Source organism: Sarcophilus harrisii, chromosome 1, assembly GCF_902635505.1.
Source record: "Sarcophilus harrisii chromosome 1, mSarHar1.11, whole genome shotgun sequence".
Classification (NCBI taxonomy): Eukaryota; Metazoa; Chordata; class Mammalia; order Dasyuromorphia; family Dasyuridae; genus Sarcophilus; species Sarcophilus harrisii.
Genome location: NC_045426.1, coordinates 377,655,778 through 377,727,866, shown reverse-complemented (window position 1 = coordinate 377,727,866; position 72,089 = coordinate 377,655,778).

Below are 72,089 nucleotides of genomic sequence, written 5' to 3'. Positions count from 1 at the left end.
GTGGAAAATGTTCTTGAAAGGTTTAAACACCGTGAAAGATCCCAAACTCATCATTATGTTGTGGGAACAGGAACAATTCAGAAATCAGCTAAAAGAGTGGGGGAAAGGGCAAGAGTTTGATAATTTGATTCAAAGAAGCTAGGGTTTATTTCAATTAAAGTTAAGTAACTTGGGTTGATTCAAAGAAGCATCTTCTATTCTAGGTCAATAGAAACTTAAAGTAGAAGTATTTTTAAATGTTCATTTAAAAGATTATAAGTATGTCATGGAGAAGTTAGGGGAGAAGGAGGAGTAAGAAGGGAAGGAAAAGGAAGTGTATAGGTGTGGAAATTCAAGTTCCAAAAAAAGTGTCAATAGTTATTTACAGACACATATGTATATTTATAGTGTGTATACATACACCCTTAAAAGTAATTTGAGATACAGCTACACTAGGAGTTACTGCCTTTCGTCTACATATATTTCCCCAAATTACTTCTTTGTGTTCAATACTCACCTTTGGAGGCAATGTGGCATAAATGAAAATACAGACTTGGGACTTCCAGGGGTAGAGCCAAGGTGGCAGCGTGAAGCCATGAAAATACTGGAGCTCACCCAGTTTTCTTTGAAAATCACATGAAACCAAGCTTCTGAAGAGAGTTTGACAGAATGAAACCATAGCAAATCAGCAACTAAGATTCTCAATCCTGACTCAGTAGCAAAGCAGACCATGACACAGCCTTTAGTACAAACTAAGAAGGCAAATTTTAGAAAACATGCTGTTTCCTGGAAAGAACAGATAAAAGCTGCTATCCCCTGCTTTTAGCAAAACACCTAACACAAGGGGCCTCTCTGCTCAAAAACTAAAGCTCAGAGCTGCACAGGAAGCTTGAGACAGAACTCCCTTTACCCCAAGGAGCAGAGCTGGACTCTAAAGTCATAAAAGAAGAAATACAAAAAGAAAATGAAAGAAAATGAGCAATAAACAGAAAAGGACCTTAACCATAGAAAGCTACTATGAAGACCAAAGACCAACTCAGACAAGGACAGAATGTTCACAGAAGATATCTCATGAATGATTTGAATTGGTCTCAAACCCAAAGAGGCTTCTTGGAAATACTCATAAAATACTTTGAAAGGCAAATACAAAAGGTAGAAGAAAAAAAAAAGAAAATAAAAGAGATATGCAAAAGAGAGTCATCAGCTTGGAAAATGAAGGCAATTCATTAAAAATATTGGTGCCCAAATTTAAAAAAATAGTTTACTAAAGAAAACACCACCTTCAAAAGTAAAATTAATCAAACGAAAAAGGAAATACAAAAGCTAACTGAAGAAAATCACACATTTAAAACTAGAATGGGGCAAATGGAAATTAATGACTCTATTAGACATCGAGCCATACAAACTAAAAATAATTAAAAAGGGCAAGAAAATGTGAAATTTCTCATTGAAAAAACCGCTGACCTGGAGATCCAGGAGAGACAATTTAAAAATCATTGGATCTACCTAAAGGTCATAATCAAAAAAGAAAAAGGAGCCTAGATAGCATTCCTCAAGAGATTATCAAAGAAAACTGGCCTGATATACTAGAAATAGAGGAGGAAATAGTCATTGAAAGAATCCATTGATTGCTTCCAGAAAGAGATCCCACAAGGAACATTGTTTCAAAACTCTAGAACTATAATCTCAAGGAAAAAGTACTGTAAACTTCTAGACAAAAACAATTCAAGTATCAAGGAGCAACAATCAGGATTACTTAAGATCTTGATAGTGATTACAATGAAGTATCAGATTGTGGAATACCATATTCCAGAAAATAAACGACCTAGGGATTCAATCAAGAATTAATTACTTAGAAAGACTGATCATCATCAGTCAGGGAGGGCATGTATCTTCAATGAAACTAAGATACTTTCAATCATTTCTATTGAAAAAAAAAAAAACAGAACTAAGAAAGTTTGATCTTCAAACACAGGACTCAAGAAAAACATAGAAAGATAAACAGGGAGAAAATATATATTATTGAAAGGTCACAGTGTTTACATTCCTAGATGGGAAAATGATATATGAAACTCTTGAGAACTGTATCTGTTATTGGAGCAGTAAGAGAGGACAGGGCAGAAACACAAGGAGTAAGAGAAAGGAGAAGGGTGATAGAAGAAAGGGCAGGTAGATGGTAGGGTGGGTTAAAAATAAAGCACTACTAAGGAGAGACTGGATAGAAAGAGAGAACAAAAGTATATACAGGGGGGGTAAATAAAATGGAGAGAAATACACAGGTAGTAATCATAGCTATACATGTGAATGAGATAAACCCTCCCATAAAACAAAAGTGAAAAACAGATTGGATTAAAAAACAGAATCCTACAATATGTTGCTTATAACAAATAAATATATACAAAATAGAGTGATATATACAGAATAAAGGTAAAAGGTTGAAGCAAAATTTATTATGCATCAGGTGAAGCAAAAAAAAAAAAAGCAAGTGTAGCAATTCTGATCTCAGATAAAACAAAAGTAAAAATAGATCTAATTTAAAAATTTAAGAAGGGAAAGTACATTTTGTTAAATATGTACAGAAATATTGTTCATAAACAAATAAACATAGTTCATAAACTAACAATACTAACTGTATATATACCAAATGGTAGAGCAACCCAATTTTTAGAGAAGATATTAAGCTAATTACAGGAAGAAATATGCAGAAAACTATATTAGTGGGGGACCTCAACCTTCCCCTCTCAGAATCAGACAATAACCACAAAATAAATAAGAAAGAAACTAGGGAGGTTAATAGAATTTAAACCTAGATATAATAGATCTCTGGAGAAAACTGAATAGGGAAAGAAATAAATACAGTATTTTTTTTCTCAGCAGTACATAGCAAATACACAAAAAATCAACCATGTATTAGGCATAAAAACTTCACAATCAAATGCAAAGTGTCAGAAATAGTAAATCCTTCTTTTTCAGACCACAATGCAATTAAAAATTATTTTCAATAAAGGGCCAGGGAAAGAGAGACTAAAAACCAATTGGAGATTAAATAATCTAATTATAAAGAATTAGTAGATCAAACAACAAATAATTTTATCCAAAAGAATGACAATATACCAACATACCAAAACCTATGGCATGCCACCAAAGTAGTTCTGAGGGGAAATAATAACATGAATAAAATGAAGAAATAGGAGATCAATAAATGGGGCATGCAGCAAAAAATGCTAGGGAAAAAAAACAAATTAAAAATCCCCAATTAAATACCAAATTAGTGATTATGATACTCAAAGGAAAGATTTATAAAATTGAAACTAAAATTGAAACTATTAAACTAATCAATAAAACTAAAAGTTTTTTTTATAAAAAAAAGAAAACTAACAAAATAGATAATCTTTTGGTTAATTTGATTAGGAAAAGGAAAGGGGAAAAAATCACCAGCATTAAAAATGAAAAGGGTGCACTTAGCACCAATGAAAAAGAAATTAAAACAATAATAAGGAACTGCTTTGTCCAACTATATGGCAGGAACTCTGACTACCTAACTGAAAGGATGAATATTTACAAAAAATATAAATTGCCTCAATTAACAGAAAAGGACATAAATTACTTAAATAGTCCCGTTTTAGAAAAAGAAATTGAACAAGTTATAAGTGACTTCCTTAAGAAGAACATCTCCAGGACCAGATGAATTTACAAGTGAATTCTACCAAACATTTAAAGAATAGCTAATTCCAACACTAGGTAAATTACTTGGAAAATTAGGGAAAGAAATTGTCCTACGAAATTCCTCCTAAGATGCAAATATGGTACTGATACCTAAACCAGGAAAAGCAACAACAGAGAAAGAAAATCACAGACCAATATCTCTAATGAATATTGATGCAAAAATTTTAAATAAAATATTAGCAAAAAGATTACAGTAACTTATCAGAAGGATAATATACTATGACCAAGTAGTGTTTACACTAGAAATGGAGGGCTGGTTTAATATCAAGAAAACTATTGCCATAATAGACCTTATCAATAAAAAAATAACAGAAATCAAATGATGATCTCAATAAATGTAAAACAAGTTTTTGACAAAATACAGCACCCATTCCTATTAAAAACACTAAAAAGTATTGACATAAAGAAGTTTCCTTAAAACAATAAGTAGTATTTATCTAAAACAAACAGCAAGCATTATTTTAATAGAGAGGAACTGGATACATTTCCAACAAGATTAGAGGTGAAACAAGGATGGCATTGTCATCACTATTATTCAATATTGTACTAGAAATGTTGGCTTTAATAATAAGAAAAGAAAAACAACAAAAGGAGTTATAATAGTCAACAAGGAGGCAAAACTATCATTCTTTGCAGATGATATGATGATATACTTAGAGAATTGTAGAATATCCTCCAAAAATTTATTGGAAATAATTAACACACTTGATCAAAGTTGCTAGATATAAATAAACCTACAGAAACCATCAGTATTTCTATAAATTAATATCAAAGCCCAGAAGCAAGAGATAGAAAGAGAAATTCCATTTAAAATAACAGTGGGTAAAATAAAATATTTGGGTGTCTACCTTCCAAGACAAACTCAGGAACTATGTAAACACAATTACACAAAAAAAGTCATATCTAAACAATTGGAAAATTATCAATTGCTTATGGGTGCACTAAGTCAATATAATAAAAATAACAATTCTACCTAAATTGGTCTACTTGTTCAGTGTCATATCAATCAAACTGCCTGAAAATTATTTTATAGAGCTAGAAAAAAATAGTAACAAAATTCATCAGGAAAAACAAAAGGTCAAGAACATCAAGAGAATTAATGAAAAATATAAAAGAGCTAGAAAAATAATAAAATTCATGCCGAAGAATGAAAGGTCAAGAATATTAAGGGAATTAATGGAAAAATGCAAAGGATAGTGGGTCACTATTTTACAAAAATTGCCATGAAAACTGGAAAATAATATGCAGAAACTCATCATAGACCTACATTTCATATCCCATACCAAAATGAGTTCAAAATGGGGATATGATTTGGGCATACCAAAAAGTTATAAACTGTGCGTACCCCCCTTTGATGCAGCAGTGTTTCTACTGGGCTTATACCCCAAGGAGATACTAAAGAAGGGAAAGGGACCAGTATGTGCCAAAATGTTTGTGGCAGCCCTGTTTGTAGTGGCTAGAAGCTGGAAACTGAGAGGATGCCCATCAATTGGAGAATGGTTGGGTAAATTGTGGTATATGAATGTTATGGAATATTATTGTTCTGTAAGAAATGACCAGCAAGATGAATACAGAGAAGCTTGGAGAGAATTACATGAACTGATGCTAAGTGAAATGAGCAGAACCAAGAGATCATTATATATGTCAACAACGATACTGTATGAAGATGTAATCTGATGGAAGTGGATTTCTTTGACAAAGAGACCTAATTCAGTTTCAATTGATCAATGATGGACAGAAGCAGCTACACCCAAAGAAAAAACACTGGGAAATGAATGTAAACTGTTTGCATTTTTGTTTTTCTTCCCGGGTTATTTCTACCTTCTGAATCCAATTCTCCCTGTGCAACAAGAAAACTGTTTGGATCTGCACACATATATTGTATCTAGGATATACTAGGACATATTCAACATATATAGGACTGCTTGCCATCTAGGGGAGGGGGTGGAGGGTGGGAGGGAAAATTCGAAATAGAAGTGAGTGCAAGGGATAATGTTGTAAAAAATTACCCTGGCATGGATTCTGTCAATAAAAAGTTACTATAATAAAAAAAAATGATTTGGGTATAAAAGGTGATACCACAAGCAAATTAGGAGAACAAGGTAATATACCTATCAGATCTTTGAAGAAGGGAGGAATTTATAATAATAAAAAACCTAGAGAACATTATGAAATGCAAAATGGACAACTTTGATTAAATTCAAAAGGTTTTGCACAAATAAAAACCAACACAAACAAGATTAAAAGGAAGTACAAAGCTGGGGGAAAATTGTAAGCCAGTGTTTTTGATAAAGGTCTCATTTCTTTTTTTTTTTTTTCTTTTTTTCTTTTTTTTGTTGAGGCAATTGGGGTTAAGTGACTTGCCCAGGGTCACACAGCTAGGAGGTGTTAAGTGTATGAGGTCAGATTTGAACTCAGGTCCTCCTAAATTCAGGGCTGGTGCTCTGTCCACTAAATCAACTAGCTGCTCCTTATTTCTAAAATATATAAAGAAATGTATCAAATTTATAAGAATACAAGTCATTCCCCAATTGATAAATGGTCAAAAGATATGCACAGACAGTTTTCAGATGATGAAATTAAAATCATATTGAAAATGCTTTAAATCACTATTGATTAGAGAAATGCAAATTAAAACAGCTCTGAGGTACCACCTCACACTTTTCAGATTAGTTAAAATGACAGGAAGAGATAATGATAAATATTGGAGGGGTTGTTGGAAAACTGGGACACTAATCTACTGGTTATGGAGTTGTGAAATGATCCAACTATTCTGGAGAGCAATATACTCAAAAGACTGTCAAACTGTCCTTACCCTTTGATCCAGTAATGCCACTACTGGATCTATATCCCAAGCAAGTCATGAAGGAGAGAAAAGGACCCACATGTGTAAAAATGTTTGGAGCAGGTCTTTTTGTGGTAGCAAAGAATTGCAAAAGGAGTAGATGTCCATCAATTGGAGAATGACTGAACAATTTGTGGTATATGAAGGAAATGAACGTATTGTTCCATAAAAAATTATGAACAAGTTGATTTTGGAAAGGCCTGGAAAGATTTACATGAACTAATGCTGAGTGAAACCAGCAGAATCAAGAATACATTGTACACACCTGTCAGCTTGGCTAAGATGACAGGAAAAAATAATGATGATTGTTGGAGGGGATGTGGGAAAACTGGGACATTGATGCATTGTTGGTGGAGTTGTGAACGAATCCAACCATTTTGGAGAGTAGTTTGGAACTATGCTCAAAAAGTTATCAAACTGTGCATACCCTTTGATCCAGCAGTGTTACTATTGGGCTTATATCCCAAAGAGATTATAAAGAAGGGAAAGGGACCTGTATGTGCACGAATGTTTGTGGCAGCCCTTTTTGTAGTGGCTAGAAACTGGAAACTGAATGGATGTCCATCAGTTGGAGAATGGCTGAATAAATTGTGGTATATGAATACGATGGAATATTACTGTTCTGTAAGAAATGACCAACAGGATGATTTCAGAAAGGCCTGGAGAGACTTACATGAACTGATGCTGAGTGAAATGAGCAGGACCAGGGGATCATTATATACTTCAACAACAATATTATATGATGACCAGTTCTGATGGACCCGGCCATCTTCAGCAACGAGATCAACCAAATCATTTCCAATGGAGCAGTAATGAACTGAACCAGCTATGCCCAGAGAAAGAACTCTGGGAGATGACTAAAAACCATTACATTGAATTCCCAATCCCTATATCTATGCCCACTTGCAATTTTTGATTTCCTTCACAAGCTAATTGTACAATATTTCAAAGTCTGATTCTTTTTGTACAGCAAAATAACGTTTTGGTCATGTATACTTATTGTGTATCTAATTTTATATTTTAATGTATTTAACATCTACTGGTCATCCTGCCATCTAGGGGAGGGGGTGGGGGGGTAAGAGGTGAAAAATTGGAACAGGAGGTTTGGCAATTGTTAATGCTATAAAGTTACCCATGCATATAACCTGTAAATAAAAGGCTATTAAATTAAAAAAAAGAATACATTGTACAAAATCACAGAAAGATTGTGTGACAATCACCTATCAAACACTTGATTCTTCTTGATTCAGTGATCCAAGGACATTTCAATAAATTCTAGATAGAAAACACCATCTGCATCCAAAAAAATATCAGTGGAGATTGGATGTAACTCAACATGTGCTCTGTTCACTTCTTTTTTCCTGTTTTTTTTTCTCCCTTGTTTTTTTCTTTTTTCTGATTTTTCTCTCTCAACATGATTTATAAATAAATGTTCTATTTAAAAAGTTAATATTCATGTAAAACTAGAACAAAATAAGTCAATTTGGAGTCAAGCAAATTGGTTCAAGCATCAGTTCTTAGCCCTACTAACCATGAGTGTCCTAACATTTCACCTTATTGCTCTGAACCTCAGTCTTTTCATCTGTGAAAATAAATTTCACGATCTGCTTCATACATGAACGTTATGAAGAAAGCATTTTATAAACTTTAAAATATTATATAATATATTAGATTACTTGACATTTAGAGGAAAGGGGTGGGAGAAAGGGGGGGGAATTGGAACACAAGGTTTTGTAAGGGTCAATGTTGAAAAATTATGCATATGATGTTTTGAAAATAAAAAGCTTTAATAAAAACATTATGTAAGAATAAGTTATTTTTATTATGATTCTCTACTTTCAGCTTTTAAGAAAGATGAATTAAACAAATGGAAAAATTTATAGAGTTGTTATTTTTTTCCAAACTCCAATAGATGACATTTATATAGAACTTCAATATTTGCCAAAATCTTTCTATTCATAAATGCATACCTTCTTTATAACAACTGCATGATATAGGAGCTAAAGATATCATTATTCTATTTCATAGAAGTTAAGTGATTTGAACTCATCAGCTAATGGTAGAGATGAGATTGAACCATCAGTCCCTCTTAACTCCAAGTGGAGATATTTTTCAACTATACTGCACTTCAACTGATCCAGTGATTTCCAGTGGTCACATGGATAGTTAAAATTGCATAGTACATTTAAGAGGCAGGATTTGAATTCAACTTCTCTGATTTCAAAAGCATCACACTTTCTGTACAATGTTGTTGTGAGAGAAAGAGAAGTGGGGGAGGGGATAGACAGACAGAAAGACACACAGATGGACTGACACAGACATAGAGACACAGAGACAGAGACAGAAAGAAAGAGGCAGATAAAATAAAGAGGAGGGGGGATTAAAGAAAGATTAATTATAGTTCTATAATCAAATCAATGACTATAAATTGGTGAGGCTTTGCGACTTTTAATTCCATCTTTCTATATGGGATAGAATACCCTTTTAGACTTATTGACAAGAAAAAAAATCTGAATCCTTATTACTTTTTAATGATTAGAGTTGTTCTATAAGACATATTAGCTGATTGTGAATAGCTTCCTCCTGTTGGATTTTTTGATGGGAGTGCTATATCAAAATGAACTAGAATGCTTGACATGGTGGGAGAAAATTTTTGTCCAAGAATAACTGTCTCATTCCACTAACATGTAAAAGCAATGCTTATTTGAGGACTTTTGATTTTTACACATTTCCCTCTTCTACCTGCTCCCCTCCCTTCAAAGAGAACATAATAGTATAATCATCAATGTCTTTTCAATGGAAACAGTGTAAATTTCATGTGCTTGCCCATATGTCTTCACAGGGGAGTTACTGGTCAATATTAGTCTTGAATATTACCTCATAGTTAACTCCAAGAATCAGAATCCTATAATTCAGCCTTCTGACTCAAGAAATAGGATATATATACCTAGAATCCATCTTTCTATTTAGGGAAAGCAGAATTGCTGCTCAGTGCTTGTCTTTAGGGTTCATTAACATGTATCCACAAATTTGTCCAGATTTCCGATAGTGTCTTAGCCAACACTGAATATTTCAAAAGAGAGAGAAAAGGAGATATCTTAAGCCCCATGGAGGTTCTCTTATGAGTAATAGCAGGTTCAGGTTTGAGCATTTTGACTTCTTTTCAGAGAAGATGAATTTCCTAAACAGTATGCCTTTTGGTGAGAGATGATAACACAGATATTCTCCCAATCCCTTAACATCTAGAGAAGAGAAAATGGAATCCAGCCACAACATAGAGAAACAATATCCATGTTTAGCAGGGAGACTAGCAAATAATAATTACTTAATAAATACTAGTTTACTAACTCTTCTACCTAATTATGACAAAAATTCAGTGATATTAAAAAATATTAGTCACTTAGTCCTATCACCTCTTTTTATAGGTTAGGAAACTGAAACCCAGAAACTTGAATGAATGACTGCCCATAGTCTTGTAAGCTTATGGTAAGTAGAAGAGTTGACTACCAACCCAGATCCTTTGACTCCTAAATCCACATGTCTCACTCTACAATAGTTCAGGGGACTTCTCTAATGTAATAGATAGTCAGAATGTTTTACTGACCCTGTGGAATTCTATAGGGAGTCAGATCTCGGAATCAAGAGACCTATGTTCCATTTCTAAAGTGAGGGTTGAAGAAAGTCATGTATCACCCTGAGCCTCTAGTTTCTCAACTGTAATAATTTAAAAAAAAATTAAATTGAATATCTCTTAAGTTTTCTTCCAGTTCTTAACTCTAAACTCAGAACAATGATTTGTTTTGATTTGCTCAGTAAACTGAAGGTATAAGTTTGAGATAGCATAAAGGGAAAGAAAACATGCTATGAGATTATTCTACTGAGGTAGAGGCAGGAAGTGGGTGAGGCAGAGTCTAATTATTATTATTAGATTATGATTAACTTTTGATTCCAGGGCCTTTACTGTTCTCCCTCTTCAACCTGAATTTTTAAGTTTGACTTGATTTAATTTAATTCATCTTTATTGAAACACTAATGCTGTGTCCAGATTTGTGTGTCTTCCATAAGGCATACATAAGAGGGAGAAACTATAACTCTGACTTCAAGGATTACAATAGTAATGCAGAGCTAAGACTTGTACATATGAAACACCCAGAGGATACCATGTTTTGGTATATTATCACCTGCCAGAACTTGGTCTATAATTAAGGAAATAAAGGGGAAAGGAGTAGTTTAGAAAGGCACCATGCCTCTCAAAATGACTTTGAGTCTGTGAACTGGATGGCTCTGCTGATGCACGTTCTAAGGGAAACGTTATTTATTGGATCTGGATCCTAAAGACCAAGCATCTAGTTCTAAGTTTTGTCATTCAGAGGACTGTGTGTTAGTAACCCTTCTGGAGATTGTGAGGTCGTACATATACAAGAAAAAAAGTTGTAATTTTTTTTTCTTATAATAGAATTGTAATTGTTTCTCATAATGTTATCTTTAACTATTTGTGATGGAACCATAAATTCCAATTTTGAGAGAAACTTAGATGTTGCCAAGTCCAAAATTGTTATCATTTAGAAACTTAAGCCCAGAAGGATTTGGTGTCTTACCGAATATTTCATGTGCAAGATGATAAAAAGCATAAATCTAGAGCTTGAACAAACATGAGAGACCATCTGGTTCAACTATTTCCTTTTATAGAGGAAGATACAGAAAATTATGATGAATAAATGATTGGTCCAAAATCACAGGTAATAAATATGAGAAATAGATGAATCCAGATTACTCCACAGAAAGTATTTTATTTCATGTCTTAAACAGTATTCCTTATTATTGTTCTGTAAGAAATGACCAACAGGATGATTTCAGAAAGGCCTGGAGAGACTTACATGAACTGATGCTGAGTGAAATGAGCAGGACCAGGAGATCATTATATACTTCAACAACAATACTATATGATGACCAGTTCTGATGGATCTGGCCATCCTCAGCAATGAGATCAACCAAATCATTTCCAATGGAGTAGTAATGAACTGAACCAGCTACGCCCAGAGAAAGGACTCTGGGAGATGACTAAAAACCATTACATTGAATTCCCAATCCTTATATTTATGCCCACCTGCATTTTTGATTTCCTTCACAAGCTAATTGTACAATATTTCAGAGTCTGATTCTTTTTGTACAGCAAAATAACGGTTTGGTCATGTATACTTATTGTGTATCTAATTTATATTTTAATATATTTAACATCTATTGGTCATCCTGCCATCTGGGGGAGGGAGTGGGAGGTAAAAGGTGAAAAATTGGAACAAGAGGTTTGGCAATTGTTAATGCTGTAAAGTTACTCATACATATAACCTGTAAATAAAAGACTATTAAACAAATAAATAAATAAACAGTCTTCCCTAGAACCCTCTTGGATTTGGTATTCTGGTGTTACCCTAATAAGGCAAAGTCTCAGAGGTTTAAATTTTGCAATTCTCAAAAAATGACTAAATAAGTTACCATGAATAATTATCTCTGGGGATAATTTTACAAATAGGTCTAGCCCTAAAAGCATGATTAGGTATTTGTAAGAAGGAAAAATCCAAATAGCCCTCCAACAAAACCCCTCATCATCTCTTTCAGCAAATATATTTTTCCTCTAATGTTAATGACATCACCATTCTCCCAGCCACTTGGCATATAAATCTTGTCATTTTCTTTATCTCCCCCTTGTCTCTCTCAACCCACTCCTTCCCCTCTTCATTTTAATCTGTCAGATCATGTTCAATCTACCTGTTTAATTCTATCTGTTCATATCTTTTCCATTTGCACTTGCTGTTACCCTATTTCAGGGTTTCATAGGCTCTCATTTGTTCTACTGAAATAAGATGATTAAATGATTGAAATTTCTTGCTTTTATATTTTAATAGTATTTTATTTTCCCCGTTACAGGTCAAAAATAATAAGCATTGCTAAAATGAAAGGAAAAGATAATAATAAAGGTTGGATGGGGTGTGGGAAAACTGGGATTCGAATGCATTGTTGGTGGAGTTGTGAAGTGATCTAACCATTCTGGAGAGCAATCTGGAACTATGCCCAAAGGACTATAAAACTGTGCAATGACCCAATGTTATTAGTAGGTCTATATCTCAAGAAAATCATAAAGAAAGGAAATGTTTGTAGCAGTTCTTTTTGCAATAGCAAAAAATTGGAAAATAGTAGATATCCACCAATTGGAGAATAGCTGAACAAATTGTGGTATAGGAAGGTAATGGAATATAATGACAAACAAGCTGATTTTAGAAAGGCCTGGAAAGATTTACATGAACATGATTTACATGAAACCAGCAGAACCAGAAATACATTGTACACAATAACAACAAGAATGTGTGGTGATCAACTATGAAAGACTTTGTTCTTCTTAGTGGTTCAATGATACAAAGTAATCCCAATAGACATAGAACATAAAATGCTATTAACATCCAGAAAATGAATTAAGGAGACTTGATGTTAATCAACTCATGCTATGCTTGTTTCATTTTTTCTATTTTTTTAAATCTCTTCCATGATTTTTCCCTTTTGCTCTGATTTTTTGCTCCTAACATGATTTAATGTATGTTCAAAAAATAATTATATTCATTTTTACAAAATTTTGAATTCCAAATTTTTCTCACCCTCCCTCCCTTTTCTTCTTCTGAAGATGTTAGGAAGTTTGATATAGTTTATACATGTGCTATCATGGAAAACATAATTTTCAATTAATCACAGAAGAAACAGATTGAAAGGAAAAAAGTGAACAAACACACAAGATAAAATAGGGTAAGTGAAAAAAATTGTTTGGTTTGCATTCAGAGTCCATCATTTTTTTTTTTTTCGGATTATGGATAACATTTTCTTTAGCGAGTCCTTTTTTTTTTTTTTTTTGTTATGGATCATTGGGTTGCTGAGAAGAAATGAGTCATTTATAGTTGATCATCACACAATGCTGCAGATAAAACTGTATAATGTTTTCCTGCTCCCATGAATTTCACTTTGCATTAGTTTGTACAAGTAATTCTAGGTATGTATGAATCTACCTGGTCATCATTTCTTATTGCATACTAGTATTTCATTGTCTTTAAATACCACAGTTTCTTTAGCTGTTACCCAAATAAGGAACATCACGTCAATTTCTAATATTCTGTCACAACAAAAAAAATTACTATAAATATTTTTGCATATATAGGTCCTTTATCTTTTATTTCCCACTTAATATTTTATTTTTTCCAACTTAATATAAAGATAGTTTTCAACATTCACTTTTATAAGATTTTGATTTCCAATTTTTTCCCACCCTTCTTCCTCCAAATGAGAGCAAGCACCCTGATATATAGGTTATATGTGTATAATCATATTAAATATATTCATACATTAATCATGTTGTGAAAGAATTGAAATAAAATGGAAAAACCATGAGAAAAAACACACAAACATATATTTCTATCTGCATTTAGATTCTACAGTTCTTACTTTAGGTATATATAGCATTTTAATTCATCAGTCTTTTGGAATTGTCTTAAACCATTGTATCACCAAGAAGAACTAAGACTATTGGAATTTATCATTATACAATGTTGTTTTTAATCTGTACTAAGAATTTCTGGTTCTGCTCAATCAGTTCATATAAATCTTTTCAAGTTTTTCTAAAACCTCTCTTCTCATCACATCTTAAAGCACAGAAATATGCCATTGCATTCATATACCACATTTTGTTTAGCCATTTCCCAATCAATGGGTAATCTCTCAATATTCAATACTTTGCCACCACAAAAGAAATGACATAAATATTTTTACACATGTGAGCTTTTTCGATTTTTAAATAATGTCCTTGGGAAAGTGGTTTTGCTGTATATCCTCTTTAAAATTTATCATTTTCCTTTGTTATCTAATCTGATAAGTGTTAGGCAGTTATCACAGAATTGTTTTAAGTTAGTTTTCTCTAATCAAAAGTAATTTAGAAAACCTTTTCATTTGCCTATATATAGTTTTACTTCTTTATATGAAAATTGTCCGTTCATATCCTTTGACGATTTTTCAATTGGAGAATGGCTTGCATTGTTACAAATTTGATTCAGTTCTATATATATTTGAAAAATGAGTCATTAATCAGCGAGAAATCAGAGTTTTGGAATTGTTTTTCAGCTTTCAACTTTCCTTTTTTTTTTTTAAAGAGCTAGTTATTTAGTAATTTTGACATGCAAAAGAAATTTTAACATTGATTTTGAGAATATTGAGTTCTAAATTCTTTACCTTTTTCCCTTCCTAGTACCCTTCATTGAGAACTTCATTTGTTGGTCAGATAAAGAAAAGCTAATAATTTACATGGCTTTATCTAATATCCTGAAATTTTGCTGAAGTTATCATCTCAAGTAGTAATTTTTTAGTTGACAGGCTAGGGTTCTTTAAACATACCATCATATCATCTGTAAAGAGTGATAGTTTTCTTTCTTTCTATTCTATTCTAAGCCCTCCAATTTCTTTTCCTACTCTTATTGCTATCACTAACATTTCTAGTACTATACTGAATAAAAATGGTGGAAATGGATATTCCTGCATCATTTGTGCATCACTCTTGATCTCACTGGTAAGACTTCTAACTTATTCCCATTACTAGCAATGCTTGCTGATGGTTTGGGATAAATATTACTTATCATCTTCAGATAAGCTTCCATTTGTCCTATGGTTTCTAGTGTTTTTAGTAGGAATAGGTGCTTTTATTTTGAAATATTCATGTGGGTTCTGTTTTTTTTTTTTTTTTTCTATTGGATGGTCAATCATGTTGATAATTTTCCTAATTTGGACCAATTCTGCATTCCTGATATAAATCACACTTGCTCATAGTGTATAGTCGTTGTGATATAATACTTTAATTCCCTTTGTTTGGTATTTTGTTCAACATTTTTGCATCAATAGTTCTTAGAGAAATTGGCCTGTAATTTTATTTCTCTATTTTATCTCTTCTTGTTTTAGAAATCAGCAGCATATTTGTGTCATAAAAGGAGTTTGGTAAAACTCCTTCTTTGCCTATTTTTTCCAAAATAGTTTATTTAGTAGAGAAATTAATTGTTATTTAATTGTTTGGAAGAATTCACTCATGAACCAATCTGGCTCTGGGGAATTTTTCTTAGAAATTTCATTAATAATTTATTCAATTTTTTTCTAGGATGGGTTTTGTTGAGGCATTTTTGTCCTGAGCTATTAATCTAACCAATTTATATTTTCATAAATATCCATTAATTTAAATCATATTGTCAAATTTATTAACATATGATTAAGCAAAATATTTTCTAATGATTGCTTTGATTTCTTCATTGGTGATGATTTCATCCTTTTTACTTTTGATATTAGATATTTGGTATTCTTTCTTTTTTAAATCAAATTAACTTATGGGTTATCTATATCATTGTTTTTTTTTTTTTTTCATGACAAACTTCTATAATATAGAATGGGCATTCTAATGTCAATATTTTTTTATTTGTTTAGTGTCTTTCACTTTGATTTTCAGGATTTCCAATTCAGTGATCAACTGAAAGATTTTAATTTGTTCTTTTACAAGTTATTGTCGTCGTTGTTGTTTGTTTCATTTTTTAGTTTCCTGTCCAATTCACTGATCAGTTCCTTTTCCTTAAGCAAGAATTTATAGAAATGAATTTTACCCTAAGTACTTCCTTGACTGCATCCCAGAATTTTAGTATGTTGTCTGATTATTTCTATGATTTTTTATTTAACCCAATGATTCTTTAGGATTAAATTATTTTATTTACAATTGATTTTAATTTTTCTTTTCACTGTGTTGAATGAAATTTTTGTATTATAATCTGAAAAGAATATAACATTTCTGCCTTTTTACATTTGATTTTTAGGATTTTATGTTCTATTACATGGTCAGTTTTTGTGTGAGTCCATATGCTGCTGAGAAAAATATATATTCCTTTTTGTTCTCAGTTTATTTCAAAGGTTTGTTATATCTAACTTTTCTAGTTTTCTATTTGCCTTCTTAGGTTTCTTCTTTTGCTTTTTTGGTTATTTCTTGAGTTCTGAGAGGGAACAGTTGAGGTCCCCTTACTGGGATAGTTTTGCTTTTTATTTCTTCCTGTAATTCACTTACCTTCTTCTCTTAGGATTCTTTGCTATAATAGGTCATTCATACCTCTTCAAGTTAAATAATTCACACCATTCTACCTTTTCTTTCATTCTGCACTTAACATACTCTTCTTTATCATCCCTTATTTTTATTCCATTCCCTCAAATTCATCTTCTAACAGTATCCTCTGTCTATGTATATTCCTTCTAGCTATATGAGAGTTAATATTATACTATTAGTGATATTTTAAAAAAGAATCATTTTTCCATGTAGTGATGCAGACATTATTGAATCCCTTATGTTTTCTTTTACCTTTTTACCTGTTTATGTTTCTCCTGGTTCTTCTTATTGGGTGTCAAATTTTTATTGCATTCTGGTCTTCTCCTTATGAAATCTTGAAATCCTTCTGTTTTGTTGAATAACCATTTTCCCTTGATGTATTATCTTTAATTTGTCAGGTAATTGATTCTTTGTGGTAATACTAGCTCTTTTGCCTTCCAGAACATCATATTTCATGACCTCCAATCTTTTAATGTTTCAGATTTCAAGTTCTGTGTAATCCTGATTGTGGTTCCCTGATAATTTGATTTTTTTTCTTTCTGGTCACTTGTAATATTTTTTCCTTGATCTGATAATCCTGAAATTTGCCTATATTGTTCCTTGTTGTATTTATTTGGGAATTCTTTTCCAAGGTGATCAGTGGATTCTTTCAATGCCCATTTTGCCCTATGAGGAGTTTTTTCTTGATGATTTCTTGAAAGATGTTGTTCAGGTCCTCTCTAAATAGTTCAGTGATGCTGATATTTTCTCTCTTGCATTATTTTCCAAGTTAGTTGTTATTTTATGAGTTATTTTACATTTTCTTCCATTTTTTCATTCTTTTGAATTTGACTTATTCTTGATGTTTTATACAGTCCTTGGCTTCCACTTGTGCAAGTCTAGCTTTTTAGAAATAATAATAGCTTTTTTTTCCTTAAAAAGTTATGTAAAGTTCAACATCCATTCGTGTAAAACCTTATGTTCCAATTTTTCTCCCTTCCTTTCCCCCACCCTCTCCCCTAGACAACAATTAATCCAATAGAGCTTTAACATGTGCAGTTTGTCTAAACATATTTCCACATTTGTTATGCTGCACAAGAAAAAATAAGTCAAAAGGAGAAAAAAAAAAAACATGAGAAAGAAAAAAAAAACAGGCAAATAAACAACATCAATAAGAAATGTGAAAATGCTATGCTGTGATCCACAATCAGAATCCATAGTTCTCTCTCTACATACAGATGGCTCTTTCTATCATAAGTCCTTTAGAATTGCCTTGAATCATCTCATTATTGAAAAGAGTCAAGTCCATCACAGTTGATCATCACATAATCTTGTTGCTCTGGACAATGTTCTCTTGTTTCTATTTACTTCCTTTAGCATTAGTTCATGTAAGTCTTTACAGGCTTTTCTGAAATCAGCCTGCTCATCATTTCTTATACAGAAATAATATTACATTCATATCACATTCATATATCATAACTTATTAAACCATTCCCCAACTGATGAGAACTCACTCAGTTTCCAGTTCCTCACCACTACAAAAAAAGCCACTAATGCTGCAAATATTTTTTGCACATGTGGGTTTTTTTCCCCTTTTTTGTGCTGTCTTTGGGATACAGACCCAGTAGTGGCACTGCTGGGTTCAAGGGTATGTACAGTTTTGTAGTCCTTTGGGTATAGTTCCAAATTGCTTTCCAGAATGGTTGGATCAGTTCACAACTCCATCAACAATGGATTAATGTTCCAGTTTTCCCACATCTCCTTCAACATTTATCATCTTTTCTTGTCATATTAACTATCTGAAAGATGTGAAGTGGTACTTCCAAGTTCATTTAATTTGCATTTTTCTGATCAATATTGAATTGCTTCCTGTAACTATAAATGGCTTTGATTTCTTTGTCTAAAAAAAGTTTGTTAATATGTTTTAACCATTTATCAAATGAGGACTAACCTGTATTCTTACAAATTTGAATCATTTCTCTACATATTTTAAAAAATGAGACCTTTATCAGAAACACTGGTTATAAAAAATTATCCCAGTTTTTTGCTTCCCTTCTAATTTTGGCAGCATTTGTTTTGTCAGTACAAAAACCTTTTTAATGTAATATAATCAAAATTATCCATTTTGCATTTCATTTTGTTCCCTAATTATTCTTTGGCCATAAACTCCTTCCTTTCTTCACAGATCTGATAGGTAGACTATTCCTTGTTCTTCTAATTTGCTTATGCCTAAATCATAAACCCATTTTGACCTTGTGTTGATGTAGGATATTAAATCCTACATCAATTGGGTGGTCAATGCCTAGTTTCTGTCATGTTATTTACCAGCAAGTTTTGTTGAATAGTGAATTTTTATCCCAGAAGCTAAAGTATTTGGGTTTAACAAATACAAGGTTACTGTAGTCATTTACTATTGTTTCTTATAAACCTAACCAGCTCCAGTGATCCACTACTCTATTTCTTAGCCAGGACTTTGATGACCACTGCCTTATAATATAGTTTGTTTTGGGGGGTGTTTTTTGTGTATTAAGGCAATTGGGGTTAAGTAACTTGCCCACAGTCACAGAGCTAGGAAGCATTGAGTGTCTGAGACTTATAATATAGCTTTAAGTCTGGTTCAGCCTAGGCCACATACCTTTGCATGTTTTTTCATTAATTACCTTGAAATTCTTGTTTTTTTGTTCTTTTAGATCAATTTTGTTATTTTTTCTACCTCTATAAAGTAATTTCTTGGCAGTTTGATTTTTTTTTAATTGTAGGAAGTTTACTTACACATAATTTTATGAATCATGTTGGGAGAGGAAAATCAAAGGAAAGGGGAAAAACATGGTAAAGAGACAAAAAAAAAACAGAAAAAAAGAAATTAATATAGTATATGTTGAATTACATTCAATCTTTTTAGTTCTTTTTCTGGATGCTAATGATATTTTCTGTTTAAAGACTATTGGGATTTCTTTGGATCACTGAACTCCTGAGAAGAATAAAGCCTTTCCTAGTTGATCATCACACATTCTTGCTATTATTACGTACAATGCCTTCCTAGTTCTCTTTTTTTTTAATCAGCATCAGTTCATGTAAATCTTTCCAGACCTTTCTACAATCAGTTTGTTCATCATTTTTGAAGAAAAATAATAGTCTATTATTTCCATGTACGACAACTTGTTCAGCCATTCCTCAATTGATAAGTGTCCACTCTTTTTTCCAATTCTTTGCTACAACAAAAAGAGCTGCTATAAACATTTGCACATGTGGGTCCTTTTCCCTCCTTTATGATTTCCTTGAAATACAGACCCAGTAATGGCACTGCTGGATCTAAGTGTATGCACAGTATAAAGCCGTTTGGGCACAGTTCCAGATTGTTCTTCAGAATGGTTGGTTCATTTCACAACTCCACCAACAATGAGTTAGTGTCCCAATTTTCCCACATTCCCTCCAACATTTATTATTACTATTCCTGTCATCTTAGCTAACCTGAAAGATGTGAGATGGTACCTCAGACTTGTTTTAATTTGCATTTCTCTAATCAATAGTGATTTACAGCATTTTTCACATAACTATAAATGGCTTTAATTTCATCATCTGAAAATTGTTTATATCCTTCGACCATTTATTTATCAATTGGGAAATGACTTGTATTTTTATAAATGTGACAGTTCTTTATCTATTTTAGAAATGTGATCTTTATCAGAAATACTGGCTGTAAATATTTTCCTCAGCTTTGTACTTACCTTTTAATCTTGTTTCTGTCGTTTTTGTTTGTGCAAAAACTTTTAAATTAAATGTAATCAAAGTTGTCCATTTTGCCTTTCATAATGTTCTCTAGTTCTTCTTTGGTCATAAATTCCTCCCTTCTCCAATAGGAAAATTATCTCTTGTTCTCCTCATTTGTTTATGGTATCCTTCTTTAAACCCCCAAATTATGTGTCCATTCTGAACTTGTTTTGATATAGGGTGTTAGATGTAGGTCTATGATGAGTTTCTGACATATTATTTTCCAATTTTCCTATCAATTTTGTCAAATAATAAGTACTTATTCTAGAAGCTGGAGTTTGGGGATTTATCAAATACTAGATTGCTATAGGTCTTGATTATTGTGTTTTATGTATCTAATCCATTTCACTGATCCATCACTCTATTTCTTAGCCAGTACCAAATAATATTGATAACCATTGCTTTATATACTATGCTGTGAGGTTTGGTACTGATAAGTCACCATCTTTTGTATTTTTTCATTAATTCCCTTAATATTCTTGTCTTTTTATTCTTCCAGATGAATTTTGTTATTATTTTTTCTAGTTCTATAAAAGAATGTTTTAGCAGTTTTATTGGCATGGCAATAAACATTGTTAGTTTAGGCAGAATTGTTATTTTTATTATATTAGCTCAGCCTTCCCATGAGCACTTGATATTCTTCCAATTGCTTAGGTCTAACTATTTTTGTGAAAAGTGTTATAATTACGTTCTTATAGTTTCTGGATTTGTCTTGGTAGGTAGATTCTCAAATATTTGATGTTATCTATAGTTATTTTAAATAGAATTTCTCTTTCTGGCTCTGGCTGCTGAACTTTGTTGGTAGTATATAAATTGTTAATTGTTTCTAGTAGTTTTTTAGTTCATTTTCTAAGATTCTCTAAGTATACCAACCTTAAGATTCATATTATCTGCAAAGAGTGATAATTTAGTTTCTTCGTTACCTACTCTAACTACTTTAATTTCATTTTCTTCATTATTGCTAAAGTTAACATTTTAGTACAATATTGAATAGAATTGGTGGTAGTGGGCAACCTTGTTTCACCCCTGATCTTACTGATCGTGCTTCTAGAAACTCCCTTTTACATGTAATGCTTGCTTATTGTTTTAAATAGATACTATTTATGCTATTTACTATTTTAAGAAAAATTCTATTTATTCCTGTGCTTTCTAGTGTTTTTAATAGGAATGTATGTTGTATTTTGTCAAATGGTTTTTTGCATCTATTGATATAATGCTTTCTGTTAGTTTGGTTGTTGATTTAGCTAATTATGCTTCCTGTTTTGAAATATCCCTGTTTTCCTAGTATAAATCGTATTTGGTCATTGTGTATTATACTGGTGATAAATTGCTATAATCTTTTTGTTAATGTTTTATTTAAGGTTGTTGTATCAACATTCATTATAGAAATTGATCTAAAATTTTCTTTCTCAATTTTGGCACTTCCTGGTTTAGGTATCAGTATCATATCTGTGTTATGAAAAGAATTTGATGGAACTCATTCTTCCTTTATTTTTCCAAATAATTTATATAGTATTGGAATTATTTGACCTTGCAATCTCTGTAAGAATTCACTTGTAAATCCATCTGGTCCTGAAGATTTTTTTCTCAGGGAGTTCTTTTTTTTTTTTTTTTTCTAAAATGGAACTATTTGAGTAACATATTTCCTCATCTGTTAAACTGAGCAATCTATATTTTTGTAAGTATTCATCCACTTCACTTACCAGATTTATTGGTATACTATTAGACAAAATACCTTCTAATTATTGCTCTAATTTCCTCTTCATTGGTGGAAAGTTCTCCCTTTTCATAATTGATAGTAATTTGATTTACTTCTTTCCTTTTTCTAATAAAATTAACTAAAAGTTTATCTATTTTGTTGGTTTTCTCATTAATCCAACTTTTAATTTTATTAATTCAATAGTTTTCTGACTTTCAACTTTAGTAACCTCTCCTTTGATTTTCAGAATTTCTAATTTTGCATTCATTTGGAGTGTTTAATTTGTCCTTTTTTAAGCTTGTTTAATTGCATGCCCAATTATTTGATTTTCTTTTTTTTCTATTTTATTAATGTAACATCTAGAGGTATAATATTTCCCCTAAGAATTAATTTTGCTGCATCCAATACGTTTTAGTATATTGTCTCATTATTGTAGTTCTTTTGTGTTAAATTGCCAATTATTTCTATGATTTGTGGTTTCATCCACTCATTCTCTGGAATTAGATAATTTTCTGTCACTTCCCTTCCAAGTTATACTTTTCTCTCTTCTTTTACTTTTTCCTTCATCACCAGAATTTTGCATCTGACCAGCATCTCTGTCCATCTGCTCTCCTTTTTAATCAGCCCTACCTTTCTTATCCCTTTCACATTCTATTTCTGCCCTTTTTTCTATTTGCTTTCCCCTAACTTCTGCTTCTCTAGAGGGTGAGACAGATTTCAATATCAAACTAAATATGTTTTTTAATTCCCTCTTTGAGGCAAATCTGATGAGATTAAGGTTCAAACAATATTCATCCTCCTTTCTTTCCCCCTCAGCTATAATAGGTCTTTTATGGCTTTTCATATGATAAAATTTACCACATTTTACTTCCTCTTTCCTCTCCTCCCAGTACAATCATTTTTTACAACCCTAATTTCTTTTTTTTAATATCATCACATTAAAATCAACTGATACATAAATCCTCTAAGTATACCCCTGACAAAGAAACAGTTCTCAAAAATTACACATATCATCTTCCTATGTAGGGATGTAAACATTTTAACCTTTAAAAACAGTATTTTTCTTCCTTTTTTCCTTCTTATGCTTCTCTTGAATCTTGTACTTGAAGATCAAATTTTCAATTCAGCTCTAGTCTTTGCATCAAAAAAAGGTTGAAAATCCCCTAATTCATTCAATGTCCATCTTTCCCCCTGAAAGATAATGCTTAGTTTTGCTGGGTAGTTGATTCTTGATTGTAATCCAAGCTCCCTTGCCTTCTGGAATATCATACAGTAGGTCTTCCTGTGGAAGCTGTTAATTTTTGGGTAACCCTGATTGTGGCTACTTGTTATTTGAATTGTTTCCTTCTCACTGCTTGCATTATTTTCTCCTTGCTATGATAATTCTGAAATTTAACTACTATGTTCCTTGGAGTTTTCATTTTTGAGACTTTCTCAGAAAGTGATTGGTAGAGTCTTTCAATGGCTATTTAACCCTATGGTTTTAGAATATTAGGATAGTTGTCCTTGATGGTTTCTTGAAAAATGTTGTCTAAACTCCTTTTTTCATCTTGGCTTTCAGTAGACCAACAATTCTTAAAGTGTCTCTCCTGGATCTATTTTCTAGCTCATTTTTATGAGACCTTTTAATTTTTCTGCTATTGTTCTTTTTTGTTGCTATTTTGACTGACTCTTGATTTCTCATTGAGTTATTTACTTCTATTTGTCCAGTTCTAATTTTGAGTGAATTATTTCCTTCACTTAGCTTTTTAAAGTACCTTTTGCATTTGGCCAATTGTACTTTTAAAGAAGGTTGTTTTCTTCATTGCATTTTTTTTCTTCATTTCATCAATTCTATATTTTAAGTTCTTTTCTTTTTCTATTTCACCAATTCTATTTTTCAAGTTGTTTTTCTTTTCTATTTTGTCAAATCTATTTTTAAGATGTTGGTTTCTTCAGTATATATATATGTATATATATATATATATATATATATATATATATATTTCATTTCAGCAAATTTATTTTTTAAAGCTGTTTATTTTCAAAACATATGCTCAGATAATTTTTCAACATTAACCCTTGCATAGCATTGTGTTTCAGATTTTCCCCTCCTTTCCCCCATTCACTCCCCTAGATGGCAAACGTTCCAATATATGTTATACATGTTAAAATATATGTTGAATCCAATATATGTAAACATATTTATACAATTCTCTTATTGCAAACTGGGAAAATATTTTTACAGTCAAAGGTTCTGATAAAGGCCTCATTTCCAAAATATATAGAGAATTAACTCTAATTTATAAAAAATCAAGCCATTCTCCAATTGAAAAATGGTCAAAGGATATGAACAGACAATTCTCAGATGAAGAAATTGAAACTATTTCTAGTCATATGAAAAGATGCTACAAGTCATTATTAATCAGAGAAATGCAAATTAAGACAACTCTAAGATACCACTACACATCTGTCAGATTGGCTAAGATGACAGGAAAAAATAATGATGATTGTTGGAGGGGATGCGGGAAAACTGGGACATTGATGCATTGTTGGTGGAGTTGTGAACGAATCCAACCATTTTGGAGAGTAGTTTGGAACTATGCTCAAAAAGTTATCAAACTGTGCATACCCTTTGATCCAGCAGTGTTACTACTGGGATTATATCCCAAAGAGATTATAAAGAAGGGAAAGGGACCTGTATGTGCACGAATGTTTGTGGCAGCCCTTTTTGTAGTGGCTAGAAACTAGAAACTGAATGGATGCCCATCAGGTGGAGAATGGGTGAATAAATTGTGGTATATGAATATTATGGAATATTATTGTTCTGTAAGAAATGACCAACAGGATGATTTCAGAAAGGCCTGGAGAGACTTACACGAACTGATGCTGAGTGAAATGAGCAGGACCAGGAGATCATTATATACTTCAACAACAATACTATATGATGACCAGTTCTGATGGACCTGGCCATCCTCAGCAACGAGATCAACCAAATCATTTCTAATGGAGCAGTAATGAACTGAACTAGCTATACCCAGAAAAAAGAACTCTGGGAGATGACTAAAAACCATTACATTGAATTCCCAATCCCTATATTTATGCCCACCTGCATTTTTGATTTCCTTCACAAGCTAATTGTACAATATTTCAGAGTCTGATTCTTTTTGTACAGCAATATCTAATTTATATTTTAATATATTTAACATCTACTGGTTATCCTGCCATTTGGGGGAGGGGGTGGAGGGTAAGAGGGGAAAAATTGGAACAAGAGGTTTGGCAATTGTTAATGCTGTAAAGTTACCCATGCATATAACCTGTAAATAAAAGGCTATTAAATAAAAAAAAAAAAATAAAAAAAACCAATTCTCTTATTGTACAAGAAAAATCAGACCACGAAGGAAATAAGTAAGAAAATAAAATGCAAGTGAACAATAACAAAAAGAGTGAGAATGTTATGTTGTGATCCACATTCAGTTCCCATAGTGCTCTTTCTGGGTATAGATGGCTCTCTTCATCACAAGATCATTGGAAATGGAATCAGTCTTGTCATTGTTGGAAAGAATTGTGTTCATCAGAATAATGTTGATGTTGCTGCTACAATGATCTCCTGGTTCTGCTATTTCACTTAGCATCAGTTCATGTAAGTCTCTCCAGACCTCTCTAAAATCATCCTCCTAATCATTTCTTATGGAAGAATAATTTTCCATAACATTCACATACCATAACTTATTCAGCCATTGTCCAACTGATGGGCATCCCCTCAGTTTCCATTTTCTTGCCACTATGAAAAGGGCTGCCACAAACATTTTTGCACATGTGGGTCTCTTTCCTTCCTTTAAGATTTCTTTGGGATCAAAGGGTATGCAAAAATTTATCAAACTTTTTTTTAACATAGCTACAAATTGTTCTCCAGAATGGCTAGATCCATTCACAGTTCCACCAACAATGCATTAGTGTCCCAATTTCCCATATCCCTCCAACATTTGTCATTATCTTTTTCTGTCATCTTAGTCAATCTTAGAGGTGTGTAGTGGTATCTCAGAGTTGTCTTAAATTGCATTTTGCTGATCAATTGTGATTTAGAGCACCTTTTCATATGATTAGAAATGGTTTTAATTTCTTCATCTGAAAATTGTCTATTCATATCCTTTAATCATTTATCAATTGGATAATGACTTGAATTCTTATAAATTTTAGTCAGTTCTCTATATATTTTAGAAATAAAGCCTTTATCAGAATACTTAAATGTAAAAATGTTTTCCCAATTTATTGTTGCAATTAGTTTTGTTTGTACAAAAACTTTTTAATTTAATGTAATCAAAATTATGTATTTGGTGTTCAAATATGAGTTCCAGTTCTTCTAATTTGCTTATAATATCATTCCTTATGTCTAAATCATGAACCCACTTTGACCTTATATTGGTATGTGGTGTTAGGTGTGCCTAGTTTCTTCCTTTCTAGTTTCCAATTTTCCCAGCAGTTTTTGTCAAATAGTGAATTCTTATCCCAAAAGCTAGAGTCTTCACCACATTTATTTTTAAGAAGTTGTTTACTTCAATCACTTTCTGTGTTTCTTTTCCAAACTCTCCTGCAAAGCTCTCATTTCTTTCCCTCATTTTTCATCTAATTCTCTTTTGAGCTTTTCTGAATTCTTCCAAGATCCTTTTGAGCTTGAGACCAGTTCATATCCCGCTTTGAAGCTTTACTTGAAGGTATTTTGCCTTGATGTCCTCTTATGGGTTTATATTCTGTTCCTCCCTGAATCCATGGTTGCTCTCTAAGGTTAGAGCTCTTTTTGCTTTTTTACTCATTTTAAAAGATTGAAGTATGCTCCTATGGCATAGTGGAGATTGTCTCAAGCTTTGTTTACAGAATGGCAGAGGCTTCTCACTGCAGGCACCTGCAGTAGCAGGCTTCCCCACTGCAATGAATGGAGTTGTCAAGTTCTGCCTGTTATACTGGGGTTCATGGGCTCACTATTTGCTGTCTGTAGTTGCATTGGAGGTGTCACAGGGAGATTGCTAATCCACTGGCCTTCAGAACCAGGACAGAAGAGTCAACACTGATATATTTTGGCTAAGGACCTTCCACTAGCTTCACCATGACAGGATTCTCTACTCTGGGCTTTCCCATATAATCCTTGTTCTGAGTCATATTTCCTCCTACCCAATTGAAGGAGACCTTTCCTGAAGTCCTTCCAAGAACTTACGCTAGAAAATTATTATAGCTAAAAGATTTGTGGGTTTTGTCACTCCAAAATCTTTTCAGGATTGATCTAGTATGAATTCTAAGAGGAGCCAGGAAAAGCTTAAACTCCTGTCTACTTTCTGTCATCTTGGCTCCACCTCCCCCCTTCCCATTTTAATATTTAAGATGTTATTTTTCTCAATTGAGTTTGTTTTCTATTTGCCCAAGTGTACTCCTTAAAGGGTTGTTTTCTTCGGTTGATTTTTATATCTTCTCTTTCATTTGTCCAATTCTACTTTTAAAGCACTTTTCCAAGTTGTTGACACCAATTTTTTATTTTGATATTTCTATCACATCATTCTCATTTCTTTCCCCAATTTTTCTTCTTCTTATCTTATATGATTTCAAAACTCCTTTTTGCACTCTTCCAAGATTGCTTTCTGGTCTTGAGATCACTTCATATTTTTCTGTGGGATTTTGCCAATAGGTGATTTGTCATTGTTGTATTTTTTCTGAATTTGTGTCTTGGTCTTCCCTGTCACCATAATAATTTTCTGTCAGATTCATTTTTTAAGAATTTTTTTTATCTTTCTTTTATTCTTTTTTTTACATTTGAATTCTGCTTCCCGGATGGAAATGGTATAGTCTCAGGCTTCTTGTGCCAGTGTCTATAGCCACTTTCTTTTTATTTATCTGATTACCTGTTATCTGTACTGATGTTAACCTGAGGCTCACAAGGGATCCTTGTGCCTGGTACCCTGATAAAGGGGTGAGGTGAGGGTGGCTAAGTGGAGGCTGGTGATGATTGGGTATCTTAGTGATAATGACTGGCATATGCTGATGTCTCGTGGTGTGTTTCTGCATTTGTCCAGGACTATATTAAAGCATACAGTGGTCTGGCCATTAGTGAATGCTTGGTTATAAGAAAATGTGCTGAAGCATGAGGATATCTGACGATTGGCTATTTCCCCAGGGATACATTGAAGTATGTGGTGGTTCCCAGAGTTGTAGTCAGCTGGCTGTGCCATAGGTGAGGCATATAGGTGTTTTTAGAGTTGGTATTTACCCGATCCACCACACTGGGGCTCAGGTTCCTAATGGTTCACTAAGGAGGGACTTGTTGCCTGCTTTCTAGGAAGTTTTCTGTCCTGGACTCTGTCTGCTCTTTACCTAAATGAAGTCTGATAAGCCCAAATTAAGATGCTGTGAGGAACAAGTTAGGCAACTAGGATATATCAAGTAATAGTTATATAGAAATAAAAAGGAAGCAAATCAACAGGTAGAGAAAAAAAGAGTACCTAGATGATAATAATCCCGTTTCAATAAAAATAGTGATAGTATAGTCTAGGGAAAAGGGGAAAAATAATAAGATCAGGTCAAAGATTTTTGAGCAATCATTCATATACATAATCTTGTATGTGTTCTCTAAGACTTCTAGCTTCAGTTCTTGGTCCCTGTCACCTGATACTCCTAAATTCTGACCCAATTTAACTGCCTGGGTCTGCAAGAGGCAGCAAGGTGACAGACTAATGAACTTTTAATCAGGAGAAATTCCCATGCTAATACTGCCTCTGACCTTCATTGTGATAACTATATGGAAATAGATAAATCACAACATTATAAAAGGAAAGAAAAAGAGAACACAATTATAATGATTAAGAAGGTTGGTCCTAGAGATGACTTGATAAAGACATTTCTTTGCAGAGGAAGGGGAATATGGTTGTGTAATATTGTAAATAGTGCAGACTCAATTGAAGCATTGATTGATTAAATAAAACATTCCAAATTAAAGGTGATATAGAAACAAAATATATCAATAATTTTTATTAGTGTAGTGAAATAACAGATCCCCGCAGCCCAAATAAAGAAGGCAATGGTAACAACATATCTGAGCTTCATTTTCTTCAACTAGTAAATAGAGACAATAATAGCTGTAGCACCTTCTTTATACGGTTGCGGTAAGGACCCAGAAAAATAATGTATTCAAATTGTTTGTAAACTTCAAAATCCTCATTATAAGTTGCCTAGTCCTCCCAGTCTATGTCTGTATTCTAGACTGTTTCCTCACCAGAACTGACATTATCTATGTGCCTATTTTCCATATAAATGGACTCCTCTATTACAGCTTTGACAATGGATACCATCAGACTTTGTCTGCCCAGACTTGCCTCACTCCAATGCTTCCCAATGCTCACAGGAGTGAAGATAGCAGTCTACTGGTATGATCTAAAGAACCAGGATGAATGTCAGCCTGGTGCTTTAGAGCCTTGAGGGAGATAGCTCCTGTATATGGCCTTGTTTTGATTATCTCATCAAATGACAAGAGCCTGTTAAGCTTTTGATCCTTTTTAAAAAAAGTTATTTCAGTCTCCATTCTGAGGATGTCTCTCCCTCCCCTTCTCTCAAAAGAAATTGCATACACAGACACACACACACACACACACACACACACACACACACACACAGCAGTGAAAACCTCTGGTTGGCAGGCAAAGTTTCCTCTCACCTTCCCAGTAGGTACAACGTATATGTGCCAGTGGCATTCACACCGACCCAGCAGGTCATCCACAGGGATCAAAGGCAGAGTCAAAAGAGGCAGAGACAGCAACAGTCCCATTCGGATGCCTTTGCAGTTTGGGGTCATTTATCGTTTCATCTTGCTGCAGCTCCCAGTGCACAAATAGACCCAGAGCAGCGGGGATTTCAGTTCTGACTCTTATCCCCCTGTTGCTTTCATTCCCCTTTATGGGCTGCCTGAAATGTGGCCTGTCAGGAAAAGTGGACAAATTGGCTGTTAGGAAAGAAAAACCCAACCCAACTTTGGCTCTAACTCTGGTGAGGAACCTGATTCATTAACCTCAATGACTAAAATAACCTCTTTTGTATCTGTTCTCTTTCCACCCTGTTGCAGCCCCACTCCATTTGTTCTCATCTTTCATCAGACTTGCCCGATTTTATTCCTACCTGCATTGGGGAAAGAATCTCAAAGATACCCATTCTCAGACATGTCTCAGCCATATCCCCTTAAATATCAAAGGAACCCGTTTGAGCTCAGCTACACTGTATATCAAGAGACTGGGTTCTCAGGTCCTTATTTGAACTTTCTGAGGTTCATCCTCCACCAGCTCAAGTTCAGTCATTTTGATGTTTTGGCTTTGAGTTTGGTGTTTAAAGTGCTATGAAATAAACATCAATACAATGCCATTCTTGTTTCATTTGAACTGTTTAGCCCTTGAGGGCAGACTCCAGCAAATCCAGAGACTCCAGTTTCCCCGATTACTGAACTTTAAAGAAGAACTGAAGTTATGAATTGAGGGACTCCCACTTACAAAAACGGCTTCTAACTTGAAGTAAACAGACCAAGCTGCTCTTTGGTTGCTCCCAGAGACTTCTCTTGTTAAAAGTTTACCCCATTTGAAGTCAGTTTATAACCTGTCTTTATTCTTCCAGAATTACTGGTTGCCATAGTTACAGCGGGCTTCTGGAAATGAACTTCATAATTGCTGCATATTGCATATAAACAGCTGGATTCCCTCTTTCAATTTCATTCTGAAACAATGAAGGCCCAAGAAAATGGTATCATATTTGAATCATTGACATGTTAAAGACCATTATACCAGGAGCAAAGCATCATGAAGTGGAGAACTTGGAGAAAAAATAACAATGAAATTCTCCAGGCTCTCTATATGTGTATGAATGTATATATGCATTTGTGGGTATATAGGTACATATATGTGTCTCTGTGTGGGCAAGTATAGGCATATATAGAATCAAAGAATGCTGGAACTAGAAAGAATTTTAGAGATCATCTTGCCCAGCCTCATCCTTTTACAAATGAAGAAAATGAAAGCCCAGAAATATTAGGTAAGTTTTCCAAGGTCACACAGGAAAACAAAAAAGACAAAGTTGCATAGCTGGGACTTGGAGAGACAGGTGTGGTATAATGGAAATCACAATGAAAATAAGTTTCTAGTTTCAATTCTTCCATTAAGTAACTATGTGACACTAGGTAAGTCATTTCTGGTTGTCATTTTCCTCATACATAAAGTGAAAGGTTTGATTGAATGATCAATTAAAATCTCTCCCAGGTCTTTTATAAGTTTAACTCCAAATTAATTCAAGCATATGGTTATCTCTCTATCTATCTGTCTGTCTATCTATCCTTGGAACTGGTTATGTTTCTAAATAATTATCTCATTTTGCCCTGTCATAGATACCCATGTAACATTCCTATAGTCCTGAGTTCTTGAATATAAAATTACAAATGTCTCAATATAAGATAGTTATATAGGAAATAGAGCATATCATCAGTTATTAACAGCTCAGAGTAAATGATCACAATTACATAATCTTAAAGTTCACAGAGAACTGAGAAAATGTATAGTATACCATATAGATTTAGCATAGCTCCTGTCCCTTGAATAAGGACCTTAGGGTTTAGTGTATTAGATTAACATAATTCTTTATTTACTTATTGAGAGATTTTCTGTAGTATATACTATGGAGTATGCATCTTTAAGACAAGAGGGTCAGAATGGACAGTATGAATGGGTTTAGGGGATGGAAACTGGGAAAAAATGTTGGAAGGGAAGAGAGGTATCCAAAATTGATTTGGTAGGACCCAAGAGAAATTTGACCACAGTGTTGCCAAGGATATTAATAAGAAAACACTTACATACATTGTTTATCTTTTTATCTCCATGGGATACTTCCCAAATGTTATCAAGGAAGGATGGTTTAGGCTTTTCCTCATGACTTACATTTTTAAGATATTTCTCTAGTCCATTTACCTTTTCACTCCCTGTTACTCAAGGATACTATACTCTCTTCTTGCCCAGGGAATGTGTTACATGATTTCATGTAATTTTCATGATCTTATTGAATGGGAAGAAATATCCCTACCCCCACTTTACAGATGTAGAAAATAAGGTTTTGAAAGATTGAAGAACATAATCCAGATTCAAGTTCATTCTAATATACCCAACTGCCACATTGTGTAGGAAATAATGATTTTCACTAAAAACCTAAAAATGAACAACCACCTGGCAGCTTCTTTATCAAGAACTGTTTCCTTTTCCTATCTGGAGCTCCTTTTTTGTATCATTCTTTTTCAAGTTATAAAACTGCAAAGGCAAAGCCTTACCATTCTCCCTTGCTGAACAACCCTCTCCCCTTACCCCCATTACAGTGAATCTTTCACAAGGTGATCCTGTTGTGAATTATAATGTATAATTAAGGGAGAAGTTTTTTTTTCCCTTGTTCTTTGGAATTTTTTTTCTTGAGCCAGAAAATTATTATGGGCTCACAGGTGCTGGGAAGGGATGATAACTTTCCATCCAAAAAATCCTTCTGATTTCTTTCTTATATCCTTCTCTTTAGCTCTATAATGAAGGAGGAAAAAATGCATCCTAAATTATATTCCTTTTACCTTAAAAATATCTCCATACTGTTTCTCCACTACCCATCTTGAAATGTGAGCTATGGCTAAAAACTTCAACCCAACCCCCAGCTCTTATCTTTGTAAGTAATGAAATACAGTCATACAAAAAGATAGAGAAAGAGCTTCATTTGTAGGAGACTGTTGCATAAGAACCATGAGCTAGTTGATATATGTATGTGTAGATAGATATATATATATATATATATATCCAATAAGGATTAGTGTTACTGTTGTACAAAGAGAGTTGAGTGACTTGTCCAGTTCATACAACTGGTAAAAGTCTGAGGCCAGAAAAATGACTTCCTGACTCCAGGTGCAGCATTCTATATACTTGTAACACCTAGCTTTCTCCCATAAGGGTAAGTATAGAGTAAATAGGATCAAAGATCTAGAGCCATTAAATGATTGCTGATTGACTGATAGTTCTAAATATGCATTTCTAGAAAAATGAGAATAATTGTTTTTGTTGTTTTTTTTTTTTTTTTTAACACTAGTACCAGTAATGTCACTGGTCACAGTATTACTGCAATAGGTTTAGTAATAGAAGTGTACACACATGAACGAAACTTGGCATTTGTAGAGTTTTCATATCTTTCCAGTATATAATTTGAATTTATTATGCATTACCTTATTCATCAATTGTAATTTCACAAGTGAAGAAAGAGAGGATCTCCTTATTTTAATGAATTATCTGAGGCCATACTTTGAATTTAAAATGTCCACAGTTAAAAGTACTTTAAAGAGTGTATCATCCAACCATCTCATTTTATAAATGAAGAAACTGAGGCAAAGTTAGAAAAAGCAAATTGCTCTAAATGATACAGGATTTTATATGCTCCAGCATACCAAATTTGATTCTATATCCAATATTCAGCACATATACCTTCATATAATCATCTTTGAGATAAAGAAAAGAAGAAATAAAATTTTTTCTGCCTCATGAATTAAAGAAGGGGAGACTACTGGCTACAAAAGAAAATATAAACAAATGTTTGATAACCAAGTATACCTCAATCAGGGAAGTGATCAAAAGTGTATATGAGTAAATCAGGAAAAGCTTCTTGGAGAAAGTGAAATTATGACATGAAATAATTAAGAATTTTCAGATAGGTATGTTGGGAGGATAGGAGAAGAGGAAGGAAATCTTATAGAGAAAGCATTCTGAACCAGTAGTGAGTAAGGGAATAGTAAAGAACACAGTGAAGAATAGTAGAGGAAATAGTAGAGGATACTGGCTGAACTGTTGGAGAACAATGGAGGATCAAATAGCAATGGTTGAATGTGGTTTTTTGATGAAACACCCTGAATTTCAGGTTGAGAACTTTAGATTTGTTGGCACTAGGTATTTGGTGTATGAAAATAGAACAACTGGACATCAAAGGAACTGAGTTTGAATTCCCTTTCTACAATATGTGTCATCTTGGACAAGCCAGGTAACCTGTCTAGGGCTTACTTTTCTCAACTTATAAAATAGAAGTTGAGTCTGATTGACATATAAAGTTACTTCAAATATGAAATCTCAGATTCTATGACCTGTTGAACATATCTTCAGCTTCCAGGGTCTGTAGCAATCTGGCTCAAAGTTTTCAGGTTGCTGGAACAGTTGTAACCCAAATACTGATCTGCTAAAAAGCAAAAACAAACATCAACAACAAAAACCTTTGAACCATGTTTCATATCTTAGTTTCCTCCCTAGGATAAAGGCAATATATGACCTTTTACTCAATCTCCAACAAAAGTGATTTCCTTTTGCCTAAAGAAAAGCAAACCTATTTTTTAACTCAAAGAAAGAAGGAAAGGGGCAATTCAGAATTTGGTTAGAATCATTGGTATAGACATTAAATTCAGCATGGTGTCTCTTGACCCAAGGCTAGAAGGAAATGAATCTGCAGGATTCAGAAACAAAGTAAAACCAAACAAACAAGTGTATAGGGTAGGGATGCTTTTGATGACCATAGGGAGAAAAAGTGATACCCAAGTCATTTTGCTTAATTGTCTTTGTTACAAGAGCAAATACATTATTTTCCCTTTAGAGAATAGGAAGTATTTACAGAAATGATCGTGGCATAAACACAGAAGGTATCATGTAACATTTCTGAAAGAAAGAAAAAGAAAAGTATCAGCACCATGGAGAGATGCCTCCCTACTCTTGAAGCTCTTGAAATTTAAGCCATCACTATGTTAGTTCTTGTAAAAAGGAAAAGAGAAGAAAGGAGATAAACTCATCAAATACACACGAAAAGTGGGGTAGGTGGGGAATAGGTAGCACAATAAAGATTCTGATAGATTTATGGAAAACTTGCTAAGGTGTATTGTGTAAAGATATTGTGTTAAACATGGGATAAATATGCAGGCTTCCTTTGCAGCTGTTTGCTTGTTTTCAGATCAGAGACTTTTTTGTCTGGAGCTAATTCAGAAGAATGTTAGTGAGTACACAATAGGGGCATGGAACAAGACTTCCTGAACCAGATTTCTCCTCTTTCTTCTCTATGCCTTACCTTACATAATCCTCACTTAGGGTTGTCATTCCTGCCTGCAGCTGTGCCCTCCAGAACAATCTCAGCTGGCTCGGTGACATTTTAATAATAATACTTTGTACTTATACAGCACCTGTCATCCAATGATCTCAAAGTACTTCCCCAGAGATTAACTCATTAATCCTCACAAGGTTAAGTGATTCCCTCAAGGTCAGGGAGACAGAGAATGTCAGAGGCAGGCGCGGGAACCTAGCACCGTCTCTCTCTTCCTGGCAGAGAGGACTGTATATTTAGAACTTGCAGGGTCTCCACCACATCTCTCTGAGCCACTTATTCCAAAATGTCTGGTGTTTAAATAACTCTTTTATGTACAATGACAATCTTCTCTGTTTTCAATGATATTTTGTTGTTGCTGTTATTTTTTGATGTTGTTGGAATGAAACTGTGGAATGATAGAAAGATCACTTTTCAACTACTCGGGAGATCTGAATTTCATTAACATCTCAGACATTTATAAGCTGTGTGACCTTAAGTAAATGACTTTACTTCTCACAACCTCAGGTTCCCATTTTGTCAAATGGAAATCTGCAATAACTTATACTATTTACTGCATAGAGGTGCTGTGAAGAAGATCCTTTTCAAACTAAAAGGCACCCTGTAATTGTGGATACTTATTATTGTTAAATTATGTGTTAAGCATTTTGGGTTATAAAGGAGGAAAAGGAACCAATTTTTTTTGTCATATAGTAGGAACAAGTTAGCAGCACTCAGAGCACTTGAGAAAATCATGATTGGTTGTGTATATAGCTGATCAGTCCTGGGGAGGATATAGAGCACTTCTACTCCCTTCTCCTTCTATCTCTTGCACATCCAAACCACAGTAAGGAAAATGAAATGCAAGGGTCAAATATGAAAGAAAGGAGACAACACTTGAAAGATAGATAATGGTATCTTAAATTTGCATAGCACTTATGACTTTTTTGTAGTTCTTTCCTATGTTTTCATTTGATTCTTAAATAGCTTTGTGAGTCAGATGCAATAGATACTATAGTTCCCATATAACCTTTAGGGTAACTGAGGCATGAGCTAGCTAAGTCATTGCCACATGTCTAAAAGATGATAGAACCTAGACTCAAACCTATTTTCTATCTTTGAATATTTAAGCATGTTATTCTATATCTCTGATCCTCTGTTTCTATTTGTAAAGAGATTAGACTATATGGACTCTTAAGTTCCCTTCTAACTCTAAATCTTAAAACCTGTCTCCAAGCCTAGATCTCTTCCCACTTTAGTACAGATGTTTTTTTAATTCAATAGTAAGTTCTTTGAAAGAAGTTTTCTCCTTTTATATCCTTCACAGATCTGACAATTCCCAGTCCATTACAGTGGTAAATATAGTCTTACTAAATTGAATTAAATTAATTTCACTGTACATAGGACTCAACCTCATCAAGGACTCTCCTCCTATGCAAATGTTGATATTTTTCAGTCTTTTTCTCTTCGTTGTTTCAATCAATATATCTATGTTTTGATAACATTGATTTTTTTTTAATTTTTTTTTTATTTAATAGCATTTTATTTACAGGATATATGCATGGGTAACTTTACAGCATTAACAACTGCCAAACCTCTTGTTCCAATTTTTCACCTCTACCCCCATTCTCCCTAGATGGCAGGATTACCAGTAGATGTTAAATATATTAAAATATAAATTAGATACACATAAGTATACATGACAAAAGTTATTTTGCTATACAAAAAGAATCAGACTCTGAAATATTGTACAATTAGCTTGTGAAGGAAATCAAAAATGTAGGTGTGCATAAATATAGGGATTGGGAATTCAATGTAATGGTTTTTAGTCATCTCTCAGAGTTCTTTTTCTGGGCATAGCTGGTTCAGTTCATTACTGCTCCATTAGAAATGATTTGGTTGATCTTGTTGCTGAGGATGGCCTGGTCCATCAGAACTGGTCATCATATAGTATTGTTGTTGAAGTATATAATGGATCTCCTGGTCCTGCTCATTTCTACTCAGCATCAGTTCGTGTAAGTCTCTCCAGGCCTTTCTGAAATTATCCTGTTGGTCATTTCTAAGAACAGTAATATTCCATAATATTCATATACCACAATTTATTCAGCATATCTCCAACTGATGGACATCCATTCAGTTTCCAGTTTTTAGCACTACAAAAAGGGCTGCACAAACATTTGTGCACATACAGGTCCTTTCCTTCTTTATAATCTCTTTGGGATATAATCCCAGTAGTAACACTGGATCAAGGTATGCACAGTTTGATAACTTTTTTGAGCATAGTTCCAAACTACTTCTCCAAAATGGTTGGATTCGTTCACAACTCCACCAACAATGCATCAATGTCCCAGTTTTCCGCATCCTCCAACAATCATCATATTTTTCCTGTCATCTTAGCCAATCTGACAGGTGTGTAGTGGTATCTTAGAGTTGTCTTAATTTGCATTTCTCTGATTAATAATGACTTGTAGCATCTTTTCATATGACTAGAAATAGTTTCAATTTCTTCATCTGAGAATTGTCTGTTCATATTCTTTGACCATTTTTCAATTGGAGAATGGCTTGATTTCTTATAAATTAGAGTTAATTCTCTCTATATTTTGGAAATGAAGCCTTTATCAGAACCTTTGACTGTAAAAATATTTTCCCAGTTTATTGCTTCCCTTCTAATCTTGTCTGCATTAGTTTTGTTTGTACAAAACTTTTCAGTTTGTATAATCGAAATTTTCTATTTTGTGATCAGTAATGATCTCTAATTCTGCTTTGGTCATAAAACCTTCCCTTCCATCAGGTCTGAGATGTAAACTATCCTATGTTCCTCTAATTTATTAATGATTTCATTCTTTATGCCTAGGTCATGAACCCATTTTGACCTTTATCTTGGTGCAGGCGTTAAGTATGGATCAATGCTCTAGTTTCTGCCATATTAGTTTCCAATTTTCCCAGCAATTTTATCAAATAGTAAGTTCTTATCCAAAAGCTGGATCTTTTGGGTTTGTCAAAGACTAGGTTGCTATATTTGTTGACTGTTTTATCCCTTGAACCTACTCTATTCCACTGATCAACTAATTATTCCTTAGCCAATACAAATAGTTTTGGTAACTGCTGCTCTATAATATAATTTTAGATCTGGTACAGCTAAGCCATTATCATCTGATTTTTTTTTCATTAATTCCCTTGAAATTTTGACCTTTGTTTTTCCATATGAACTTTGTTGTTATTTTTCTAGGTCATTAAAATAGTTTTTGGGGAGTCTGATTGGTATAGCGCAATAAATAGATTAGTTTAGTAATATTGTCATCTTTATTATATTTGTCGCCCTATCCAAGAGCATTTAATATTTTCCAATTGGTTAGATCAGACTTAATTTTGTGAAAAGTGGTCTGTAATTTTCTCATAAAGTTTGATTTTCCTTGGCAGATAGATTCCTAAATATTTTATATTATCAGTAGTTACTTTAAATGGAATTTCTCTTGTAACTCTGACTGTTGGATTTTGTTAGTGATATATAAGAATGCTGATGACTTATGTGGGTTTATTTTATAACCAGCAACTTTGCTAAAGTTGTGGATTATTTCTAAAACTTTTAGCAGAATCTCTGTTCTCTAAGTATACCATCATGTCATGGCAAAGAGTGATAATTTGGCTTCCTCATTGCCTATTCTTATTCCTTTAATCTTTTCTCAGCTCTTATTGCTATAGCTAGCGTTTCTAATACAATATTAAATAGTAAGTGATAGTGGGCAACCTTGTTTCACTCAGATCTTATTGGGAATGGTTGCAGTTTGTTCCATTACATATGATGCTTACTGGATGGTTTTAAATAGATGCTGCTGATTATTTTAAGGTAAAGTCCATTTATTCCTATACTCTCAAGTGTTTTTAATAGGAATGGATGTTGGATTTTATCAAATGCTTTTCTGCATCTATTGAGATGATCATATGGTTTTGTTAATTTGTAATTTGGCAATTATATTGATAGGTTTTCCTAATATTGAACTAGCCCTGCATTCCTGGTATAAATCCTACTTGATCATAGTGTATTATCTTGAGATGATTTTCTGTAGTCTTTTGCTAATATCTTATTTAAGATTTTAGCATCAATATTCATTAGGGAGATTGGTCTATAATTTTCTTTCTCTGTTTTCAGTTTACCTGGTTTAGGGTATCAGTACATGTTCAGTTATCAGAAGGAATTTGGTAGGACTCCTTCATTCCCTATTTTATCAAATAATTTATATAGCATTGGGGCCAATTGTTCTTTAAATGTTTGGTAAATTCAATGTAAATCCATCTGTCCTGGGAATTTTTTCTTAGGGAGTTGTTTAATGCCTGTTCTATTTCTTTTTCTGAAATGGGACTATTCAAGCAATTTACTTCCTCTGTTAATCTGGGAAGTCATATTTTTGAGGTAGTCATCCATTTCATAGGTTATCAAATTTATTGGCATAAAGTTGAGCAAAATAACTCTTATTATTTCTCTAATTTCCTCTTCCTTGGTGGAAGTTCTCCTTTTTTTTAGACTACTAATTTCATTTTCCTCCTTTTTTCTAATCAGATTTACCAAAGGCTTATCTATTTTATTGGCTTTTATAGAAACTCTAGTTTTATGGTATTCGTCTAATAGTTTTTCACTTTCAATATTTTAATTTTCCTTAATTTTAGAATTTCCAATTTAGTATTTGATTGGGGTTTTTAATTTGGTTTTTTTAGTTTTTTTAGTTGCAAGCCCAATTCATTAATCTTTTTCTTTCTCTGTTTTATGTCAAGTAAGCCTCTGGGATATAAATTCCTCTTATTACTTTGGCTGCATCCAATTTTGGTATGATGTCTCATCATTGTCATTATCTTAGAAATTATTAATTGTATCTATAATTTTGGCTTGCTCACCCAATCATTCTTTAAGATGAGATATGTTTTAGCTTTCCAATTACTTTTTGGTCTTTTCCCTAATTTTTTTGTTGAATGGTAGTTTTATTGCACGTGATCTGAAAAGAAGCATTTACTATTTCTGCTTTCTTGCATTTAATTTTGAGGTCTTTATCCAATATATGGTAATTTTTGAATAGGTTCATGAACTGCTGATGAAGAACGTATATTCCTCTCTATCTCCATTTCAATTTTCTTCAAAGATCCAAATACCAATTTTTCTAATATTCTGTTTACTTTAATTTCTTTCTTATTTGTTTTGTGGTTTTGGAATTTGTCTAATTTTGAGAGTGCAAGGTTGGAGATCTTCCTACTATTTAGTTTTGTTGTCTATTTCTTTTGCAACTTTCTTAATTCTCCTTTAGGTTGATTGCCAACCACTTGGTGCATATATGTTTAATATTGATATTGCTTCGTTGTTTATGTACTCTTTGCAGGATGTAGTTTTCCTTCTTATCTCTTTAATTAGATCAATTTTTTACTTTTGTTTGATCTGGAGATAAGGATTTATGTATGTTGACTTCACCTGGAAGCATAATGATTTTGCCCAGCCTTTACCTTTACTCTATATGTATCCCTCTGCTTTAGGAATGTGTTTTGTAAACTTAATACTTGTAGGTTTGACTTTTGATCAGTCTGTATCTGCCTCCTCTTTATCGGGGGTTCATCCCATTCATTTGGTTAGAATTACTAAATCTGTTTTCTGCATCCTGATATTAGATTGTAGCTTACTTATTCTTGCCTCCAAGCCTCTCTTTTTCCCCTTTTAAACTTGTACCCTCTTGTATCCGATCTTGTCCTTTTAATCCCTCCCTCCCTTGTGAGTCTTTCTCCCTTTCCTTCCTTTATTATTCTTTTTTCTTTTCCTTTTCCTCTCCCCGTTTTTTAATGGGCGAGAGAGAATTTTTCTAGAACAAATGTCAATTATTTTCCTTTGTGAGCTAACTTGATGAATAGATTCACAATGTTTTCTCCTTCTAATTCCCTCAGATATGATAGTTTCTTGCCTCTTTGTGGATGTGGTTTCCTCTTTATCCTCCTTTCCACCTTATTCTGCATGACCTTTTCCTATATTCTTTTTTTGTATATCAGTACTATCAAATTTTATATGTATTTTTTTTGCTTGATATCACAACAGAAATACTTCTCAAGAGTTATTTTTACCTTTTTCTGCATCTCTTGAGTTCTATTCTTGGAGATCAAATTTTTGTTTAGTTCTGGTTTTTTTTCTTCAGAAATAAATGGAATTCATTTGTTTTCATTAATGTCCATCTTCTTCCTGAAGAAAATGCTCGTTTGGGTAAAGTTTATTTTCTGGCTGCATCCCAGTTCTTGTGCCTTTCGGAAATCTTTCAGACCCTCTTTCCTTTAATGTAGAGGCAGCCAGATCTTGGTGATCCTTATTGTGACTTGGTATTTAAATTTGGTTTTTGTGTTTTGTAAAATTTTTCTCTTAATCTGATAGTTCTGGAAATTTTGGCCACAATATTCTTTGGGGTTTTATTTTAGGTTTTTTCAGGTGTTGATGAATCTTTCAATGCCTATTTTACCTTCTGATTTATTACATCTGGGCAGTTCTTTTGATGATTTCTTGTAAAATAGTATTAGGGCTTTTTTTTCATCATAGTTTTCGGAAAGTCATAATTCTCAGATTATCTCTCTGAGATCTATTTTCCAAGTCTGTCATTTTAGCAAGTAGATAATTTTGGTTTTCTTAGTTTGTCATTTTTTTGGTTTTGCTTGACTTGTTCTTGTTCTCTATATGCATGATTGTTTCAATTTGTTCAGTTCTAATTTTTAAAGATTGATTTTCTTCATTAGCTTTTTACTTCTTTCTGTATATGTCCAATTGAGTTTTTTGAATGTATTGTTTTGGTCTGTATTTTTTTTCCATTTCACTAATTTTTTTTAGTGAATTATTTTCTTTTCCAATTCACAGATCTACTTTCTAGTGAATTCTTTTATTTTTTCAATTTGGCTAATTCTGCTATTTCCTGTGATTTTATTATTTTTCCATCACAATTTGCACTCCTGGGAATTCTTTAACTTTTCCAATTCGTATTTCGGAAGTTGTTGCTCTCGAGGCTTCTCTTCCTTTCCCATTTATCTTCTTAACTCTTTTTGAGACTTTTTTAATGTTCTCTTCTATGAGAGCATTATGTAAGAGGACAGTCTGATGCATTTTGGTTGTTTGAGGTCTCTTCAGTTTGCTGGCCTGCTCTTTCTTCTGCATAGAAGCTGTAGATCGTCTTTTTCATCTTTTTATTCATGTTTTAAAGCCTTTAGGTAAGTTCTCCTAGGCAAGGGGTTACCAGCTTCTCTGCAGGCAGGGAAGATGCTAATACGATTTTGCTCCGAGTAGGGAGTGCTCCGAGATGAGGTTTTCCTTCCCCCAAAGTGGATTCAGCACTGGCAAGCTATCAAAAGGTTAGTAGGGACTGAGTGATTTTATCGATTGCCCTTGGCTGGAGACTACTGGGTGAAAGTGTCACTGCCAGGCCGAGCCTCTGTGGGATGTGAGTATTAGCAGCTGACAGCAGACTGCAGACTGCCCGGAACTCTGCCCCAGTGTCTCTGCCCAATGCAATCGGCCCTGAAAGCTTCTATGGCCCCAAGCTGAGCTCCCACTGTGTCGTTGGATGTTAATTCTCTGGGCTGTGTCCTCCTAAGCGTGAGGATCACAACTGCCCAGGAAAAGCCTTACTGCGGGTTGGCTGTGCTTTGTGCTGAGATCTGTGCCTTCACCCTCGGTTTGAGACTCTCTCGGAATCTATCTCTCCCATCTGCACCGATTCTCCCTGGCCCGAACCAACTTTTTATGCGAGACTGCAGATTTCTTCGGCCGGTGAGTTGTTCTACTTTTATCTTTACGAATTGTAGCAGTAAGACTATTTTTGAGGCTCGATATAATATTGATAGATTGAGGGTAGAGAAGAGCTTAAAGTCTGTGTGTCTTCTCGCCTTCTTGGCTCAGCCCTGTAAGTGTTCTAAAATAGTTTTTGGGACTTGATTGGTATAGCGCTAAATAACAGATTATTTAGGTAATATTGTCATCTTTATTATATTTGCTATTCGCCCTATCAAGAGGCATTTAATTTATTTTTCCAATTGGTTAGATCTGACTTAATTTGTGGGAAAGAGTGGTCTGTATTTTGCTTATGAAGTTTCTGATTTCCTTGGCAGATGATTCTAATATTTTATATTATCAGTGTTTTTAAATGGAATTTCTCTTTGTAACTCTGACTGCTGGATTTTGTTATGATTATAGATGCTGATGCTTTTTGGTTTATTTTATAAGCATATTTTGCTAAGTTGGTGGATTATTTCTAATTTTTTTTAGCAGAATTCTGGGGTTCTCTAAGTACCATCATGTCATTTGGCAAAGAGTGATAATTTGGTTTCTCATTGCCTGTTCTTATTCTTTAATCTTTTCTCAGCTCTATTGCTAAGTAGGTTTCTATACAATATTAAATAGTAATCTTGATAGTGCAACCTTGTTTCACCTAGATCTTATTGGAATGTTGCAGTTTGTCCATTACATATGATGCTTACTGATGGTTTTAAATAGATGCTGCTGATTATTTTGTGAAAAGTCCATTTATTTCTATATTTCAAGTGTTTTTAATAGGAATGGATGTTGATTTTATCAAATGCTTTTTCTGCATCTGTTGAGATGATCATATGGTTTTTTGTTAATTTGCTATTAACATGGCCAATTATATTGATAGTTTTCTAATATTGAACCAGCCCTGTATTCTCTGTATATCCTACTTGATCATAGGTATTATCTCTGGAATGATTTTCTGTGTCTTTTGTAATATCTTATTTAAAGATTTTAGCATCAATTCATTAGAGATTTCATAATTTTCTTTCTCTGTTTTTGGCTTACCTGGTTTGGTATCAGTACCATGTCTGGTGTATAGAATTTGTAGGATCCTTCATTCTATTTTTATCAAATAATTGATATGCATTGGCCAATTGTTCTTTTAAATGTTTGATAAAATTCACATGTAAATCCATCTGGGCCTGGGATTTTTTTCTTGGGAGTTGTTTATGCCGTTCTATTTCTTTTCTGAAATGGGACTATTCAAGCAATTTATTTCCTCCTCTGTTAGTCTGGAAGTCTATATTTTTGAGGTAGTCATCCATTTCACTTGGGTTATCAAATTTATTGCAAAGTTGAGCAAATTAACTCTTATTATTTTCTTAATTTCTTTCATTGGTGGAAGTTCTCCTTTTCATTTTACTAATTTCATTTTCCTCCTTTTTTTAATCAGATTTACCAAAGGCTTATCTATTTTATTGGCTTTTTTTTCATAGAACTAACTCTTGTTTTATTAATTAGTTCAATAGTTTTTTTACTTTCAATATTTTTTAATTTCTCTTTTTAATTTTAGAATTTCAATTTAGTATTTGATTGGGGTTTTTTTAAAATTGGTCTTTTTTTTTTTTAGTTGTGTCTAATTCATTAATCTTTTTTTTCTCTGTTTTATTCAAGTAAGCCTCTAAGGTATAAAATTTCTTATTACCAGCTTTGGCTTTGCATCCACAAATTTTGGTATGATGTCTCATCATTGTGTTATCTTAGTGAAATTATTAATTGTATCTATAATTTGCTTTCACCCAATCATTCTTTAAGATGAGAGTTGTTTAGTTTCCATTACTTTTTGGCTATTTCCTCTTTTGTTGAATGTGTTTTTATTGTATCGATGATCTGGAAAGCATTTACTATTTCTGCTTTCTTGCATTTAATTTTAGGTCTTATTCCTAATAAAGGTCAATTTTGGTAGGTTCCTGAACTGCTGAGAAGAAAGTATATTCCTTTCTATCTCATTCAATTTTTCCAAAGATCCATACGTAATTTTTATATTCTGTTTACTTTTAATTTCTTTCTTATTTGTTTTGTGGTTTGATTTGTCAATTTGAGATGGCAAGGTTGAGATCTCCTATAGTTACAGTTTTGTTGTCATTTCTTCGTTAACTCTCTTAACTTCTCCTTCTAGGAAGTTGGATGTCATACCACTTGGTGCATATATGTTTAATATTGGATATTAGCTCTCATTGTTTATTCCCTTTAGCAGGATGTGCTCTTCCTTTCTTTTAACTTAGATCATTTTTACTTTTGCTTGATCTGAAGATAAGGATGGCTACCTACTTTTTTTGACTTCACATGAAGCATAAGATTTACAGCCTTTACGCTTACTCTATATGTATCTCCTGCTTTAAATGTGTTTCTGTAAACAACATTGTGGGTTCTGACATTTGATCCAGTCTACTATCTGCCTCTTTATGGGAGTTCATCCTATTCAATATTACGGTTAAAATTACTAAATCTGTATTTCCTACCATCTAATAACCCAGATTATGCTTTACTTATTCTTGCCTCCCAACTTTTCCCTTTTAAACTTATGTCTCTTGTATCACGATGCTTACCTCTTATAAGTAATCCTCACTCCCTTGAGTCTTTCCTTCCTTCTATATTACTCTTTTCCCTTTTCCTCTCCCCTGTTTTTAATGAGGCGAGAGAGAATTTTCTAAACTAATGTCAATTATTTTTCTTTGAGCCAACTCTGATGACAGTAAGATTAACAATGTTCTCGCTTTCTAAATTCCTCAGATATGATAAGTTTCTTTGCTTTTGTGGGATGTGGTTTCTTTTATCCCTCTTCCCACTTATTCTGCCATCATCCTTTTCCATATCTACTCCTTTTAAAGTTATATCAGTACAATCAAATTATACATGTATTCTTTTGTATATCCACAACAATAGCATCAATTCTCAGTTATTTTACCTTTTCTGCATTTCTTGAGTTCTATTGTTGAGATCAAATTTTGTTTGTTTTGTTTTTCTTCAGAAACAAATGGAATTCATTTGTTTCATTAAATGTCCATCTTCTTCCTGGAAGAAATGCTTCAAGCTTAGTTGTAAGTTTATTCTAGCTGCATCCCAAGTTCTTTGTGCCTTCGATATCATATTCAGGCTTCTTTCCTTTAATGTAGAGCAGCAGATCTTGGGTGATCCTTATGTTAGGCACCTATTTAAATTTTTTTTTTTTATTTTTTTCTGCTTGTAAAATTTTTCCTTAATCTGATAGTTCTGAAATTGCCAGATATTCCTTGGGGTTTTGATTTTAGGTTTCTTTCAGAAGGTGTTCGATGAATCTTTAAATTCTATTTTACCTTCTGATTCTATTACATCTGGGCAGTTCTTTGAATTCTTGTAAAAATATTGCTCTTTTTTTATCATAATAGTTTTCAAAAGTCCAATAATCCTCAGATTATCTCCTAGATCTATTTTCCAAGTCTGTCTTTTTGCAAGTAGATAATTCATGGTTTTTTTCAGTTTGTCATTTTTTTGTTTTTGCTTGACTAATTCCCTGTCTCAATGAATCATTAGTTTCTATTTGTTCAGTTCTAATTTTAAAGAATTATTTTCTTCATTAGCTTTTTTACTTCTTTCTGTATATGTCCAATTGAGTTTTTTTAAATGTATTGTTTTTTGGTTGAGAATTTTTCCATTTCACTAATTTTTTTTTTCGTGAATTATTTTCTTTTTCCAATTCACAGATCCACTTTCTTAGAGTTTTTGTCTTTCCAATGCAAATCCTACTTTCTTGGAGTTCTTTATTTTTTCAATTCACTAATTTTATTCCTGCACTTCCTGGAATTTTTAACTTTTTCAGTTCGTATTTCAGGAAGTTGTTTCTCTTTGTAAGGCTTCTCTTCCTTTCCCATTTATCTTCTAACTCTCTTTTTGAGACTTTTAATGTCCTTTATGAGACATTATGTAAAGAGGACATCTGATGATTTTGCTGTTTGGGTCTCTTAGGGTTTGTTGACCTGCTCTTTTTTCTGCATAGAAGTGTCGATCGTTCTTTTCATCTTTTTATTCATGTTTAAAGCCTTTAGGGTTGTTCCAGGGCAAGGGGTTAAGCCTCTGCAGACGGGGGAAAAACCGTTTCTGGCCCCAGGTATGGGAGTGCTCAGTGAGCTCCCCTTCCCCCAGGAAGTGGATCGCACTGGCCGAGCTATCGAGCTATTGAAGGCCCAGTTGGGCTTTGTGGGTTAGCATTGCCCTGGCTAGAGACTAGGGGAAAAGTGCACCCCAGGCCACCTCGGGGACTGTGAGTATTGCAGCTGAAGCAACGCCCCCCCAATCTGCCCCAGTGTTCGCCTGATGCAAATCAGCCCTGGGCTCTATGGCCCGCCGAGCCCCCCCTTGCAGATTGGAGGCTAACCAGGCTCGACCTCCGCCCGGCGGATCCAGCCCCCCAAGGAAAATCCCTTACTGCAGATTGGGGCTGCGGCTTGTGCTGAGATCTGTCTTTCACTTTCGGTTTGGGCCTCCTTGGAACCAATTTCTTTCCGTCTGGTGATTCCCCCCTCCCCGGAACCAACCTTTTTTTTTGGAGACTGGATTTTCTTCGGCTGGTAGTTTTCTCTTGTCTTTAAATTGGCATCAAAATTTTTGAGGCTCGATATAATATTGATAAAGAGGGTAAGAGAAGAGCTTAGAAAGTCGTGTGTGTCTTCTCCGCCATCTTGGCTCCGCCCCCCAATAACATTGATTTTTTAAAAAAAACTTGTTAACATTGGACACATTTGAACAGTGATCTTCTGAAACCTTTATCCCTATGTTAAATATCTAATTAATAACCAAAGGAAGGAATTTCAAGAATTATGATATGCTGGAGGTAAAGATACCTAAGAGATAAGCAAATTTTATAGCACCTCTTAGATATTATTTTGCAGGGAGGTTCTTCCCTTCACCGTCAAGGCTGTTCCAAGCTTGATCTTTTCAAGGGAATCATATGCACCAGAATGTACATTACTTAATTTCAAAGGAATTCTCCCAAGGAACTCATAGATCCGAACCTTCTCAGCCACCCCCAGGCAAGAGACCCAGGATAGTGACATGGTAATGTACCCGTGACTTTTATTATATCAATGAATGGAGCCATGTAGGGATCTGTTGTAGTTAGAAAGGTTTCTTTTTGTTGTTAGCATTCTTCTACATCCAAAGGGATTTATGGTAGGAAAGAAGAATGGGAGGAAAAAAGATGGGAAAGGTAAGAGAGGGAATGGGGAAAAATAAGTGAGACAGATTATGGATTCATAGAATTATAGATCACAGTATTGAAAGGATCCTCAGAGAACATCTACTAAAACTCATACTTGAAGAAGAATTCCTTCCATAATATCCTTGGGAAATGGTTGTTCAGCTTTGACCTTCAGTGATGGGACCCTCTCAACCACATAGAGAACTTCCTCTACTTTTTGATGTCTCTAATCTTTAGAGGTTTTACTTACACTTTGCTAAAAATCTCCCTATCTAAGACTTTCATCCATTATTTCTAGTTCTTCCCTCTATAAACAAGCAGAAGAAGGAAAGGAAAAGGAAACAAACTCAGAATCCTATGACTCTGATGAAATATAAACTTAAACAAAGCACAGGTTAACATATAAGAATCACTGTCTTAAAAAAGGAAGCAAATGCAGAGAATTTTTTTAACTTGTAACAGCAATATCTGTGCCCACTTGATGTATAAAGTGTTGTAATGAAGCCCAGGTATATCATTTAACTTCATTTATCTTTTGGGATGAATTACTATGTATATACACAGATGTATACATGTATGTATATTTACATGTATAAACACATATACATATTTATTTTTTCAAGTAAGAAATGACTTGTTAATATAATTTTAAATATCATGGGTTTTTTTTTATTCTAAAATAGTTATAGTAAGGGAAAAAGTTGTCCAGGGAATTAAGCAAGCTGAATTTGAATCCTAGTTCTGGAATTTATTAACAGTATGACTGTAGGTAAATCATTTAATCTACATCAAATTCAGTTTTCCCATCTGTGCAATGTACTTGAAGTTGAAGGGACTTCAAATGCCATTCATTTTAATTCACACTTAAACAAATATCTCTTATACAATATACAAATATACAGTAATTCAACCTTTGCTTAAAATTTAATGAGGACAGTACTCATTAACTCCCAAGACACTATTCTACTTTTGGACAGATCTGTGTGTGATTTTTTTCTTAATATTGATCCAAATTTGACCTCTCGATCTTTACTCCTATTTCTGTGTTCTGGTGCTGAACAACATATATATAATCCCTGTTCAACGTGATGACCCTTTAGGTGTTTGATAAAGGTTGGTATGTCCTCACTAATTCCTTTAGAGATTAAACTCCTGCTTTTGCCCTATTTACCAACGTCACCACTACCAATTTCTGTCAGTTATTCTTTTGGCATGATTATGAAGTCTTTGCCTTTTGGGAAGACCTGTTCTGCACATTTTCTACTTTTCAATTTTTGCCAAAATGTGGAATCCAAAACACATTATTATAGATTTAGTTTGATCAAGGCAGAACAAGGCACCTTCTCATTCCTTCTGCTGCTAATACTGCCAAAGAAAATAATGATGATGATATGTGTAATTTATATGTTTTAAGATTTGCAAGACATTTTAAATATATTATTACCCAAATTTGATTCCCCTCCAAAACTTTTTGAAATCATTAAGTTTTCTTACAATCTGTGTTTTACAGCTGAGAAAAGTGAGACTGGGAGAGTTCAGTGCAGTGGCCAGAATAATAAAACTAGTGTCAAAGGCAAAATTTCAACTTAGCTTTTTCTGGAATTGAGCTCCAGGACTCTATTGATTGTGACAAGAGTACCTTAACCTCCACTCTCTTGAATGCCAAATCATATTGATGACTCATTTGCAGATAAACATCTGTGTACTAACACTTTGCTTATCTTCTGCTTGTGTAGGTAATGTTTTGTACCTACATGTAAGATTTAACATTTGTGCCATTTAAATTTCATTTTGTTAAATCCATGCCATTTCTCAATCCCAATTCTGGTATTCAATGTATCAGCCATCCATGGAACATTTGTTTTATTAGAAAAGCTTACCACTAATGGCTTTATTCAAGGAACTTGTAAAAAAATCATAATAATAACCAATAGAGGATCATCCAGAGATATTTAGAGATATTCCACCAGACATTTCCTTTCTAGTTAATACTGAATCATCAATAAGTAATCTTTGTATCTGACAAGTCCACTCTTTTGGAATCTACTGCTATTATTACTTTACCTCCATCTTCCCAACTTATTCACAAGAATAGCAAGAAGGGCTTTGTCAAATGCTTTGTTAAAATTTATGTGAACAATATCTACATCATTATCAAAACCAGCCATTCTAGTATATGTTCAAAAAAAGAAATTAGGCTGGTCTAACATGACCTCTTCCTGAGGTTATCTTGTGTCACTCCTTTTTCTAGATGTTCATTAACTATCCTTTTGGTATTACATTCCAGAATTTTCCCAAGAACCAAAATCAACCTTCTTAGACTATGGTTTAAAGGCTTAATTCTATTTCCTTTTTTTTGAAAATCAGGACAACATTTGCTCTTTTTCAGTCCTACAACATCTCTTCTACTTTTCATAGATTTTCAAAGATCAATGACAGGGACTTTGCAATAACATCTAACAGTTCTTTCAGTACCCTGCAATGTAGTTCACCTAGGCCTAGTGACTAATCAGGAGCAGCTAGGTGTTCTCCTATTATCTCTTTTACTTATCTTCGATTTCAATTCCCCTATTAGCTATTTTTATTCTGTTCTTTCCAGTACAATGATCATTTTCATTGGCAGAGAAAACAGAAGCAAAATGAATTAAAGAGTTCCACCTCCTTTCTATCATCCATTATTATTGTTCCATCCACCCCACACAATAATTCTATCCATCTTTGATCCTCTAAAATAGCTTTATTAAAAATCCTTTTATTGTTGCTCATTGCATTCTTCACTAGCTTGAGCTTATTCTGAGCTGTCATACTTCAAACTGTTCATATGGGATTCTTCTCATTCCATGCTTTCTTATTCATCTTCTATTATCTGTCTTTGCTACCATTTTCTGAATATACAACTTTATATTCTAAATTAGTTGATGAGCTCCTTAAGCATCCACTATAAGATTAGAATCAAAATGAAATAGCTTCACTGTCATTGGAAAATTAAAAAAAAATTAAATCTGGATAGATCTTTGTCATTTTTTTCATCTGTTTGTTCTCTTCTTTATAGTTTTAGTCTTAAATGTTGTTTTTTTTTTTTAAATAACCTGGCTTATCAAGTCACACTAGCTTTCTCTAAATTTGTTCCTTCTACTCATTTCTTCTCTGTTTCTGGTTATTTTATGAACCTTTATTGATCATAATCTTTTATCATTTTTCTATAAAAGATTACACAGCCTATCAATTATTTGCACTGATAGGCATTAGTTAGATATCTCTAGAAAATACTGATACTTTATGTCAGTTCTTATTGTTTATACATTTTTAATTTCTTGATATCACATTCTTGCTAAAGTAAGTCAGGTTAGAATGGCCATTCTGATTCTATACAGATAGCTAATTTGGAAATGATATCTTTTTAAAAAATGCTTATGTTACTTTGATTTTTGTGTAATCTACTAGGTTTTGATCTTTCTCATCTTTCTCATTTCCTATTTCTTAACCATGTTTTCTAACATCTCTTTTTTTAAATTATACTGTCCAATGGCCATGGTTGAATTAAAGTCACCAGGTAAATGTAGTTTATTGAATTAATCTGAGACTACATGAGTTCTTCATATTTTTTTGACATTTTTCTACATTCATATTTTCCTTAGCAGATATTGGACATAAGCTGTAATGATTTCCATAATTTTAAACAAATGTTTATCATGAATTTTGCAGTATGAGTTGACCAAGTATTCCATGAAACTATAACTCTGGAAGCATAATAAAATTATTCTTACCTGCTTTTTTATTTGTATCACCAAGCAGAATCTGTGAACCTTCTGCTTAGTTACCTGAAACTTCCTTTGGTTTTCTGTTTCCTTTTCTGTTTTAATTTATAGCAAGGATCTGAAACTTTTTCCATGTCATGAACTCTTTAGTCAATGTGGTAAAACTGATGAGTCCTTTATGAAAATTATTTTATTTTTATAAGAAAAATACATGTTACATAGGAAAACAAAGATTAATAAAAGTAAATATGATTTTTCCCTATCTAAAATCATAGAATGAAGAATAAGAATGCCTGGTTTACAATAAGATTATCAAAATGTCTTTGATTCAGCTTGCCCAATTCTATGTGTATTAGTCGCTGGATAAGTAACCAACAACACGTAAGTTAATGGGGTTTATTTTGGGGTTGTTGTCATTTGGTTGTTTCAATCTTTTAAGATTCTTTGTGACCTTGTTGAGTCTTTATTTTAATTTTTAATCTCTTTAGAATTTTTATTTTCTCCAATTACATGGAAAAGCAATTCTTAACATTAATTTTTTAAATTTAAAGTTCCAAATTCTCTTCTTTTCCCCCTACTCTCTCTCATCCAATGAGACAAGTAATTTGATATAGATTATACATGTGTAGTCATGCAAAATATTTCTATAATAGTAATATTGTGAAAATATTCCTTCTATTGCCCTAATAATGAAAAAGTCCATCAATTTTCATCTTCTGAGGGAAAGGAAACCATATGTGTAAAAATATTTGTGGCAGCCCTTTATGTAGTGGCTAGAAACTGGAAATTGAAGGAATGCCCAATAATTGGAGAATGGCTGAATAAATTCTGGCATATGAATGCTATGGAGTATTATTATTCTATAAGAAATAACCAGCAGGAAGATTTCAGAAAGGTCTGGAGAGATGTACATGAACTAATGCTGAGTGAAATGAGCAGGACCAGGAGATTATTATGCACTTCAACAACAATACTGCATGATGATCAATTCTGATGGACATGGCTCTCTTCAACAATGAGAGGATCCAAATCAGTTCTAATTGATCTGTAATGAACAGAACCAGTTACACCCATAGAAAGAACACTGGGAAATGAGTATGGACCACACCATAACATTTTCACTCTTTCTGTTACTGTTTGCTTTCATTTTTGTTTTTTTTTTCCTTCTCAGGTTATTTTTACCTTCTTTCTAAATCCTATCTTTCCTATGCAACAAGTTAACTGTATACGTAAATTGTACTTAACATATACTATAACATATTTAACATGTATGGGACTACCTGCTATTTAGGGGAGGGAGTGGGGGGAAGGAGGGGAAAAGTTGGAACTGAAGGTTTTGCAAGGGTCAATGTTGAAAAATTACCCATGCATATGTTTTGTATATAAAAAACTATAATAAAAAATAAAATTAAAAAAAAGTTTCATCTTCTGAGGCAGAAATGTAAACAGATTAATCTTGTTAATTCCCTTTCCTGTTTATCTTTTTATATGTCTTGAGACATGTATTTGAAAGTTGTTTTCTATTTAGCTTTGTTCTTTTCATCAAGAAAGCTTGAAAATATTCTATTTTATTGAATATCCACCTCTCCACCGCAAAGGATTATATACAGTTTTTTTGGGTAGGTGGTTCTTGGTTGTAATACAAATTCCTTTGCCTTCAAGAATAACATATTCAAAGCCCTTTGATCCTTTAATGTAGTAGCTTCTAAATCTTGTATTATCCTGAATGTGGTTACACAATACTTGAATGGTTTTTTCTTGCTGCTTGCAATATTTTCTCTTTGATATGGGAGCTCTGGACTTTGAAAGTAATATTCCTAGGAGTTTTCATCTTTCTGGAGATGATTAGTTGTTTCTTTCAATTTTTATTTCATTTCTAGTTCTAGAATATCACGGCAGTATATCTTGATAATTTTTTGAAAGATTATGTCTAGGCCCTTTTATTTGAGCATAGCTTTCAGGTAGAGCCATGTACATCAGAATTGATCATTGTATAATCTTGCTGTTGCTGTGCACAATGATCCCCTGGTTCTGCTCATTTCACATAGCATCCATCATGTAAGGTTCTCCAAGGCTGTCTAAAAATCATCCTTCCAATTGTTTTTATAGAACAATAATAATCCATAACATTCATATACCATAACCTATTCAGCCATTCTCCTACTGATGGCCCTCCACTCAGTTTCCAGTTCCTTGCCACCACAAAAAGGGCTGCTACAAACATTTTTGCTCATGTGGGTCCTTTTCCCTTTTTTTTTTTTTTTGATCCTTTTGGGATAAAGTAGAGACGCTGCTGGATCAATGGATATTCACAGTTTGAGAGCCCTTGAGCATAGTCCAATAATGCTCTCAAAATGATTGGATCAGTTCACAATTCCAACAATAATATATTAGTGTCCCAAGATTCTCATATTTCTTACCACATTCATTATTATCTTTTCCTATCATCTTAGCCAATCTGAGAAGGTGTATAGTGGTACCTCAGAGTTGTCTTAATTTGCATTTCCCTGATCAATAATGATTTGGAGCACTTTTTCATAGGACTAGAAATGGTTTTAATTTCTTCATCTGAAAATTGTCTGTTCATATCCTTTGGTCATTTATCAATTGGAGAATGGATTTTATTCTTATAAATTTTGAGTCAATTCTCTATATATTTTAGAAATGAGCTCTTTATCAGAACTCTTGAATGTAAAATTATTTCCCCGGTTTCTTTCCTTCTAATCTTGTCTACATTGGTTTTGTTTGTATGAAAACATTTTAACTTAATATAATCAGAATTATCCATAATGTACTCTAGTTCTTCTTTGGCCACAAATCCCTTCCTTCTCAACAGATTTGAAAAATAGACTATTTTTTTGTTCTTCTAATTTGCTTATAGTATCACTCTTTATGTCTAAATCATGAACCCACTTTTACCTTATTTTAGTATAATGTTAGGTAAGGGTCAATCCCTAGTTTCTGCCATATTGATTTCCAGTTTTCTGGAATTTTTGTCAAATGCTGAGTTCTTATCCCATAAATTGGGGTCTCTGGGTTTATCAAACACTAGATTACACTAGTCATTGACTATTGTTTCTTGTGAACCTAACCTATTCCACTGATCAATTATTCTATTTTGTGGTTTTGGGTCTATTTTAAAAGTTGCTTGGTTTTCTAATGAGATATTTCACATTGTCTCCTTTCTTTGGTTCTGTTTTATTGTTTCTTGATTTCTTATAAAGTCATTAGCTTCCTTTTGCCCAATTCTAATTTTCAAGAAATTATTTCAGTGAGTTTTTGTACTTCCTTTTCCATCCGGCCAATTTTGCTTATTAAAGTATTCTCCTTGTTGGTTTTTTGCATTTCCTTTACCATTTAACCTGTTCTGATTTTTAAAGGCATTTCTCTCTCTCTCTCTCTCTCTCTCTCTCTCTCTCTCTCTCTCTCTGTGTGTGTGTGTGAGATCTCCTATACCAAGGTGGTGTATCATTTTTCATGATTTTCTTTCAGCACTCTCATTTCTCTTACCGATTTTTACTCTACTAATTTTACTTAATTTTCAAAGTCTTTTAGAACCCTTCCATGGCCTGAGATCAATTCATATTTTTGGAGGTTTTGGATAAGGGGAATTTGACTTTATCTTTTTTCTGAGTATATATTGAGCTTCCTTGTTACCACAGTAGCTTGTTGTGGTCTGAATTTTTTTTCATAGCCTGTTACTTGACTTTTACTTTATTAAAGTTGGTCTCTATTTCCATTCTATTATACTATTCTAGCTTCTAGGGATTTTGTGCAGCCATTTTCAAAGATACTTCTAGGGATTTGTAACTTTTCAGTTGCTGCAAGGTATAATTATTTCAGGAAAGGGGTCTTTATAGCAATAATACTTTCCTGCCCCATGTTCTGATCTGGGAGTGGCCACAAGCACATGTTTCTACTGGAAGGCTGAGGATGGTCCCTGTCTCAATGCTAGCAATGAGACCCCTATAATCTCCTTCTAATCTAAGTTGTTCAACCTGCTTACCATCTACGGGGCTGAAAGATCCAAAAGCAGCTCTTGCTACTGCTGATGGTTTGCTAGAGCTGGGGCTATACTGGTAAGGCCTTCACAGGACTGACTCCACTCTTACCCAAATGAGACAGACCTTTCCTGATGACTTTCTAAGTTGCCTTTGATGGTTGTGGTCTGAGAGGTCTAGAAATTGCCATTAATTCAGTTGCCCTGAAGCTTATTCCTGGTTTGCTCAGGCTGGAGCTGTTCTGGTATGGCCTGCTCTGGACTGAAATTTCCACTCTCATTCTGGTAAAACATATATTCCTGACCAGCAAGTTGTCTTGAGCTGGAAAATAATTTCACTACATCTTTTTTATGGGTTCTGTTGCCCTATAATTTGTTTAGAATCATTATTTAAAGGTATTTGAAAGGGTTTGGGGGAGAACTCAGGCAAGTCCCTGCCTCTACTCAGCCACCTTAGCTCAACCAACTCATTTAGGGTTTTATGGTAAAAATACTGGAATGGTTTGCTATTTCCTTCTCCAGCCTATTTTATAGATGAGAAAATTGAGGCAAACAAGGTTAAATGACTTACCTAGAGTCACACAACTAGTGTTTGAACCCAAATTTGAATTCATAGCTTCCTGACCCCAAGCCTGGTACTCTATCCACTGTACTACTTATCTGCCATAATGTTATGTTTAAAGAAGGTCAGAAAAAAGTGTGATTTTTATCTTCTCCTCTCCCATTGTGCTCTTAATTTTACTATAGAAGTGATGGTATTGGAGCCATATAGAGCCCCAAGTGTCATTTGAAAAAAAAATTTCTTTTCATTTGTAGTTTGCCATGGAAAGAATTAATCAGCAAATAGCCATCTCACTAATAAAGAGCTACTATCTTTAGCTGGTTCTCAAAAAAAAAGTAAATTTGGTTTTATGTTCTTAATGACCTTCAGTCATGTTAGGGCCTACTACAACTGGCTTTCTGCTCATACTCTTCTAACATTTGGAATCACTTAAAGGCCATGATGAGGAATCAGACAACATCTTCATTGAAAGTATTCCTTCATATCAAAGGAGTGAGTGAAAGAGTAGCTGCTTCACAAATACTTACTGAATAACATACTGACAGTATGTATGCTTCAAATTTTTGTCTGGGGACCTCTATATTCTCTGTCTCTTGATGATTTCATCAGTTCCCATGAATTCAGTTATTTTTTTCTATCATATGACTTCTGAATTTATAAATCCAACTCTCATATAATCTAACATTTCCACCTACATTCTAAATTTCTCTCCTTGTATTCTCAGGGACATCTGAAGCTCAATGTATCCAAGTAGCATTCATTATCTTTCCTCAAAAACTCCCCATATGTTTTATTTCTGTCAAGGATAGCACTATCCTTCCAGTTAACTCAAATCAGAGAAAATATCTGAAGTAATAATACTCTAATACTCTCATTTTATAATTGAGGAAACTGAGGAAAAGAGATGAATGACAAGGTGACTTGCCCAGCTCACAGACAGTATGTGTCTGAGACTGAATTTGAACTCCTTTTCCTGATACCATGCATACATTTCTATACAATGCTCTATCCATTGCACCACATAGCTGTCTTGTGGAATCAGAGTGAGGGAGAAGTTTTCCTCCCTACACACGTACTTTTCTTTATTCTTTTTATGGATACTTTATGTATAGATATCCACAATTTCATTCGCACTCCTAAGATGGCTTTGTTTTACGTCAGATTTTTATCCTAGCATCCAATATGGTCAAAGAGACCCATCTTCTGAAATGAAAATATAAACATTGCTCTGGATGGGGAAAAAATGAAAGGAAGAATTCTGCTTGAACATGAGAATTCTATCTTTTTTTTTCTTTTTACAGCAAATAAGGTTTATGGATTGCAAAGAGGAGACTGACACATTAAAATAAGCCTTTTTACAGTATTTTCCCATTTAAGCTGGGCATGAGCAGCATGCTGGATTGGGCCTGGAAAGTCTGACTCACTAGTTTTTCAATTTAGTTTGTTAATAGCCTGCCTTTCATAAAAGCATCCAGCACAATCACACCGATCCCTAAATCAATAGGATGATGCAGCAATGCCTCACAGAAATGATATTTTTGAAATAAATATATACCATTCAGCCAGGTCCATTTGACATGAAATTTATATACTCAATAAGAAAGCATAATTAATGGTCCTGAACTATATTTTCCTTCACCTTATTTCACATTTCAAGAAGCACAGGATTTCTTGGAAAAAAAATAAAAGGAAGAAAGAAGTCAAGAAATTGAAAATATCACTAAAGAATTTAAGAAAAAATATAAAGAAAAATAGAAAAGAAAGAAAGGGAAAAGAAGAAAGAAGAAATAAAGAAAGGAAAGAGAAAAGAAAGCAATCAAGGAAAAAACTATTGAAAAAAAGGAAAGAAATTTTCCATTCTAAAATGGAATGCTTTATTTTAGACAATTCCAGCTAATTGGTTCTCTACACAACCCCTTTCCCTTGCCCCAGATCTCATTATCTCACAGTTCAAGAATCTTGGCAGTCTAGTATATTTCAGGAAACCAGGTGGCCAAATCCACATAATAAAATACTGATGGTTGACATACCTAACCTTTTGCTCACTCAATAAGCATACATTTGTTGAACATTTACTATATAGTGAGCACTGAGCACTGTGCAAGGCCTTGGGGAATATGCTGAAAGAAAGGAAGAGAGGAAAAAAATGAAGGAAGGAGGGAAGGAAAGAAGGAAGGGAGGAAGGGAGGAAGGAAGGAAGGGAGGGAAGAAAAAAGGAGGCATCCTTGCTCTTCCCAGCTTACAATCACATTGGAAAGGCAAAACAGTCACAAGACAATTAGAAAATAGAATCTCATAATTTCAGTTATAAGGGACCATCAATGCCTGCCTAAATAGGAATATTTTCCTTATAATACCCAATAGTTGAGTATATACTTGGATTGAAGACTGTCAGTGGGAGGGAACTCATTAAACCTTAATGATCTAATTGGTTCAGACTAAAGTGATATCAGTGTTCAGAGACAAGAGAGATCTATCAGTTCAAGTATGGAATGGTCAAAAAATACCCCTCCTAGATCAGAAAGAATTTACACTTGCTCATTGGATAAGGTTTGGGGCATAAGGGATGCTGGAGATTCTGTAGTCTATTTCTCTCATTTTATAGAAGAAGAACCCAAGGCTCAGAAATGTTAAATGATTTAATCAAGTTCAAACAGAAAGCAAGTAGCAGGTCAGTTTGCCTTGAAGGAGTGATAGGACTGAAACAGGGAAAAAAGAAGGAAAAGAATATCCTAGATGAACAGTAAACAAAATATCCTGGCAAGTAGAAAGGAAATGGCTATCTCATTTTGGGGTGAGGAGTCTATGAAAACTTCCTTACTGGACTCTCATTTCTACTTGATGCTAAGTATACAATGTATTTATTCTCTAAAAGTGAATTGAAATTTCAAAGAACTTTGATTTTAACTATATTTTTTCCGAGAAAAATGAAGAAATATGTTTAAAGTGCCTAATGCATGCTAAGCATTATGCTTTCTACTTTGTAAATATTATCTCCTTTGATGTGGGTAAAAAAGACAATGGTGGTCCGTTGTGTGGAAATTTCAAGCAAAAGGAACAATATGACTAAATAGGGAATAGGAAATAAAAATATCACATGCAGTGGACACCAAGGGTGTTGCTTGACTAGAACAAGGTGACCAAATAAGATTTTTATATCTATTCCTGGCTCAAAGTCTGTTCTGAGTGTACCCCATTTTATGTTATCCCCCAAAATGATACACATCTTTTAAAACCCACAAAATTTTCCTTTTGGGCCAGTTGGATAATTTTCATTGTTACTGTGGTGATATATCTGTAGGATTCTTCAACTAATTCTATTTAACTACTTCACCCAACTACTGGCTTGTTAGCTAAATGAGATTTAGGAGATATAAATACTTTTTTTCTTCTCCTGCAGGTTGTTTGTGTCAATGGCTTATTAATTCTTTATCTTTTTTTCCCCTAGTGCTTAGCCCCAGGCTGGAGACTGTTCAATGGCAAAACATCTCAAAGTTTAATATCCCTTTGTCTTCTGCTTTGGAGATATTCTTCTCTATACATCTGTTACCTTCTCCCAACTTCGTTTCCAGTAAGAAACACAGACTTTCAAAGAAACAGAGTTTAAACCTGTGTAGCCAGGAATGAAGTAAATCTCTAATTACCTTTTGGTGAGAATATAGGAGGAGAATCAAACTAAAAGTAGGAAATATCTAAGGGTGTATGTAATGTGAGTTACATTTCAGAAAACTCTGGAAAACTTGGGGGAAAAAGTCACAGCTCAGGGATTAAGTGTTACATAATCCAATTAAAAACACATACATTTTTACAGTTTTAAAGTTTATGAAGTATCTTGTGACAGAGTTGTAAGTTATTAGAATTGTTATATCTATTGTGCAGATGTAGACATAAAGAGTGGAATTGACTTAGCTAGGATTACACAGCTAGTAAATACTATGGGGTAAATTGAAATCAGATCTTTTGTGTATATATATATATATATATATATATATATATATATGGACTTTTTTACATGTTGCCTCCTATTTTAAAAAAGCAAAGGAATTAAGTAAGTGTATTTAATAATAAAAATAATTCTAGATTGCTAAAACTCAACCTATACTGACATCCTAGAACAAGCATCATAGGACAGAAATCCCCAAACACCTCTTAAACTCACATTCCCACAACTGTGCTTGGTTACTTCCAATTTGGAAGTAATTAAGCTAAGAAATAAGAGATGTATTGTATTAACAAATTATCCAAGAGTAGAAGCACTCTCTTTGCCTTTTTGAAAGAGCCTAGCTTCCCAATGTGACATCTAGGAAAACAAGCAGAATAGATTTTCCTGGTGTCTAGTGCTAAAATACATTTTCTCAGAAAAGCTATTCTAAAAGGTTGTTAGGTAGAGTTGAAGCAGCGTTATCAGTACCACCTATGTTATGGTCCAAATAGATTTTTATGGATCGAACTGAGAAGCTAACCACTATTTGAAATGGTGTTTTCAAGGAAAAGAATATTTTGTGTTTGAAACAACCTACATTGAAACAAAAATTTGGAACAACATCCATTGGTCAGACTGCTACTTATTAGTTTGGGTTTTTATACCCACCTTATCACCCAGAACCATGCAATATTAGCACTAGGAAGGATTTTATAATCCACTTATTATAGCTAGTATTTACATAGCATACTTTACAATTTATTTTAATCAGTATTTTTTTAAATGAGTTCAAATTCCCTTTCCCCCATCCATTGAGAGTGCAAACATTTACCCAGCAATTTAAATTTTGCATACCTCAGACACTATCCTCTCTCCACCCAACTAAATTTGCCTCAGATGATGAAATTCATAATTAAAGCTTTAATTGATATTTATTTGGTTTTGAGCTCATGATTTGTTTTCTAGCAGTCACCCTATCCCCCACCCTTCCTTTACTATATTATGTAACCATCAATGATGGTTTCTGTCTAGCTCATCTTTATTGGACCAATAAATCCTGCAGAACTATTACTGAGTTTATTTTCCAAAAAGAAAATGTCTGGGAAAAGGCGGGCACCCTACCAAAAAAAAAAACGTATAAATACCTCACCCTATAGATCCAGGATCATTACAGTCAGTCTCCAATCTACTTTTTGGACCTTATTGTCTAGCGATCTTCCTTACAAACTCTATGCTACAGGAAAATTGCACTCTGCATTGTTCCTTATTCTTATTCTGTGTTCTTCCACTGAGTCTAAGATGCTGAGGGAAAAACTGTCACTCTCCTCCAATCTCTTCCATTTAACGTTCTCCCTTTTGTCAAGGTCCAACTCAGGTTTCATGTCCTGTGAAATTCTGCCCTGATCTTCCAAGCAGGAAGTGATTTCTCCTTGTTCAGATCTTTCAAGCCCCTCTGTCTGACCTTTCCTATGCACTTAATCATATCCTAAATTGTATTATGATTGCTTCTATACATGTCCTTGAGGGCAGGAACAGTGTCATGCCTCATCTTTGACTGAGCACAGTGTCATAGAAATGTCTGTGGAGGTGAATTCATTTAACTGAATGGAATAGAATTGAACAAGTGAGGTACTATGGAAAGATTACTGAATTTAGAGACATGGGACCCGCATTCAAATGAAGTCTTTGCATTAGTGCCAAATTATTACCTATGAAACAGTGTGCAAGTGATGTCCCCTTCTTGGGACTCAATTTCCTCATCTGAGGATGACGACTAGATGACCTCTAAGGTTTCTTCCAGGTCTAGAACTTTGATCCTGTGATCCTATGAATTGAATTTAATATCTATCAGAATTAATAAGTAAGAGAGATTACTTTGAGCTGGAGCTGGAGCTGGAGATAATCACATCAAACCACATCAAACCAGTAGATTTTTATTAGAACCAGCTACCTGGAATGGAATTTGTAGATAAAAGACCTATAAAGTCATTGGGTTTTAATTCTGAGATTAACTTTAAGAAGACAAAAATGAAGTTTTTCGTCCCTGAATGTCTGTCTGGCTGACTGGCATGTCAAGGTGACTGACCAGTCAGAGTGACTGATGCAGCACATACTGGGAGACGTGTAATAGGCAGAAGAATGGCACAGAATCATGTCCAGGACTGGCAAATGAACACGGAGAAAGCTTTAGTCAGTTTACCTGTTTTCCCTCTTTTTAACCCTATGTATGATGTGACTCACTACTGAGCAGGGAGCCTTCCTTAGTAGCTCCATTCACTTTGTAGTTGGAATCCCTTAACTCCACCACAATCACATAACAAGACTAATTAGAAACAGCAATCACTTTAATCTGCTGTGTAGTACTTTGAGATTAAGGGTCTCATTTATAAATCACTAGTATTTGTGACACCTATACTTTGAAGTCCTTTGGGAGTGAGTCAGTGACAGAAAGACATGGCTGCCCCAGGAGGTTTGTGTGTGTTTGAATCTTTTAACACTTGCTTGTATTCTCTAGTCCAATTCTTGTTGCAAGTCACTGTCATTATCTGATTTCTTAGTCTTCCCAATCTAGAAGATGACTTATGTCATTTCTACTCAGGCTCAAGTTTTGTGAAATCTATGTGTGTGTGTGAGAGAGAGAGAGGGAGAGAGAGAGGGGAGGGAAAGGAGATAACAAGAAGGAAAAAAAAGCATTGATTCCTTTTTTGCACAGCAATATCTATCCCTAATCTCACCCCCACCTTACTTCTGGTATCCTTATGCTGTTCATTACAGGATATAACTCATTCTTCTCTAATGGGGCAATTTCTCAACTTTAACATTATCTTTATTATTGTTCTATAGGAAACTATCAGCAGGATGATTTCAGAGAGGTCTGGAGAGATTTACATGAACTGACACTGAGTGAAATGAGCAGAACCAAGAGAACATTGTACAAGGCAACAAGATTGTATGATGATCAATTCTTATGGACTTGACTCTTTTCAATTGTGAGGTGATTCAGATGAGTTCCAATGGTCTTGTGATGGAGAGAGACATCTGCACCTAGAGAGAGGACTGTGGGGACTGAGTGTGGATCACAATATAGTGTTTTCATTTTTTTCTTGTTTGCTTGTATTTTTTTCTTTGTCATTTTTCCCTTTCTGTCCAGCATAACAATTGTAGAAATATGTATAGAAGAATTGTACATGTTTGACATATATTGAATTGCTTGCTGTCTAGAGGAGTGGGTGGGAGGAAGGGAGGAGAAAAAAAACTTGGAGCACAAGATTTTGCAAAGGTAAATGTTGAAATTATCCATACATGTGTTGTGAAAAATAAAAAAAGCTTTAAAATTATCTTTCTTCTTTTGGTGAATTTTCTAATTTCCCAAAATTCTGTTCTCAGTCCAGTGGATAATAAAAGAAATTATGTGAAAAAAATTCACATTAAATTGAGAATATCTGAAAATGACTATTCACATCAAAAAAAGATATTGAAGAGGACAATTCCTTAGTCTAACAAAGAACATATCTTTAAAGACAAAATTAAGACATCTTGTCACCCAAACAGAGCAGACATTTGATAGCACAAAAATCTTCCAATTGCAATTCACCCTTCAAGTTTACAATCCAATTTGTTTGTGAATAAGGCCAACCCTGCTCTCACCTCCTGTCCTCATGGTTTTGAAATCACTCCATCTTGGCCACAAGGATATCATGAGAGATTTGGCCTAGTGCCTTGTTTAAAATCAGAGAAACTATGTTTCAGAAAGTTTCATTCTAGCTATCTAGTCTGTGTTGAAAGGGAAAGGAAGTGAGACACTGACAATCACTATTTTTATTGAAGTCTTGATTCTTAGATTCAAGTTTGATATTTAAGTTGGGATTGAAGTTTTTCTACTTACATTTCCCGCAGGGAAGGGCAAACTTGAAGAAGAGACTTAAATGTTTTAACACTTTGGGAAAGGTCTCAGCATATCTGTAACAATCTATGTGTGGTGAAAAATTGTGAGGAAGGTCAACTAGACTATTCACCTATGCCTGTGGTTGTTCTTGGGAAATTATCTCTCTTCAGAATCACAGACTAGGTCTGAGTGGATAACAGTAATTAGGGATGGCACTACTGTATACTCAGAGTATAAAAGAATTCAGACTCTTTAATGGACCTACCTGAATTAAACAAACCTCAAACACCTCTTAAATTTACCAATCATGAGTAAGTTACTTAAAGATGCACAAAGAAACTGGTAGAATACTTAAGTTTCAGGACTTGCACTAATGGATTTCTCAGTCATCCAAATGATTTTTTTTTTAGGTCTACTGATCTGTCCCCTCTTTCCTCTATTCCTTTCCTTCCTCTAGCAGAAGTAGATAAATATTTCTGAATTGTATTTATAATCTTAAAGATACAGAAAATGTGCTGTTTTTCATGAATATTTTTGAAATAATGTAAGAATCTGTAACATATATGACTTTATGGATATTTGAGTACTTTTGAGTTGTAGGTATTTTCCCCATATATAGTCAATAAAATTCCTGAATATTCTTCAGCTAAAATTTTCTTGCAGCAACTATCCCATCTCTCCTCCTCTACTACATTCATACCTTTTGCACTAGGTACAGTTATACATTCATTATTACCATTGCTTCTGAGAAAGGGCATATCAATTACTTCTATATAACTCCATCTACTCTCTGTGATTTTTTCCATATCAAAACATTCTTGCCTATCTATTCCTTTCTTTGTATTATCTTTCCTAATTTTGTTATAAACTCTGAGAAAGGACTTGCCTCATTTGTGTCCTTAGCCCATAGTTAGTATATAATTTGTATCAATCTATCTATTCATCTTTCATTCCTTCCATTCATTTATCCATCTATCCATTCTTCCAACAGTGCAGATTACATCCCATTCATATTTATTCATCTTGGGCAGATCTTGTTCATGTCTTCCTTTTAATCTTCTCTTGTGAGGAGGGGTGAACCTCCCAAAATGTTTCCCTAGATCTCTTGTATTGCAAAAAAAAAAAAAGAAAACTAATCAAGCCTATGAGATGGCATCAGTTACTTGGTTTTGCTAAATAACTGGTTTACTTCCCCTTTTTGGTCACATACCACTCTGACAACATCCTTTAAAAATTATTCTCCTGCACAACTAATTGTTAGAAATATGCTTCAGCTTATCTTATGCCTGCTGTGGACCTCCCCATTGTCCTTGAATGATCCACATTATGAATTCTTCAGTGACTTATATTTTATTATACATCACACTAAAACATTAACAGAAGAATATTTAGATTAAAAATATAGACCTTTATTTCAGGAAAAATCTAAAGGTCATTAAATCACTGCACAATTTCCCAAAAACATGCAGGCCCCTATCTTCTCTTTATATTTCAATCCAACTCATTGTTCAACTTCAGTGTCTATCCAAGATGTGTGTATGTGTGTGTGTGTGTGCACACACTGACAGAATTGACTGTCCACTGAGTTAAATGATATAATCTAGATGGCAAAAAATTTAAATATTAAAAAATCTACTAGTATTTTTCTGAGTGGATAGTTAAGTCAAATTATTTTGAGTGACGTTACAGTTTTAACATCAAGTGAGTGAGGTATAACATGAAAATACATATTTACCAAAGGTATTTGCCAATATCATGGAATATGTATTGCCCAAACTTCAGATAAAAATGTCTAAGTAGATAAGCCAAGTATATAAAATATGAAATAATAGACTTTCAATCTAAATCCTTCACTATATTGCCATTATGATTGGGTTTTAATAATATTAAAAATTCATCAAAAATATCAGAGCATTGGGAAGCTCTATTGAGGATCTATAGAGAGAGGTAAATGAAAATTGGACAAGATAAGAAAACAAAGATCAACTGTGACATGCATGATTTGAGCAAATACACCAATTTATAAGGCAGTTCATATATTGGATAACATTTTGGGAGTCAGGATTGTGAAGGGTGTTAATGATGAGCTAACACTAACCAGATGAAATATAATAAGGTAAAATACAAAGTCCTACATTTGAGGGTTTTTTTAAAATCTTGAATCAATTACATAAATAAATGATGGAGAAGATATGACTAGAAAACAATTTACATAATAGGAAAAGACCAGAAAATTTTATTGACCTATCCACTCTGAGAAAACATCTAATGTCATGTGAATATAAATTTGCTTTGAAGAAGAATTCATACAAATACAGTGTCCAGACTGAGGGAAATTACATTCTTACTGCAAACTGTCCAGTTTAGACCACATCTACTAATACAAAAAGTTCCTAAATAGTGCATGCTCTTTGATGCAGCTATCTATACCACTGTCAGGCTTATGCTTCAAAGAGATCAAAGAAAAAGAAAGTCTTACATGTACAGAATATTTCTAGTAGCTCTTTTTGTGGTGGCAAACATGGAAAATAAGGGAATTACATCAATTGCTAAACAACTTACAGTATGTGCATATAATGGAATACTCTCATGCTATAAAATGAGAGAAATATGATTTCAAAGAGATATGAAAAGATTAATATAAACTGATGCAAATGAAGTGATCAGAATGAGGAGAAGAGTTTATTCTGTAACATCAATATTAAAAAATAAACAATTTTGAAGACTGGCATGAAATGATGAAGATTGAAATGAACAGAACAAGGAGAACAATTTATGTAACTACAACACTGTTAAACAATTTTGAAAGTCACAAGAATCCTGATGAATTACAATGACCATCCATGATTCCAGAGGACAAATAATGAAGCATGCTATACACCTCATTACAGAGACGTGATGGATTTTAGAGTGCAAAATGACACATACTTTTTTTTTTCAGACAGCCAATGGGAAAATTTATTTTGCTTAGCTATGTATGTTTATTACAAGGAATTTTGTTTTTGCTTTCTTTTTTCTACTCAAGTGGGAATGGGAGCAGAAGAATATTTATTTCTGTTAATTTTTACAAATAATATTGAGCTTTTAAAATATGCTATATCTACATTATAGATATTTTTGATTCTTAATTCTGACTGCTACATTCAATAAGGGGCATTCTCATCTGAATGAAAAGAAAGGTTATTTGTTAATAATGTACTTGTACTACTTACCCCATATTTGTGAAAAAAAACCCTCTGTAACCTTCAAGTTTTATCAGAATAGAAGCTATAATTAGAATCTAGGGTTTTTTTTTCCTGTAGAAGGACACAAAATATTGGTTTTCTTGAGCCACAATATGATACTAGAGCCTGCCTTGCAAATAGGAAAATAGCCATGATGTCAGAGGAGCATTTCAAATCTTCCCCAACTATCTAAAAAACAAAGGGGAAAAAACTCTTATTCCTTTATATTGAATTTGGAAATTCTACTATTATAACTTCATCACTCTTTTATAAGATTTGGCTTCCTCAAAGCAACGCATATAAGATTTGGCTTCCTCAAAGCAACGCATTTTTTTTCTAGAAGGAAAGAAAGGTATTAGTAAGGAAATTGGAGTTAGGAAATCTGGGGTCCAATTCAAGCTCTGTCTTTTACTAGATGTATGACCACAGCCAGATCTCCAAATCTCTGTATTTTTCTTTTTCAGTATTTAAAATCTGACCAATAATGTAAGCATTATTTACTTCACAGGGTTGTATAAAGTGCTATTTAAACATGGATGACTATTTTATAACAAACCTTTTATTAATCATTGACTCTTTAGTATAAGTCTTAGATCATTTCCTGAAAGCAAGTTTTAATTTGGGATGAAGGTAGAGGTTAAAAGTTTCTCTAAAAGAAGAGAAAGGAGCATATAATGAATGGCCTTGAAGACAAACTTTCCTGACAACACAATTGTGAGAAGGTTGACCCTATGTAATCTTTACCTTCTGAACTACAACTGTCTGTCATGAAAATTTTGATGGGTCTGCGCTTATCTGCTTTCTGACTATAAATATTTATTTATGCTCTAAAACCAGATTTCCTGCCTTTACAATTCATATTTTACACAAATGTCTGTTAATAAATGAACTAGTGAGCTAGCATGGACAATGCAGGTAACACACACAAATATACATACATACGTAGATATATGATTTGCACTTTACAGATTGTAAAATATTGATTTTGATCTGTCAATCTTGATGTTCATCTAGGAAAAAAAAACAATCAAAACAAACATGCCATTGGGCCAAAGCCAAGCTCTTTGTTGTGAATTTTTAAAATCTGCCTAACCAAATATAAGAAAACCTAACTATTTAGAAAAATTAATTGGGTATTTTATAAATATTTGTAAGAACTTTATTTTTTCAATATTTGCAAACCTATTGTCAAGAAATACATTGGAAGAGGACAGCTAGATGATGCATTTGCGTACAAGGCTTCTTGACTCTAAGGTCAGGTCAACTTTCTATCCTTTAGCCACTATGGTATACAGATCTTTCTACCCGCCATCTCTGTCCCTATTGCCTTGCCCAATAATAACAAGCAGAAGATTGTCAAACAACATATGCTTTTTTCTATATCTTGCAAGGAATCTTGCATAATTTTGATGTTGAAAATAAGCTCTTAAGGAAGCATTTTGCTCTACTGAATCAAAAACTTCTAAGAATCAATAAACAATAAGCATAGAGAGATCTTGTAAACTCTGAAACTTTCCATCAGTTGTAAGATAATGTATTTTCTACTGTGTGATATCACTTAAAATGCCTGTTTATTCCTTATTAATATCCTTAATAAGGATATACTCAATGTGTAGTATATTATTTTCATATTTTCCATAAATGAGAAAGTAGAAATATGAGTTGGTCACCTTGATCCCTTTTTGAAAGCATTATTGAAGCCTGATTTTTTAATATTTCTATGACATCTTCAGCTCCTTATGATATCTCATGGATTATTCCCTTAATGTCTTCACAATTGTCTTTCCTACAGCACAGATCTCTTGTATATGCCCTTGGCCTTATGAAGTTTAGAGTTGTGTTTGATTTTCTCATCTTTATTCTCTTTAATGCAATTTCTATACCTTCTACAATCACATCCAGGACTATATTATTAGAGTCCAAATATGATGACTCCATTTTCATTGAAGGTGAAAAGAGTTTCATATAAAAAAAATGTAGATCTTTTGTCTGCTCTTTTTTCCCAGCTCCATCCTCAAGTTAACAGGCTAGTTGGGAGAGGAAAATAGATCTCTTTGTTATTTTTAGCCCATTTTCCTGTCAGCATCACGCTTCTGCTTATATTCTATATAATTTCAAAAACTCAGTTCAATAAATGTGAATTAAAATCTTATGCAAGCAGAAGGGAGCATACAAAGGTTAGGTTAGGCAAAGTTCTTGTCCACATGGATCTTACATATATGTAGTTACAACATATTATGTAATAGAGGAAAAAATTAATGAAAACGGCTACAAAATAAAAAAGAATGATAAACACAAGTAAGAACTCCAGGCAAAATACTTTGAGAAACCTGAGGAGATCAATTTTATCTGAGGATCAGAAAAGATTTAATGAAGTTAGCACCAGACTTGGACCTTGAAGAAAAGAATTATTAACAGATCAGTTGATGTGTGTTTGTGTTTGTGTGTACAATGAAGATGGATCCAACCATCCAAAATATTTGAGCTGTGAAAAGTTTCTCAGCTTGCTATGATAAGAAATCACTGTCCTCTAGAAAAGAGATATAAAACATGCAGTCAACAATGTCATGCAGTCCCCAAAACTCAAACCAGATTAAAATATAATTGAAAATTTTATAACATAAATAAAAATGCAATAAAACATAGATGATGTTAAAATGTGGTTTTCCAAATCATTTTAAGGCATGCAGGGATACTTACATATCATTTACTGGCTCTGAATTTGACACCACTGCTTTAAAATGCTATAGTGAAGAATTAACGTTCCTTGGATTGCAGCTCTAAAATGAAAAAGGATGTGATTAAGCAGAACAGCTTCAGAATTTAATGTTCAACACTAGTGTCATGAGTGATTTGACTCTTTTCTTCTTACACTGTGTTGGAGACATAGAGAGATTGTGACATGACTAGTAATCCTTTGGACATGGACAAGGTGGCAGCTATTTCGTATGGCATGGGAAACATTTATTTACTGCTTGATTCAGTTCCTCATTATGTGTCTTGCTATTCTGATACATTAAGTGAATTTTGCTATAAATTCATGTGTCAGATGACCTAGCCTGGAATAGAGATGTACTGCTGGGGGCTCAGACCTGTAGATTTGAATAGATAATGATCCACAACAGAACCTTGAACCTGGATGTAGCTGAAAGAGCTGCCACATCAGAGCTCCCTGAGCTTTATTTAAATAGTGAAATTGAAAGGACCTCAGAGGTCATGTCTGCCTGAAATATTCTTTCCCATTATAGCATTCAAGACAAGTAAGTGGTCATTCAGCCTCTCTTTAAAAGCTGCCAGTGGTGGGCAACTTATTACCTTGTCTGGGAGAGCATTTTAGTTTGATGTAGTTTGAATTGTTAGAGATTTCTTCCTAAATAGGTACATTTTTTATGTGGATATCTGTGTATCGATGAATAGATTTAGGGAGTGAGTAAAAGAAGGGATGATGAGAAAAAAGAAGACATTCAAATAGAAAATAACAAACCCCCAAAACTTTTATTTGACCTTTAGAATCTGGCTACTTGGGCAGAGTGGATAAAGCATTGGACTTGGAATCCATAAGACTCATATCCATGAGTTCAAATCTGGCCTCAAATATTTAGTAGCTGTTTGACCCTGAACAAATAACTTAATCCTGTTTGCCTCAATTTCTTCATTTGAAAATTTAGTTGGAGAAGAAAAATGGCAAGACATTTTTTCATCTTTGCTAAGAAAAAAATGATATGGGGTCACAAAGAGTAAGGCATGACTGGAATGAATTTACAACAACAACAATCAAAAGAAGTTGCCTCTAGATTTTCCAACATCTCTACCTGTCAAAGTGAATTTTCTGCCCCACATTGACAATACTAGTTCTATCAATGGGATCCAAGATGGTGGCCTTCCTTTGTACCTTCAACTCATTCCCTCCAGCCCATGCTAGCTGTTGTATACCATTCCTGAGCTAGGACATGGATTCTGTTCTGGGGAAGATATTAAAAGCTGAAACACCCCCTGTAGTCCTGAGGGAGGAGGCAATTGTTCCTTCACATTGGTATCCCTCCAAGGACAGCAGTGCTTTCATATTTTCGGATTAATTCATGATCAAACATTGATGAATCACACTATTTTACTGAAAAGCACAGTCCTTAAGTCAACCACCTAATCTAAGGGAAGAAATTAAACTCTAAACCAACATAAACACATTACAAGTCATTAGTGTAACTAAAAAGGAATGTATAATTAAAACATTTGTGTATTTTAGCTCAAATTCATCTGCGGTCGGAAATTTTAATGAACTGTTCATCAAAGAAATCTCGGGAGTCTGGGGATAAGTTTAGCATAACAAGAAATTGGATGTTTTCTTCCCCTCCGCACCAGAAGCTCCATTCCCACCGGTTTCTAAAAACCAACCTGTCATTGGCTCCACCAAACTAATAATGATTCTAAGTGGTTATGATCGCTACAGTGTTTTAAACTGATGTTATCTTTTTTA